General features: G+C 41.0%; 2 protein-coding genes across 3 annotated transcripts; both read left to right on the top strand.

The window, feature by feature from the left end:
* Window positions 1-3,197: 3,197 nt before the first annotated feature.
* Window positions 3,198-53,951, top strand: LOC110495038 (myosin heavy chain, fast skeletal muscle-like). 2 transcript variants are annotated; one of them, XM_036948810.1, is made up of 41 exons: window positions 3,198-3,276; window positions 3,825-3,870; window positions 4,004-4,231; window positions 4,641-4,787; window positions 5,046-5,202; window positions 5,491-5,518; window positions 5,783-5,897; window positions 5,968-6,060; window positions 6,235-6,295; window positions 6,417-6,515; window positions 6,849-6,952; window positions 7,382-7,520; window positions 7,805-7,923; window positions 8,098-8,247; window positions 8,342-8,512; window positions 8,727-9,030; window positions 9,354-9,418; window positions 9,514-9,601; window positions 9,718-9,835; window positions 9,995-10,118; window positions 10,494-10,630; window positions 11,337-11,592; window positions 11,835-12,077; window positions 12,422-12,598; window positions 12,695-12,840; window positions 13,308-13,398; window positions 13,679-14,068; window positions 14,190-14,316; window positions 15,828-15,946; window positions 17,038-17,234; window positions 17,635-17,818; window positions 17,944-18,109; window positions 18,423-18,547; window positions 18,708-19,016; window positions 19,259-19,462; window positions 19,614-19,739; window positions 19,867-20,037; window positions 23,045-23,149; window positions 23,246-23,341; window positions 23,462-23,593; window positions 53,819-53,951. In XM_036948810.1, the coding sequence occupies exons 3-41, from the start codon at window positions 4,016-4,018 to the stop codon at window positions 53,837-53,839; spliced, it is 5,820 nt and encodes a 1,939-aa protein (XP_036804705.1). In that variant the 5' UTR covers window positions 3,198-3,276; window positions 3,825-3,870; window positions 4,004-4,015; the 3' UTR covers window positions 53,840-53,951. The 2 variants fall into 2 exon arrangements, with proteins under 2 accessions (XP_036804705.1, XP_036804704.1); XM_036948809.1 differs by lacking the exon at window positions 53,819-53,951 and adding an exon at window positions 24,250-24,382.
* LOC110510632 (myosin heavy chain, fast skeletal muscle) lies at window positions 33,656-53,951 on the top strand. Its single transcript, XM_036948807.1, has 40 exons — window positions 33,656-33,705; window positions 33,839-34,066; window positions 34,438-34,584; window positions 34,971-35,127; window positions 35,836-35,863; window positions 36,128-36,242; window positions 36,365-36,457; window positions 36,635-36,695; window positions 36,877-36,975; window positions 37,309-37,412; window positions 37,835-37,973; window positions 38,240-38,358; window positions 38,511-38,660; window positions 38,755-38,925; window positions 39,142-39,445; window positions 39,771-39,835; window positions 39,929-40,016; window positions 40,133-40,250; window positions 40,398-40,521; window positions 42,552-42,688; window positions 43,234-43,489; window positions 43,680-43,922; window positions 44,229-44,405; window positions 44,502-44,647; window positions 45,113-45,203; window positions 45,544-45,933; window positions 46,055-46,181; window positions 47,071-47,189; window positions 48,302-48,498; window positions 48,724-48,907; window positions 49,024-49,189; window positions 49,559-49,683; window positions 49,849-50,157; window positions 50,374-50,577; window positions 50,729-50,854; window positions 50,992-51,162; window positions 52,885-52,989; window positions 53,070-53,165; window positions 53,286-53,417; window positions 53,819-53,951. Exons 2-40 carry the CDS (start codon window positions 33,851-33,853, stop codon window positions 53,837-53,839), a joined length of 5,820 nt encoding a protein of 1,939 aa, XP_036804702.1. The 5' UTR covers window positions 33,656-33,705; window positions 33,839-33,850; the 3' UTR covers window positions 53,840-53,951.
* Window positions 53,952-60,948: the final 6,997 nt, after the last annotated feature.

The raw sequence follows: 60,948 nt of genomic DNA, 5'->3' as shown, positions 1-60,948 counted from the left end.
TCTGGGGTGTCTCAGGCCAAGGCGCTGGGGTGTCTCAGGCCAAGGCTCTGGGGTGTCTCAGGCCAAGGCGCTGGGGTGTCTCAGGCCAAGGCGCTGGGGTGTCTCAGGCCAAGGCTCTGGGGTGTCTCAGACAAACTCCTGTCTGTGGTGATAAAACTACTTTGTGAGCACAGCCTGAGTCATTTAAAGCACCTTTAAAATGTATTGGATCAAGAGTTGTTATCCTCCCAAGGCAATGCCAAAATACATCAAATACAGTGCCTTGCGAAAGTATCCGGCCCCCTTGAACTTTGCGACCTTTTGCCACATTTCAGGCTTCAAACATAAAGATATAAAACTGTATTTTTGTGTGAAGAATCAACAACAAGTGGGACACAATCATGAAGTGGAACGACATTTATTGGATATTTCAAACTTTTTTAACAAATCAAAAACAGAAAAATTGGGCGTGCAAAATTATTCAGCCCCTTTACTTTCAGTGCAGCAAACTCTCTCCAGAAGTTCAGTGAGGATCTCTGAATGATCCAATGTTGACCTAAATGACTAATGATGATAAATACAATCCACCTGTGTTTAATCAAGTCTCCGTATAAATGCACCTGCACTGTGATAGTCTCAGAGGTCCGTTAAAAGCGCAGAGACCTTTATCAAAAACCTTTATCTGCCTTCCCAATGAAAACTAGTTTGAAAATTCAAACACATTTTATGGAAAAGAGATGTTGTATGTTTCTGAACAATGAATCACGATGCCTTGTTGACAACATGAGGGGTGCAGATTACTGTTAGATTTGAGAAGGGCGCTCCTCCCTCTCCGCTTTTGCCTGTTCACATCACATCCGACTGTCGCTAAGGTGAAACTGCAATAAAATAATAAAACAAACAGGTCTTTCCTTGCTGACCTCTAACTCCCAACTGCACTATTCAACAAACATTTAAACACACGAGTTGCGTTTAGTTCGCTTGAACGTTTGCTATGTTGCGGAATGGTTTGTACTGAACGACATGTAGAGAAATGGTGCAGTTTTAAAGCAGTTCTATGGGGCAGAGATACTTTTTTGCTCTTTTAAACAAATTTCTCGCAATTCTACACATTTTGCCATGTCTTATGCCATGTTAATGATATCTGAGTGAGATTGTTTAACAAAATCAATAGGGGCCCCCCCTGGAGTTCAGGGATCCTCGGCACGTGCCCTACATGTCGGGTCGGTATTTGGCCATGATTACTACAAGTTTAGATAGCAGGCTAGAGTAAGATCTAAAAACTGTTAGCTGACATGCATAGTTGAGTGATTGTCAGTGACTGACATAACAAGAGAAAAACTGCTGATGCAAAACCACATGTATAACTTGCACCTTACTACACTATTGTAACTCTTAACAGTAAGTTGAGACCCTGACTGAATCCCCCTAGCAACCCCTGGGGCCCCCTTAGCAACCACATTGGTCACTTATGCTTGGAGCCGGCCCTGCAGGTGTACATGTTACATTGTTGCACATTAAAATAACTTAATGTCATAAACGTTTAGTCTGCATGGTGTGAATGTTCTCTCCACCCACAAACACGTCAAGTAAATATCTTGTCTAATAACAGTGGCATCGGTGCCAGAATTTGGCGGTGTTGGCAGATATACCAAACAATAAACCTTGGCTGCAGTGAAGACGAGAGCACAGTCCAAGAAATGAAAAGTCCTAGATGGGATCCTTCCAGATGGTCACCCTGCTCAACTAGTGTATCCAGCAGATATGAGGCTTCTTGTACTGATGTGCTGGGTGGACACGGACCCTGAACAAACAGGGTGTATTCAGTGAGGTGAAATGTTCTGAACGTTGCTGATAGAAATATATTAAATAGAGCTGACATGATTCCTTGTTCTGCCTGACAGACAGTTCTATATGTTCTTCACAATACATTTCTATCTGAACGTTCTGTAAGGTTTCGCCCTAGAACATTGATTTAGCTGCACCATATTACACACAAATAGCATTTAAACAACCATTTGAATGCAAAAGGTTTGAAATCAGAAAAGATGTGATCGACATTGAAGAATGTGAAATGCCTGACTTGATAAAAGAACTTGCTCAACTGTTTAAATGTTTTTTTTTCTCTCTACAATTTGCTAAAGCTGACTTTTCTAAAAGTTCTCAAAACCTGTCATAGTAACGATTTACTGAAATGTAACGTCAACGTAAAGTAACCTGTTACTTTATTGTAACTAATCCCTATTCATTTTATAACAGTTTTACTGAAGCCAGCTCAGCTGCCTAAGCGGTTAACTTCAGAGTGTAATAAACGTTTGAGGCAGTTATATCGCTGTCAGCAATATGAGTGGATAAGATGATTGAAATACTGTACTGGTGTTATGTGTCATAAGAATCCGACTGGACCGTTTTAGCCAACTGACATGTGAGACAAATAAAAGTGTCTCGAGAATCTTCAACATATCAAACTGTAGATAAAAACTACACATTAGATTTAAAAGCTTTATAAGCTGATATAGAAATGTTTTCATTCTAGATGTAAATCTTAATTTAATATGGTTCCACCAGGATGATAAATCAAAGTGAGCAAAGCACGAGGTAACGACCATCTACATCACAAGCATGAGGTGAGGAGACAGTTCAGATGTGTTTACAAGCTAAACAATATAAATAATAGGTGAACATATATATAAAAGTTGTTGATGAGGATTAATGCCACTAAAATGGAACTAAATCAGGTCAGATTAGATTTAATGAAAAGTATTTTAGTTGTAGTGGGGCAACATGGACTCAGTCCATTACAGTAAATGAGGTTCAGTAGAAGCAACATGGACTCAGCCCATTACACTATATTGCAAGTTCAAATCCCCGAGCTGACAAGGTACAAATCTGTCGTTCTGCCCCTGAACAGGCAGTTAACCCACTGTTCCTAGGCCGTCATTGAAAATAAGAATTTGTTCTTAACTGACTTGCCTAGTTAAATGAAGGTAAAAAAAAAAATATGAGGGTCAGTAGAACTAACATTGGAATGAATCAAACTTTTGACATTGTTATAACTATTAGTAATCAAATCTCGCTTCAGAGACAAATATGACATTAAAAAGTAATGTAATGGGAGTGTGGTGTTCCTGGAAGTGGGAGGTGCTAGCGAGACACAGACACACAGAGGTCTCTCATCCAACTCATGTCCTTTCCCAGAGTGGTCCATAATTAACTTTTGCTTGGTTGGCACTTCCAACCAGATATAAGGAGGCTGAGGCCCCAGCATCCATAAGTCAGATACCTTCTTCCTCTGTGGTAAGACCTCTCCACCTCCTTAGATGTTTACATTTATCTCATCTTTGTACTCAGCAACTGAGGCAGTAGCTAACTGTACTGTTTGAATTGACTTCTGCATGTCTCTTGTAAGATTTGACAATATGCAATCAAATGGCATTGGTACACAACGTTACATTTTTAAAAATTACTTAAAATGTTTTACTTTAAATCAGTAACTTTCATGTATGGTCTTGCTTGTAAATTGAGGGGGGGGGGGGTCTAGAATGTAACTGGGGTTTCAGTGGTATTCATTTGAATAAAAATATCCCTTTCTATCCCTTCGGGGACTAAATGATGAGACTTTGGACCACAGGAGGTTGGTGGTACCTTAATTGGGGAGGCTGGGCTCGTGGTAGTGACTGGAGATGAAAAGGGTGGAATGGTATCAAATACATCAAACACATGGCTTCCAGGTGTCTGATGACATTCCATTTGCTACATTCCAGTCATTATTGTGAGCCCTCCTCCCCTCAGCAGCCTCCACTGCTTTAGACTTGTGCGTTTTCACAACACCTTATGTTTCACAGGGTCCTCCAAGAAGTACACATTCATCTGTAGGAGGGGGAAAAGAAGGTGAGACATGGTTTGAGTCTTCACATAAAAAGTGATGAGATTATTATGTTAGAGTTACCACTCACCTAACTCTGTTGACTGGGGAGGAAGCACCACAGAGTCAATCATGTTTCTTGTTTCATCTCTTTCCTAGTTATCCGTCACCATGAGTACGGACGCTGAGATGCAAATCTACGGCAAGGCTGCCATATACCTTCGTAAGTCTGAGAAGGAGCGGATGGAGGCACAAGCCGCACCCTTTGATTCAAAGAACTCCTGCTATGTGGCAGACAAGGCGGAGCTGTACCTTAAGGGTCTGGTCACTGCCAGGGCTGAAGGGAAGTGTACTGTGACAGTGACGAAACCTGACGGCACTAAGGAGGTAAGTCTGATCTGAAAAGTATTCAAGTTTGTGCAATTACTCAATTTCTTGAAAAATCATCAAAATGATCAAAAACATTTCAATATAAAATCTTTAACAAAATAAATATTATGAATAAATTATTATAAATAATTTAATTTAAATAAATATTATGAAGGATTTCTTGTTTTTTTGTAGCCAGAATATAACCTTCAAACACATCAACACAGCTATTTAAAAATGGCATAGATTTTTTGTTATTGACTAGTCAAGAAATATATATATGTATGTGTCAGTGGCTGAAAACAAAGTAGTTGGATTAAATGTTGATATGCATTTTTTTAACAATTGTAATTGTATTTAATGAGCAAAAATCATTCAGTCATGTCCACTTTGATCTGTGTGTAATCTAGATTTCTGACTGTTTCAGGAAGGAAAAGTGTTCAAAGATGCAGACATCTATGAGATGAACCCCCCTAAGTACGACAAGATTGAGGACATGGCCATGATGACCTACCTGAATGAAGCCTCTGTGTTGTATAACCTCAAAGAGCGTTATGCAGCATGGATGATCTATGTAAGAAACCTGCACATACAAACACACACACACATGAAGATAATAAATACACACACACATGAAGATAATAAACACACACACATGAACATAATAAATACACACATACAGTCCTACACATAAATGAACGGTAGAAACCAAAACATATCAATACAGTAGACCCACATCAGTTTACCAAAGTACACCCACATCCTCACATCAATCCAGGTAAAAGTCAATCTGATTTTGTTAATCTCCTAAATTATTTATGCTTTCATCCAGACCTACTCTGGGCTCTTCTGTGCCACGGTGAACCCCTACAAGTGGCTCCCAGTGTACGACGCAGAGGTTGTCAACGCCTACAGAGGGAAGAAGAGGATGGAGGCTCCACCCCATATCTTTTCTGTCTCTGACAACGCCTTTCAGTTCATGCTGATTGGTACGAGCTCTCATGGATGGATGGATGGATGGATGGATGGATGGATGGATGGATGGATGGATGGATGGATGGAGGATGGATGGTTGGATGGATGGGATGTTTGAAATATGCTTCAGAGCAGTATCTACTGTTTTCTAGTCTAGGTTCAAACAGTTTGCTGGGAATATCTGATTTCACTACCCTTGAATGGAAAATGTTCCAAATTGAAATTTGTGATGATGCTATGAACTATATAATGTCCCCATGATGTGTTTTGAGTATGATAAGCAATATGTTTTTTGGTTCCAGATAAGGAGAACCAGTCCGTCCTGATTACGTAAGTTGTTTACTAAAATGTCACTTGAGAAAGTGTTTCTATTGTAATAAGTTGGGTCACTTGGTGTGATGAAATACATGACAATATGAATGGATTAGAGCATCAGGTTATGTGTAATATCGAGTCGATGAGAAGGATTATTTGTTAAAGACTTATGTCAGAACACAGGTTAACAGTGTATTTTTCTATGCTATTTCTTAGTGAAAGCCAATCTGACACTCAAACATGTAACTAAAACCCCTCTTTCTCTGTCATATAAACCAGTGGAGAATCCGGTGCAGGAAAGACTGTCAACACCAAGCGTGTCATCCAGTACTTTGCCACCATTGCAGTGTCTGGTGGAGAGAAGAAGAAGGAAGTAGACCCCAGCAAAATGCAGGTAAGTTGTTCTTATGTTTGCCTTTAGTGGTGAATCATGTTTCTGAGCAACATGTGTTTGTCTCAATCAGGGGTCTCTTGAGGATCAGATCATTGCAGCTAACCCTCTGCTGGAGGCTTACGGTAATGCCAAGACAGTGAGGAACGACAACTCGTCTCGCTTTGTAAGTATGAAGGGCATACTGTGGAAGTTACCTTATATTGGAAAAATATATTTCAGTAGTTCCCTATAGTGATGTCAACAACTGTCCAACAAACTGTAACATTTAAAGAGGTCTATCAAAGTAAGATGTTTATTTATTTGTTGACCTATTAATAACCCCCATGCTCTACTACAGGGTAAATTCATCAGGATTCACTTCCAAGGTGGTAAACTGGCTAAAGCTGACATTGAAACCTGTGAGTTGGTTTTGATTGTTTCTCAATGCTTTCCTAAATTCACACAGATAATTTTTAGGAGATCATATCATCAAATTAAATATAATATTACAATCTCTTTCTCTCTCTCTTTCACCCTCAGACCTGCTGGAGAAGTCCAGAGTGTCCTTCCAGCTGCCCGATGAGAGAGGCTACCACATCTTCTTCCAGATGATGACAGGCCACAAACCTGACATAGTTGGTACGACAAAGTAGAGTTTTAGGGGAAATTATTCCCACCCCCATCTGTGGAACTTATACAAATATTCATAGTCCACACTAATAATACTATTACAATGATTACATCCAAGGTAACAAGGCATCTAGACATGAGTCAGGTCTCTGGGAAATATCTATCAAGTAATACACTGTGATGCACTAGTCCACAAGTCTCAGTCTCCTCTTGATGCTATTCATTATATACTACATGTATCATTGAGTCCATCTATTGAGTAAAGGAGGGAGAGATACTGTAAAGGTAGGAGAGCAGAATTCTAAGAGATTTAACTGACAAGCTGTTCTCCGTTGTCCACAGAAATGGCGCTCATCACCACCAACCCCTACGACTTCCCCATGTGTAGCCAGGGTCAGATCGCTGTGGCCAGCATCGACGACAAGGAAGAGCTGGATGCCACAGATGTGAGTCAAACACAGGGTTAACCAATCTCTAGATAGGGAATGGATAGGACCACCATACACACTGAATGCGCTGTGCAATTCCAACTTGGTGGCATTTGAGAATTTTCAGATATTTTTAGTTTGATTCTAAATGCCTTGTGTTAGTTAGACATGTGCCTCAAGGAACTCTTCATGCCTTCACACTTCGCCTTGAGGCACATACATGTAAGACATCCACAAGAGAGCGCCACTAAGTGCCCTGTGGAACTGTGTAAAACTCATTTCGTGCTGCCATCTACTAATGTGTTTGCCAAGCGTAATCATGTGGAACAGAGAAGCCAGTCAAATCTATCCATCCCATTTGTTCTGCAGTGAGCAGCACAGAACTGTAGTGTAACTGACCAAACTACAGTTCAGTTCATCACTGTGGTACTTCCTCTTTAATGTCAGGATGCCATTACAATCCTGGGCTTCACTAATGATGAGAAGATTGGCATCTACAAGCTGACAGGAGCTGTAGTGCACCATGGAAACTTGAAATTCAAGCAGAAGCAGCGTGAGGAGCAGGCCGAGCCAGACGGCACAGAGGGTGAGTCCCACTCATAGATATACAATATGTAGAGCATTGGTCCCATTCCCAGTCCCCAACATAGAAATAGAACACCTAAGACAGACAGTGCCACATGAAAGTCAGGCAGGAGATCATTTCTGGAGACAAATTACAACCTCCACAAATGATTTGAAATGATGGATGTGGGTGAATCAAAACCTACCCCACAAAGAAGTTACCCAAACTATTTTGCCAGTTTGACATCATAAAAAAAGCGATATTGTGTCCCTGAGTCTGTTCTTGTTGGTTCTCTCTCTCTCCAGTGGCTGATAAAATTGGCTACCTGCTGGGCCTGAACTCAGCTGAGATGTTGAAGGCTCTGTGCTACCCCAGAGTGAAGGTCGGCAACGAGTATGTGACCAAGGGACAGACTGTGCCTCAGGTACGGTGGCCAAACAAAGTATCCTCCATTCTCTGTGAACCGGATTTATTTTGGGGACGAGTGCATTGATTTTTTAATAGTGTTGTTGTTTTCCCAAATGTATCATCACCTCATCACCTCATCACTGGACATGGTCAATATCTCACATATTCATTTGATGTGTTATCATTGCAGGTTAATAACTCAGTCATGGCTCTGGCCAAGTCCATCTATGAGAGGATGTTCTTGTGGATGGTCATCCGTATCAATGAGATGTTGGACACCAAGAATCCAAGGCAGTTCTATATCGGTGTGCTTGACATTGCCGGGTTTGAGATCTTTGACGTGAGTATGAGACCAGAACAAGACAATTAGTTGTGATTGAGATGGATTACAGTCTTGTATGATGAAATGATCCCTTTTAAAATTCCTTCAATAGTACAACAGCATGGAGCAGCTGTGCATCAACTTCACCAATGAGAAACTGCAACAGTTTTTCAACCACACCATGTTCGTCCTGGAGCAAGAGGAGTACAAGAAGGAGGGAATCGTTTGGGCCTTCATTGACTTCGGCATGGACTTGGCTGCCTGCATTGAGCTTATTGAGAAGGTAAGATGTCTGAGGATTATAATGGACCTCAACAGCAAAGCTCAAATGGAACGCTGTGTGAGATATTATCAGCATCTGACTGTTGAGATCTCAATATGTTTCCTATTATGTGCCTCTAAATGAATATAATCCTATAACAGCATGTTTACTAAAGGAATAAATGTGATCCAAAGTGTAAATATCACTAATTTGATATACATCTCCTTTCGTAAAGCCATTGGGCATCTTCTCCATCCTTGAAGAGGAGTGCATGTTCCCCAAGTCTTCAGACACTACCTTCAAGGACAAGCTGTACTCCCAGCATCTTGGTAAAACACAGGCGTTTGAGAAGCCCAAGCCTGCCAAAGGCAAGGCAGAGGCCCACTTCTCCCTGGTGCACTACGCCGGAACTGTGGACTACAACATCACTGGGTGGCTGGAGAAGAACAAGGATCCCCTGAACGACTCAGTATGTCAACTGTACGGGAAGTCAGGAGTCAAAATTCTGGCTGCCCTGTATCCTGCTGCCCCACCTGAGGGTAAGACTGGCATCACGTCACAAGATTTAATTAAGCACCAGTTACAATTTTCTTTAAAGTCTGAATATATCACAATTTTTCAGGGTTTATTACTGGGTTAATTTACTCATACAATAGGTGTTATTCTACACAATCTGATTGACAGCATTTGCCTCTAGATACGTATGAAGTTAACCAGAGATTCTCTGGTTTATAATTAGTGTGCTTTCTGAAGACAAGACCACTCTAGATTTCTTACATACTTTTTTAATTATTCTATTTATTCCACCCGCTCTAGGAAATGTACTTTTGTAGTTATCTTTAACTTTCCCCCATTTTAACAGATACAACCAAGAAAGGAGGCAAGAAGAAGGGTGGTTCCATGCAGACTGTGTCCTCCCAGTTCAGGGTGAGCTTTTGAAATGTGTAGATTCAGTCCTTCAAAAGGTGCAATTATTCTAAATTACAGTCGGCCTGAGAAAATGGTTTGTAACCCCCTTACAGGAGAACTTACATAAGCTGATGACCAACTTGAGGAGCACTCATCCTCACTTTGTGCGCTGCCTGATCCCCAATGAGTCAAAGACTCCAGGTACAAGAAATATTGAGTTAAATATGTCATCTTATCAGTATAATATCAGTAACCTTAACAATCCCAATCTATAATCTGTTTATGAGTATTAAAAGAGACTTGGTTTGTTTTACCAGGTCTGATGGAGAACTTCCTGGTTATCCACCAGCTCAGGTGTAATGGTGTACTGGAGGGTATCAGGATCTGCAGAAAGGGCTTCCCCAGCAGAATTATCTATGCTGATTTCAAGCAGAGGTACATGCACACACATACACAGACACACACACACATACATACACAATCACAGAAAGATCTGCTCCAAGGGTTTTCCCAGCATCAGAATAGTCTTAACTTTTAAGTAATATAACCAACATATTACAACTTGACATATGTTACACGTTTCTCCTCATTCAGGTACAAAGTACTGAATGCCAGCGTCATCCCTGAGGGCCAGTTCATGGACAACAAGAAGGCTTCTGAGAAGCTGCTTGGGTCCATTGATGTGAATCACGAGGATTACAAGTTTGGACACACCAAGGTCAGTCAAAACACAACTTCAATGATAATTTAAAATCACTTCAGTTGGTATATCCATTATTTTCTTCTTCAGTTAACTAATGGAAAATTGTAGTGTTTTTCCTTCAAATTCATGCATCACAAGTATAGAAGAGAATCTAAACTCATTATCATGTGCACTGTGTTAGAGTGGTATGGCTGCAGTTATCCGCATCTGTGTACATTATTGATCTACAACTGTACAATAACTAACAACTTAGAAACAACCTATCCCGTGGTTTGTTTGTAACCGTTGCAGAGTTAATGTTGTTTAAATCAATCTAGTGGTGTTGTTCCCCTCTTTTGATTCAAGCCTTTCTATCTGTGGTTCCATTGACCGTGTTAACCTGTGTCTCAGGTGTTCTTCAAAGCCGGTCTGCTGGGTGTCCTGGAGGAGATGAGAGATGAGAAGCTGGCCACTCTGGTCGGCATGGTCCAGGCTCTCAGTCGTGGATTCCTCATGAGGAGAGAGTTCACCAAGATGATGGAGAGGAGGTAAGGAATAGTAGACATCTTGGCAAAGCTTTCTGTCAACCACCTGTATCTAATGCATTATGATTACATACTGCATATGCTGTGAGTTGTTCAGAATGAGAAAGTACATCTTATAATGGTCTACTAAAGCTTTTGGGTTCATTAATTTAGTCCAGAAATGGATGTAGCAACTAAGGATTCTAGCTTTATAGCTGCAGTTTGGGATTTGGCTGTTCCACTGTCATTTAAATGTGTGGTATTTATCCATTAATTCTTGAAGAACATAAAATTCCTCATGAGCTTAGCATGACTGTCAGTCGTTGCATCTAGAGAGCTGTCTATGAGTTTAAGTGTGGTTACATTTCCCTACACCGATTCCTCAGCTGTTAACAAAAGGGGTTAGAGGTTTTGTTGTTCTTCGACTCCCAGAAAGACGCTTTTTAAAGCATTATATCGTTATATCTACATAATTTCAACCAAAAAATGTAATGTGATAATATTGTAAAAAAGTGGATTTCAAAAATATCATCAACCTTAGGCAATTTCATATTTTTTCACCCAACTTTTAACCGAAAACCAATAACATGGTGAAATAATTTGTTGATTTCACGTTGAATTCACGTCAGTTGACAACTCAACCAAACGTAAATCAAAACTAGATGTTGAACTGACGTCTGTACCCAGTGGGATGTCACTGACACGCCACTCTGTCCTTTCTGTCGACCAGAGATTCCATCTTCGCCATCCAGTACAACATCCGCTCATTCATGAATGTCAAAACCTGGCCATGGATGAAGTTGTACTTCAAGATCAAGCCCCTGCTGCAGAGCGCTGAGACTGAGAAGGAGCTGGCCAACATGAAGGAGAACTATGAGAAGATGACGGCAGACCTGGCCAAGGCTCTGTCCACGAAGAAGCAAATGGAGGAGAAGTTGGTGGCCCTGATGCAGGAGAAGAATGACCTGGCACTCCAAGTCGCATCTGTGAGTGAGAAACGACCTTCATAAGGGCACATCCACACACACAAATACACAGACAGACATACATACAAACCCACACTCATAAGGGCACATTTACACAAACATTTAAACACACACACACATACTGTTATTGCCCATATTATTTATATATTTCCTGATTTGGTCTGACCAATTTGACTAAATTAAGTCTATATTTTCATAAATAAAGTTAAGCTGATGATTTTTTTCTCCTGTTCTGAAACCAGGAAGGAGAGAGTCTGAACGATGCTGAGGAAAGGTGCGAGGGGCTCATCAAGAGCAAGATCCAGCTGGAGGCCAAACTCAAAGAGACAACCGAGAGGCTGGAGGATGAGGAGGAGATCAATGCTGAGTTGACTGCCAAGAAGAGGAAGCTGGAGGATGAGTGTTCTGAGCTGAAGAAGGACATTGATGACCTGGAGCTCACCCTGGCCAAAGTGGAGAAGGAGAAGCACGCCACTGAAAACAAGGTCTTGTGTCTCACCATAGACAGTCTAACCAGCAATAATCAACTCAAAACATAGCTCAACAGAAATTGAATTCAAGTTGTATTATGGGTGCAGGAAAAATTATGACACAATAGTGGAATTTCAGTTGGGGGGTACTTCCAACATTCATTTTCATTGCATGTTCTGCTCCCCCTCATTTATGACTTCCATTCGAAACATAGCCATGGTGTACACTTCCATCTAGTGTTGAATCTATAGTACAGTAGTTGTTGATTCATTTCTAATCTAAATTTAATTAATGCAAAATGTAACAAACTAAATCTCCCCTTTATGTATAATTATAATTATGTTGTGGCCATTTACAGGTTAAAAACTTGACAGAGGAGATGGCGTCTATGGATGAGAGTGTTGCCAAGCTGACCAAGGAGAAGAAAGCCCTCCAAGAGGCTCACCAGCAGACACTGGATGACCTGCAGGCAGAGGAGGACAAAGTCAACACTCTGACCAAGGCCAAGACCAAGCTGGAACAGCAAGTGGACGACGTGAGTGGAGTTTGACATTTTGGCCATGATAGTATGTAAGATGACATTATCTTCAGTTGTTTAGATTTGAATAATATATGTGTTTTTATCTTATAGCTTGAGGGTTCTCTGGAGCAAGAGAAGAAGCTCCGTATGGACCTTGAGAGAGCCAAGAGAAAGCTGGAGGGAGATCTGAAACTGGCCCAGGAGTCCATAATGGATCTGGAGAATGACAAGCAGCAAGCTGATGAGAAAATCAAGAAGTAAACACAAACAAATGACTACAGTATTACCTGCTATAACGGTTGTTTTTGGCTAATTCTTGTAATTGTGAATCAGCATATACATGTGATTCTTAAAGAGATACTTCAGGATTTTGGAAGCCCTTTATCTACTTCCCCAGAGCCAGATGAACTCGTGAATACCATTTTTATGTCTCTGCATGCAGTTTAAAGTTGCTAACTGTTAGCGCAATGACTGGAATTATATGGTAACTGCTAGCATGCTAGTAAGCGTTGGCTTGCAAAACGACTTCTAACTTCCTTCATACTGGATGCAGAGACATACAACTGGCATCCACAAGTTCATCTGACTGTGGGGAAGTAGATACAGGCCATCATTGCCAAAATACTGAAGTATTCCTTTAAAAGCAATATGAATGGTATAATGCTCTCCCTTTACACTATCGAACCAAAACTAACTCTGCAATCGGCGAATTTGTGTTTCTCAGGAAGGAGTTTGAGACCACCCAGCTCCTCAGCAAGATTGAGGATGAGCAGTCTCTGGGAGCTCAGCTGCAGAAGAAGATCAAGGAACTCCAGGTACAGTAGATGATCTAGGGGTCTAAGCTCCAGACTTACCCAGGTACAAAGCTCCAGAACAGAATAGCACAGACTTGAAAAACATTATTCTGGTAGCACACATTTTTCCCGATAGATTCTGATGGCTGAATAAGTTGCCGGTGGCTTCTGATAGCTGAGTAGGTTGGAAGGTGATGCTGTTTTCTGGTGCTTCCAAACGTTGTGAAGATGGTGCTTATTAACATTGTGGTTTTTGTTCCTGCATGGAATGCTATCTACTAAATCCTGTCCCCTGTTCTAGGCCCGTATTGAGGAGCTGGAGGAGGAAATTGAGGCTGAGCGTGCTGCCAGGGCTAAGGTTGAGAAGCAGAGGGCTGATCTCTCCAGGGAACTTGAGGAGATCAGCGAGAGGCTGGAGGAGGCCGGAGGCGCCACTGCTGCTCAGATTGAGATGAACAAGAAGCGTGAGGCTGAGTTCCAGAAGCTGCGTCGTGATCTTGAAGAGTCCACCCTGCAGCATGAGGCCACAGCCGCCGCTCTGCGCAAGAAGCAGGCCGACAGTGTGGCTGAGCTCGGGGAGCAGATCGACAACCTGCAGCGCGTTAAGCAGAAGCTGGAGAAGGAGAAGAGCGAGTACAAGATGGAGATTGATGACCTCTCTAGCAACATGGAGGCCGTCGCCAAGGCTAAGGTGAGTAGTGATGTTTTGATCAAGCAGTGTTAAGGAGGGTCAACTACATTACCATTCAACTCAACTGATGTTGACAGGAGTCACATATATAAAGTAACGATGGAACATGTTTCACTAACAGGGCAATCTGGAGAAGATGTGCCGTACTCTTGAGGACCAGCTGAGTGAGCTCAAGACTAAGAATGATGAGAATGTTCGCCAGGTCAACGACATCAGCGGACAGAGGGCCAGACTCCTGACAGAAAATGGTACCATCAACAATGAACAACAAGCCAATGCTTTCCTTCAGTAGAACAGAATAAAGTGTGTTGGGGATTTATGTCCATAGTCCACATTAGTGCCGCTCAGTGATGTTTAAGATGAAGGAGGACAATAATCTTTTTTTAGGAGCTTGTCCTTATTTCTATTACAGCATATTGGATGACTCTTTCATATTCGATTCATCCAGCTCAATGTAACATCGATAGGTTTAGAGTACTATATGATGCTCAAATGTTCCATATACCCATCATGAGGTTGCTACAACCTAGCCTATGAATGACAGTTTACAATGTATGTGCACAGGTCGAGAGAAGAATTTGAGTAATCGAGATGAGAGACCGTGATACATTCAATACTGCCTTGCACACTCTTGCCTGCATCTAGCTGATCTAGGTTGTAATAATTAGTCCAACAGTTGCAAACGAGAGTTTCTATTGGACAAATTCAGGAATGATATCCTAATTTTGTTCTATTTGGTTCCGTTTAAGAAAGGTTTTCAACAGAATGTGCGGAATGAATACTACCCTGATCCCACGCAGACACAGTTCACTTTCATAGAAGCCACATACAAACAGCATGATCATTTTGTTCGTTGTATAATTCCTTCTCGCCTCACCTTTTACCTTCTGGACTTCAGTGCAAAACACACCAGCTGTCTGTGATCAGGCAAAAAAAAACGTTCCAAGCCAAACCTTCATAACATAACCACTAACCGCTACACACAGCCTACATCGATGTCACCATATTAGCTAACGTCATAGCTAGTCAACGTAGCTACTGGAACTAACACTTTAGTAAACCCGCTACAATAATGCAGTACAGTCAGCAAGCAGTTTAGCAGTTACACAGTGGATCCCGCTGGCAATAAATTAATAAAACCAAAAGCTTGCCTTGGCTTGGAAGAGTTCTCTTGTTGGATAGCCACAGACAGCTAACTAACATAGCATCCCTCTCTGTTTGAGCCGGGTGTTTGAGTAGACTAAACTAACTAGCTGCATTTGCTAGCTAAGTGAAAGGGAAAAAAATCTCTCTCTCTCTCTTGCTTCTCCTTCATTTTTAAAGAAAATAATCTGTTAAACTATGTTCTTTCTCTCTCTTTGAGTCAACTACTCACCACATTTTATACACTGCAGTGCTAGCTAACTGTAGCATATGCTTTCTGTACTAGATTAATTCTCTGGTCCTTTGATTGAGTGGACAACATGTCAGTTCATGCTGCAAGAGCTATGATAGGTTGCAGTACGTTGTCATTATTACTGTGTAAGTCTCTGGAAAGGGGGTGAGAACCATGAGCCTCCTTGGTTTTGTATTGAAGTCAATGTAATTTCACTGAGGAGGATGGTCCTCCCCTTCCTCTTCTGAGGAGCCTCTACTGGTCCACATCGTTTCTATTGTACTATTCACCACCGAACAACATTGCCCCCAAGATACATTAAAATACATGTTCAATCTTAGAAAACAAAGATGTCATTAACAAGATGTCCCTCTATCCCTACAGGTGAGTTTGGCCGCCAGCTGGAGGAGAAGGAAGCCCTGGTGTCTCAGCTGACCAGAGGAAAACAGGCCTTCACCCAGCAGGTGGAGGAGCTGAAGAGGGCGATTGAGGAGGAGGTCAAGGTAAGGGACCCAAGATGGACTTAGTGCAGGGATCATCAACTAGATTCAGCCATGTGCCGATTTATTTTCTTGAGTGGATGGTCAGGACATAATTACAAATAATTTGTAGACTGCCAATTGAACGGAAGAAGCATAAACATATATAATATTTGACAAAAACATAATTTCAAACCTTGCATGTATGCGGTCACATACAGCGACGTCATGCACCCAAAACAAAAATCTGATGGGTCACAAAGTATGGCTAGGGGTGCTGTCCTGGGGGGGGGGGTTGTGTTTTTTCAAACACCTGAAACAGCTTTTTCCTGCAATCTATAGCCAAAATCTTTATACTTAATTCAATGTAAAAAAATATATATATGTCTGTTTTTCGACATATCTCAGCATACCTCTTCAGCTGTCTGTAACTTCCTGACTGGTGGTTGTTTTTTTTAAAGAAACTAGATATGCTTCTCTTCATCTCTGCTGAAATCTGGGTAAAAGATTGAAAGGAATTTGAGACTCATTCAGTACATTTAGTTATTGCTTGCTTTTCTTAAGTCTACCAGCCTTTCTAGCAGGCATACCATCTAAGATAGTTAGACAAGCTAGCCACTCTACCTCGATTGATAGCCTGAAATGGCTTCTTGGTAGTTAGTTATGAGGTTGGGATTTTGGGAACCTACGGTATCTGGACTGACTAAAGCCAATTTCAGAAAATTACAAGGTAACTAGTAGTATTACAGAGAAACTACAACAGGACAAATCTGAGGGGGCACGTGCCCCCCTGTGCCCCCTATGGGCATGACGCCTCTGATCACATAGATCTGTCTGTTGTGCATGGGAATACTCTGGATTGGATTTCCAAAATTACAATCACGGAGCAGATTTGTTGGTGTTTTTACAGTCTTTTATGGTCCCCCCCCCGCCCCGCCAAAATATTATTTTATTCAGAAAACTTGAGGGGCCAAATAAAATCGCTTCACGCCAGTTGGAGAACCCTGGTTTAAAGACATATCTTCATATACATGGTGACTACACCACCCTCAGAGAGCTCTACTATAATTTGTTTGACTATCTTTCCAATCTCTCTTTGTCTTTCTCTCTCACAGGCTAAAAACGCACTGGCCCACGGTGTCCAGTCTGCCCGCCATGACTGTGACCTCCTGAGGGAGCAGTTTGAGGAGGAGCAGGAGGCAAAGGCAGAGCTGCAACGCGGCATGTCCAAGGCCAACAGTGAGGTGGCTCAGTGGAGGACTAAGTATGAAACTGATGCTATCCAGCGCACAGAGGAACTGGAGGAGGCCAAGTGAGTCCCACGGATCAGCAAAACTCAAATATAGGGTATTGATGGTGAGGGTGGATTGTATTGATGGTGAGGGTGGATTGTATTGATGGTGATGGTGGATTGTATTGATGGTGATGGTGGATTGTATTGATGGTGAGGGTGGATTGTATTGATGGTGATGGTGGATTGTATTGATGGTGAGGGTGGATTGTATTGATGGTGAGGGTGGATTGTATTGATGGTGATGGTGGATTGTATTGATGGTGATGGTGGATTGTATTGATGGTGATGGTGGATTGTATTGATGGTGATGGTGGATTGTATTGATGGTGATGGTGGATTGGGCTCTGAGGAAATGTTACATCAACATGTATTGTAACATTTGTTTCAGCCCCTAAAACCTCCCTCTGTTGTCCAATAGGAAGAAGCTGGCCCAGCGTCTGCAGGATGCTGAGGAGACCATTGAGGCGACCAACTCCAAATGTGCCTCCCTGGAGAAGACCAAGCAGAGGCTGCAGGGAGAGGTGGAGGACCTCATGATTGATGTTGAGAGAGCAAACGCAATGGCCGCCAACCTCGACAAGAAGCAGAGGAACTTTGACAAGGTGAAAACAAAGAAACCTCACCTTAGGGTGATATTTTCTGTCTGCTATATGATTAATTGGAGCATATTTCTGATTCAAAACTCTTCATCAATGACTTCTGATGAAAATCCCATGGATTCTCCTAGGTTCTGGCAGAGTGGAAGCAGAAGTATGAGGAGGGCCAGGCTGAGCTGGAAGGAGCTCAGAAGGAGGCTCGCTCTATGAGCACTGAACTCTTCAAGATGAAGAACTCCTACGAGGAGGCTCTGGATCATCTGGAGACTCTGAAGAGAGAGAACAAGAACCTGCAACGTGAGCATTTGACAGCAGTTCTATTTGGCCCATGTTTGACTAGTGTTTTGAAAATGGAGGGAACTGCAAACATCAAAACTACTATTACACCATTTCAGAGGTGTCATGTACAGTTCAAAATATATATATTTTTAACCTGTGATCACTATTCCTTTGAACAACCAAAGGATGTGGAGGACAATTAGATTTGCCAGACCATATGAAGTGCTGTTAATTAATTAACGGTGATTATGATTCAATGTCAACTTCAGTACATTGACATATCCACTTAAAATCCCCCAAGTCTAAACTGCTCCTGTATGTGTGTGCGCAGAGGAGATCTCTGACCTGACTGAGCAGATCGGAGAGACTGGCAAGAGCATTCATGAGCTGGAGAAGGCCAAGAAGACCGTAGAGACAGAGAAGTCTGAGATCCAGACCGCTCTGGAGGAGGCTGAGGTACAAACTACAGCTGTTTGATGGGGAAAGCAGTGTTAACTAACCAACACCAGCTACAGTCCAATGATCCCTGTATTGGAGTTTATTGTAGTCATATATATTTAATTCCTACATCCAAATATATTGAACACAATTGGCCTGACTGCTTCTGTTTGTCCAGGGAACACTGGAGCACGAGGAATCCAAGATTCTGCGTGTGCAGCTGGAGCTGAACCAGATCAAGGGTGAGGTGGACAGGAAGATCGCTGAGAAGGACGAGGAGATGGAGCAGATCAAGAGGAACAGCCAGAGGGTGGTTGACTCCATGCAGAGCACCCTGGACTCTGAGGTCAGGAGCAGGAATGATGCCCTGAGGGTGAAGAAGAAGATGGAGGGAGACCTGAACGAGATGGAGATCCAGCTGAGCCACTCCAACAGGCAGGCCGCTGAGGCCCAGAAACAGCTGAGGAACGTCCAGGGACAGCTCAAGGTAAAGGGACTGGGACATCAGGTTCAAACACCTGAACATGGAGAGGGATTTGTTTGTGAATCTGTAGAAAATAAAAGAACAGTGGAATTGAATAGATTGAACTATATACTGTAGAAAGGTAGGGATATTGAGTAAATTCTTACCAATGAACATTTCTACCACCCCTACATGGCTAGGGATTTGTTTGTGAAACACCCCTACTTCCACAAGTCCTAATGAACGTATGTCATTGTGAACCCCAGGATGCCCAATTGCACCTTGATGACGCCGTCCGTGTCGCAGAAGACATGAAGGAGCAGGCAGCCATGGTGGAGCGCAGAAACGGTCTGATGGTGGCTGAAATCGAGGAGCTGAGAGTTGCTCTGGAGCAGACAGAGAGAGGCCGCAAAGTGGCTGAGACTGAGCTGGTAGACGCCAGCGAGCGTGTTGGACTGCTGCACTCCCAGGTATTGGTCAAATGACATTTCTAATGAAACTCAACCAAGCATACTATTTACACACACCTGGAATTCGACAGTCCTTACTTTCACATTTTCAGAATTTGTGACTTGTCAGTTCTCTTGAGAGTCAAACAAATCATCTTGTTTCCTCCTTCAGAACACCAGCCTTCTGAACACCAAGAAGAAGCTGGAGACTGACCTGGTGCAGGTGCAGGGAGAGGTGGACGACATCGTCCAGGAGGCCAGGAATGCAGAGGAGAAGGCCAAAAAGGCCATCACTGACGTGAGTACTTGGATTACATCAATTTGATTTGTCCTCAAGGGAAATAGTAGCTGGGCTGGTTAACCACAATAAAGATGTCAGAGGGATGTTTTGATTTGTGCATAAATTAAACAAACTACCATTCCAGGCGGCCATGATGGCTGAGGAGCTGAAGAAGGAGCAGGACACCAGTTCTCACCTGGAGAGGATGAAGAAAAACCTGGAGGTCACAGTCAAGGACCTGCAGCACCGCCTGGATGAGGCTGAGAATCTGGCCATGAAGGGAGGCAAGAAGCAGCTCCAGAAACTGGAGTCCAGGGTGAGTTATCAGCAGGGTGGATTAGGGTGGATTGAAGGACTGATTGCTGAACATGTATTTGATCATATAAAATTACACAGGAGACTCTTTCTGTAAATTAATTAAAATGTTTTTTATTGTCATATACACCAGATAGGTGAAAATTAGGGTTAAGTGCCTTGGATATCAACACATTTTTCACATTGAAGGCTCAGGTATTTGAACCAGCAACATTTAACTGCTAGGATACCTGCCACCCTCAACCACCTCGATCAAGGGTTCCTAAACTTTTTGACACGGGACCCCTTTGTGATAGAAAATTCATTAGTGACCCCCTCATAATATCAGAATACAATTCCTACCTTAGAGTGTAGTAAAAATAGCATCCAGGTAGTTTTACCACAGTGTTTCTAAACCCAGAGGTGCAACATTGCAAGACTTCCGGGAACGCTTGCGATTCAGACCAGACCAGGGTTTGAGATGTCTATGGGAGAAGTGAAAAATTAATCCTTGGTTGTTAATTTTCTTGAAATCTCAAGGCAAGACCTAGACTCTAGTAAATGTATTAAGATACTGGAGTGCAACTTTAAGTAGCTGAAACTGTCATTACTACAACCTAGTGAAAGTAACAAACTAACACATTTTAATTTTCATCAAAAACAACTTTCTCAGCTTTTTTAGACTGCATGAACATGAACATGAACACAGTTCAGCACAACTGTTAGACCCGATGGTGTGTTTCTGTGCATGAGCTTAGCTAGCTAAGGTCGCAATGGGATTGTCTACAAGTCTTCATCTTTTGGATTTGCTACAATTTCTCCAGTGCATGGCCGGACTAATCATGTCTCAGCCCCTGGGAAAGAACATTTTTAAGTCACCTTCTGGCATCAGAAACATCATTTGCAGTTTTAAAACAAATGTTCAGCTATTCTATTCATTTAGCCTTTGGACTGAAATGGCATTTGGTTATTTTAGAGCTAATTTCTTGAAATTCTACACATTTTGCCATGTGGCAGAGAGAAAATGTAGCAGTTTTAAAAGCTAATTCAGGATGCATTTATCTTCAAAATCAACATTTTGGGGAATATGTTACACTTTAAAAACTTTTTTTAAATTGAACTTTTATTTAACTGGGTAGGCTAGTTGAGAACAAGTTCTCATTTACAACTACGACCTGGCCAAGATAAAGCAAAGCAATGCGACACAAACAACAACACACATGGAATAAACAAACATACAGTCAATAACACAATAGAGAAAACGTCTATATACAGTGTGTGAAAATAAGGCAAGATAAGGAAGGTAGGCAATAAAAAGGCCATAGTGGTGAAATAATTTCAATTTAGCAATTAAGCACTGGAGTGATAGATGTGCAAAAGATGAATGTGCAAGTAGAGATAATGGGGTGCAAAGGAGCAAAAAATAAAAATAAAAATACAAATAACAGTTTGCGGATCAGGAAATTGGATGGGCTGTTTACAGATGTGCTATGTACAGGTGCAGTGATCTGTGAGCTGCTTTGGCAGCTGGTGCTTAAAGTTAGTGAGGGAGATATGGGTCTCCAGCTACAGTGATTTTTGCAACTCACTAGTGGAGTTGAGAAGAATTGTAGCCAAGACCTTAAAATAAAGATATACAAATGTATTTATCTAGTTGCTTCGTTCAGGCTTGTACAGTTGTCTTGGCAGACTTCTACTAAACTGCCATTTCATTCATAATAATAATAATAATAATAAATATCAATTCTCAATAAATATCAACACACGATATAATTTACTGTACATGAATCAAATTCATCTCATTGTAATCATTTGTTAGGCTTCATCTAGTTACATTATTTAATTTCTCTCTCTCCAGATCGCTAGCTTCTCATTCACTCTGCTGCAAAAGGGCTGTTGCTAGGGAAGCTAGCGTTGATATGTGGGGCTACCAGCTAGAAGGCTAAATTAGCTTGTAGGCTAGCGGACTTTCACAAGTTCATAAAAACGTGAAAATACAACGTAACATCTTAACAAACATTTGTACATACTCCGAAAACATTACTGTCTTTCATATGGTGCTTTCCCACTTACCTGCCAAATGAATTTATGACATAAATGTTATGTCGGTGCTCCTGTCTCGCTGTTGACTCACTTGGCAAACGTCTCTTCATAAATGCCATAGCACGAGCTCCCCATGGTAGAAACATTGTTCTATCTGTGGTGGAAGCAACCTAACGACATTAAAACAGGCCACTGTCGCCCTCTAGAGGCCATACGGGTACTGAACTATACACTGCTAAATACATGCCACAATGTATAAATAGTCATATACAATATATTACAAATACAAGATGAATTGAATTGGGAAAAAATTATCAGTGATTGAGTACTGTGGATACCAATATCACCGTTTATTTATTTTTTTTTTATTTCACCTTTATTTAAACCAGGTAGGCTAGTTGAGAACAAGTTGTCATTTACAACTGTGACCTGGCCAGGATAAAGCATAGCAGTGTGAACAGACAACAACACAGAGTTACACATGGAGTAAACAATAAACAAGTCAATAACACAGTAGAAAAAAAAGGAAAAAAAGAGTCTATATACATTGTGTGCAAAATGCATTAGGAGGTAGGCGAATAATTACAATTGAGCAGATTAACACTGGAGTGATAACTGATCAGATGGTCATGTACAGGTAGAGATACTCCCAGGCTCATGTTGTGCATCTAAGGGTTAAGAACATCAATTGTGGATTAATATTATTACATTGTATTGTATTGCACACATTTTCCACGGTTCCCTGTTAGTTTACCCTGCTGTTGCTATCAATATTCATAACATTTGAAGTGTAAATTACACCTTGGGAACCACTGACCTTGATAATGAAAAATTGTTATAATAACAGACGACTTCAATAAAAATTGTGAAAAGGAACAGACAATTGTGCCTCCTTGATTAGGTAGAATATTACCTGTTTTACAAAGATTCGTTACATCTGATTTCACCAGCTCAAACAAATGCCTACATTTATCTTTTTCACAAAGGTGCGTGAGCTCGAGACTGAGGTGGAGGCCGAGCAGAGAAGAGGTGTAGACGCAGTCAAGGGAGTCCGCAAGTATGAGCGCAGAGTCAAGGAGCTCACTTACCAGGTAAGAGAAAGTGCATTCTTCACACACTTGACACTAACACAGACAGGTTTGTGTATAAAACTCTCGTGACATTGATTCTTTGCTCTTCTCTCACAGACTGAGGAGGATAAGAAGAACGTTAACAGACTTCAGGACCTGGTAGATAAGCTGCAGATGAAAGTGAAGGCCTACAAGAGGCAGGCTGAGGAAGCGGTGAGTCACAAACTTAGTCAAATACTCTGAAAAAAACAGCATTCAAAAATATATTAATCTTCAGAAAAAGGTATATAATGAATGCTGATGTTCTGCTCTCCCTCTCTTTTCCTCACCCAGGAGGAAGCAGCAAACCAGCACATGTCTAAGTTCAGGAAGGTTCAGCATGAGCTGGAGGAGGCTGAGGAGCGTGCTGACATCGCTGAGACTCAGGTCAACAAGCTCAGAGCCAAGACCCGTGACTCTGGAAAGGTACAGAACTGCTGCTAGACCTGTACATGACTCATGTTCAGAAATGACCACATCAACACCACCTATGATTCAGTCTTCTCAGAGGTCAATACAGACCTTTTACACACAACTGTATTGAAGATCTTTAAGAAGCACATGTTAAGTAGGGCAAAAAATATTATTATTTCAAACTAAGCTGGTACTTAAAAGTTGAAAATCCAAGCTGAGGACTGAGCCTTAAAATGCTTGTTCCATTATACAGTATTCTTTAAGTGTTCATAATATATTTATCATGTTAATAATTATTACTGATCCATTATATTCTATCCATATATTTATCATGTTAATAATTATTACTGATCCATTATATTCTATCCATATATTTATCATGTTAATAATTATTACTGATCCATTATATTCTATCCATATATTTATCATGTTCATTATTATTACTGATCCATTATATTCTATCCATATATTTATCATGTTAATAATTATTACTGATCCATTATATTCTATCCATATATTTATCATGTTCATTGTTATTACTGATCCATTATATTCTATCCATATATTTATCATGTTCATTATTATTACTGATCCATTATATTCTATCCATATATTTATCATGTTCATTATTATTACTGATCCATTATATTATTTATTTCTTCTTACAGGGAAAAGAAGTTGCTGAATAAACAAGACCAAAGAATTGAAGATCAAAGTCTTACCATTTTCCTGTGTTGCATAAAATATGATTTTCATGGTGAAATGTTGAGCATTGATTAAAAACATGTGGATCTACATACACTTCCTTTGTGACTGTGGATTTATTACTCAACAAACAGCTTTTTCATACCATAATACATTGTACTTTCATTAAACAAGCAATTTGGGATTCCAACAACAACAACAAAGCAGTCACTTTTTTTGGTAAACATCTGAGGGATGAGGCGGGAGAAATGTAAACATTCAAATTCATAGACTGAGCTACGGATGCAAGGACTGACCATTCACAACATCAACATTATAGTTTTAACCCTTTACACTTGCAGAAATGGGCTTATATGGACTGGCCCAAATGTAAATGCTTCTAAAATAAATTAAAAATATGGGAAGAACATGCATAACTGTGGTAGCAATTGAAGGGGAACAGTTTGGATATTGTGGGGAAACAATAGAACGGATTTTTTCATTTACATTTTTGTCACAGATTATTCGCACATTAATCACATGTGGAAATACTATGTAAAAAATAAATGTTTATCGAGCATCTGAAAAAATGACGTGAGAGTTTACTTCTGTGTTTAACTGATATTATGCGTCAACTTTCTAATTTGGATTACCAATAGATTTTTTGGGATATATATACACACTTCCATAATGATTAGCCTTCTACTGAGAGAAGATGGTGGACTGAACGTAGTTATGTAGAGCACCTCAAGATAAAAACGTCATGTTCAATATCGGTAAATTAGACTAAATATTAGCACTACACAATTTGGTGGGTGACAACCTTCAATCTGGATAACAACAAAAAACAAATCTTACGACTAGAGAAATGTATAGACAAATGTTACGAAAACAAGCAACACCCAAACATGACGGAGAATAAGACAGGGGAACCAATTTCAAAACGAAAACGTGACTCTTCCACAGACACAGGTGATTTAATATTTTCACCACCGGGAATGGTAAAGGTCGAAACCTATCTGTTCAAATCAATAAATGTCAACCTGGGTATACTTGAATTAGTCAGTAAGGATATAAAACAGTTGAAGGCCTCGAGATGAGTGATGAAAAAGCTGTGACATTGGAGAAAGATACACACAAGCTAAAAGGGACAGTCATTAAGATTGAAACCGAAGTGAATGAACTTAAAAAGGAGAACACAGTTCTGAGAGAAGCCTTTATTTCTGTGTTTAACTGATATTATGCGCCAAATTTTCCAATGTGGATTACCAATAGATTTTTGGGCATATATACACTTCCATAATGATTAGTCCTCCCGTGGTGAAATTACGGTAATACACATTACAAACACAGTAATACACAAACACAGTAATAAACACGGTAATATGCATTATGAACACAGTAATGCACATTATTCTGCCCTTGAATTGCGTTCCCATGCAAAACTAAGACAGACAGCTAACTACGTCTTCAATAAAACTCCCAAGGCGTGAATTTTCTTTAATTAATATATTGAAAACGTTTATGTTGTGAAACTGCAAAATACAGAAAATAATATACTTTAGTATTCAATTCACATCGACATACTGTAGCGGTACATTTACATGTCAAGTTAAAGTTGCATAAATATAAAGCACGTGCCAAGGTCCCATGCATCTGGCATGATGCCAAACCATATAGCTAATTGTTACTCATATGGGAATTAGCTAACTCCTATAATTACTCTAATAATGTGCAACCACCTCTGTACAATAACAAAGCATGTTACACTAGAAACAGTAACAAAACTTCAGTATTGTATGTTTTACAATTCGTTTACATGACGCACGAGCAAAGTAATACAGCTGATGGCATACATGAAAGGCAATTTGTGTGAGTAAATGCAACCAACTAACATTAATAAGTAAGCAATTCTATCAATAACAAGATTATCATCACTAGCAATATGCTTGAATCGAATTTACAAACAAATATTGTCCCGAGGCAGAAGCGTGACAAGAAATAACGGCACTGAAAGACCTGCACCGTAGCGTTGTTTTTAGTTGCTTCTCTGCGTGCAGAACGACTACTCTACTTCCTGTTTCCGTACAGTCTTTCTAAGTACCAGAAAGCTCCACTAGGGGGCGATAAACATCCTGGAACACAATGAAAATCTTAACCACTGTAATAAAATCATCTGTTACCTTCTAACAGTATGGCAGCACTCTCCCCGCCTGGTATAATGAAATTGTGCCACTATGAAATAAAACATGTATCAAGAAACAAATAATGTTATTTTTATCTTTTTATCTTTTGTCTCTAGGATGCTTCAGAAAGAAGAACAACAATCTCTGAGATTGGTCTCAGAAACCTGAGCAGCTCCTTGCTTGACAATTTTTAGTTCTACTTTCCTAACCTTTTTGTCAGTACTGGGAAAGGTTTTGACCACAAGCCCGTCTGGCCAGTCATTTCTGTGCAACTGACTGTCTTTCGATAAGACAACATCTCCCACTTTTACATTTGGCTTTTCTGCTCTCCGTTTTCTGCATCTCTGCAGCGCTGTCAGGTACTCCCGTCTCCACCTTTTCCAAAAGGCGTCAGCGAGACACTGGACCTGCTTCCACTGTTTTCCATGAGGGCCATTCATGCTGAAGTATCCAGAAGGGGCTGAGGTAGCGCTGGTCTTTTGTATCAGTAACATTGAAGGTGTGAGAATGGCAGGCATGTCAGGGTCGGTTGACACTGACACTAGGGGTCTCGCATTGATTATTGCCATAACTTCAAACATAAGAGTGCTCAAGACCTCACGAGTGGAGCCCGTCTGAAACAGCATAGCATCTAGGATACGTCTGGAAACCTCAATGAGTCTCTCCCAAGAACCACCCATATGAGATGAGTGTGGGGGATTAAATATCCAAGTACATCCCTTGTCTGAGAAGTATTTAGTCAGTTCTGAGTCATTTGTGTCGATACCCAGTTCCCTGCAGGCACCTATAACGTTTGTACCTCGATCAGACCGTAGCACTTTTGCTGGACCACAGATAGAGAAAAAAACGCCTCAGCGCATTGATGAAGCTGGATGTGGACATGGATTCGATGAGCTCAATATGGACTGCTATAGTAGAGCACCGGCCATTCCTTGGAGTCTGCACTACCACCTCTAGTGTGACGAGTGATGACATTCCATGATGACATTCCATGGTCCAAACACATCAAGTCCAACGCTGGTGAATGACGGTTCAGATGTGAGTCTGTCTCCAGGCAAGTCAGCCATCTTTTGGTCAACTAACCTCCATCTAACTTTGCGGCAGGTGACACACTTGTGAATGACAGCAGACGTTTGCTCCCAATAATCCAGAAGCCTGCTGCTCGAATAGCTCCATCTTTTTTTTTTTTTTTTCCTTTTTTTTTGGGGAACTCTTTTCCTTTTTCAAGGCATTTGAATTCCTCTCTGAAGGCTTCATGTTGCACACAGTGAATGATTGCTGTTTTGGCTTGTGACAACTCACTTGTACTGCATGGTTTATTACAGTCATGCCAGCCTCTGCAGCTGGTGTTGTCCGCACCTTCATGGAAGGATCTGGCAACATGAATGAGTCTTGCTGTGACTCGATTTAGAACTTTCCAGCTTGTGAACCTCTCAAAGCGATGAGAGACGATTTGAGCTCCAGGAACCTTAGTGGCGAAGGCAGTGACGTAAACCAATTAAGCACATTTGGGCCGACTTGATACAACATTTTGAACAGAAATGCAACAGAAATGCAACACTCTCAGTCTAAAACTGTGCACATACACTACTGCCAACTAGTGGCCAAAATCTAAATTGCGACTGGGCTTGAATAATACATTATGGCCTTTCTCTTGGATTTCAAAGATGATGCTACAAAAAAATGAAATAATAATAATGAATACGTTTTTTTCTTTGTATTATCTTTCACCAGATCTAATGAGTTATATTTTCCTACATTAATTTAACATTTCCACAAACTTCAAAGTGTTTCCATTCAAATGGTTTCCCGAATATTCATATCCTTGCTTCAGGTCCTAAGCTACAGGCAGTTAGATTTGGGTATGTCATTTTAGCTGAAAATTGGAAAAAAGGCCATACGTTTGGCTACATACGGACTGTTAGTGGAATTCCCACGAGAGAGTAACGGTTAATGTGATTGGATGTTAATTATTTGTTAATTATGTTAATTAATTGACTAGGCTACCTGTATTTGACATTGTTTTGCTTTTTTGCTGAACACTAGATGGTTCAATTTTATTTTTGGCAGTGAAACGAGGCTACTCAGGCGAGAAAATAAACTCTACCAAATGTAGAGTTTCCTCTATGTAGAGTTTCCTGTCGGAAAATATAAATGGACTGTTTGAAAATGTGAAGATTTAAAATAATAATAATAATAATAAAGATTAAAAAAAAAAAAAAATGTGAATCATGTTTTCATTTGGCGTACCCCCAACGACATTGTGCGTACCCCTTGTAGGAATACCTGATCCAGTGGAATGGACTGTCACTTGTCCTGACTCTTCAAAAGGCTTGGGTAGGAAGAGTCCCCTGCTCCCCCAGAGACGTGCTGTGTTGCAACAGCTGCAGCTGAAAGGAGGTTGTGGGATTCCCAGTTTTATTTATGTTCTCTGTTATGGACCTGACTGTGTCTTCCTACAATCTATATCATATATGGTCATATCCTCTGGTGTACGGCTCAAATGGAAGCAGATCTGCTGATGAAGCAATAAAGCAATGCCAAATGACCTGAGATATATTGCTGTGGAAGCTGGATGTATTTCTGACACACCTGTTTTCTGAAAATGTCTATATTGGGCTTGTACAGTATCTGTGGCGCTTGTACATTATCTGTGGCTTTGGTAACTCTGCTATGGACTGTATGGGATCAAATTGGTGTTTCAACAACAGTTCAGAAGATGTGGTTTGATACCATCTCTTTGATGGAGGGTCATAGAGCTGCATGTATTTCTGACAGCCAGTTGTGGATCATGGCCATAGTTGGAGGTCACTGACAGCGAGTAATAATTTGGACTACAAAGAGTTTATCCGTGTAAATGTATTAGATTAAAATTACATTTATCCCTCCATTGACTTCACACTGCATGCTGAAAGGTGAAGACCTCATACATATACTGTAGGCCACAGAGAGATCTGATACAGGCCAGCACATTATTTTGAGCTTTTTAGTCGACCAGAAGGTCCTCACATTGCTGACACCATAATAGATCTACAGCGAAATATGTGACCTGGAAAATAAAACCTTAATTAGTCATTCTTGGTTGTCATGTGAATCCATGTCACAGCATGACCCCGCCTCTCATATTACTGCCTGTGACATTTGAATGGATTGAATCATGTAAAGAAAATGCTGACGTGAGTCAAAGCGCTGGGGTGTCTCAGGCCAAGGCTCTGGGGTGTCTCAGGCCAAGGCTCTGGGGTGTCTCAGGCCAAGGCTCTGGGGTGTCTCAGGCCAAGGCTCTGGGATGTCTCAGGCCAAGGCTCTGGGGTGTCTCAGGCCAAGGCTCTGGGGTGTCTCAGGCCAAGGCTCTGGGGTGTCTCAGGCCAAGGCTCTGGGGTGTCTCAGGCCAAGGCTCTGGGGTGTCTCAGGCCAAGGCTCTGGGGTGTCTCAGGCCAAGGCTCTGGGATGTCTCAGGCCAAGGCTCTGGGGTGTCTCAGGCCAAGGCTCTGGGGTGTCTCAGGCCAAAGCACTGGGGTGTCTCAGGCCAAGGCTCTGGGGTGTCTCAGGCCAAAGCACTGGGGTGTCTCAGGCCAAGGCTCTGGGGTGTCTCAGGCCAAGGCTCTGGGGTGTCTCAGGCCAAGGCTCTGGGGTGTCTCAGGCCAAGGCTCTGGGGTGTCTCAGCCAAAGCGCTGGGGTGTCTCAGGCCAAAGCGCTGGGGTGTCTCAGACAAACTCCTGTCTGTGGTTAAAAAACTACTTTGTGAGCACAGACTGAGTTGTTTAAAGCACCTTTAAAATGTATTGGATCAAGAGATGTTATCCTCCCAAGGCCCTGCTAAAATACATCAAATATGTACAATTAATTTTATAACGATAGTTTGCTCAACTGCTTAATAATGTCTGGCAGTTAATAACAGTATATCAGGGGCCTTCAACACCTGTTCTGGACAGCACATCCACATGGTGTGCAGGCTTTTATTCTACCCCAGCAATAACACAGAGGGTTCAGCTGAATCAAATGATCATAATCTTAAATATTGCCCTTAATTACTTGAAATCAGATTCAGTATTTTAGGATGGGTTTAGACAGGCCGCCCAATTCTGAACTTTTTTTCAATCATTGGTATTTTCACCAATCAGATCAGCTCTTAAAAGGGGTGGTGAAAATACCAGTGAGGGAGTTCTATTACTGTCCAGTGCCCCGGGTCAAAGGGGTTAGTGTCTATTGCATTCATTTTGAAACCAGGCTGGAGCCGGGTTCCCCATTCTGTCCGAAGGCGAAGTCGTCTCAAAACAAAACTGAATTAAATAAGAATGTGGAGTGATGAGTACGATTCCATGTTTTCACGTACAAAAATGATTACTTTTGATAAAAGTCTTTATCTGCCTTCCCAATGAAAACTAGTTTGAAAATTCAAACATATTTTATGTTTCTGAACATAAATCACGTTGCCTTGTTGACAACATGACCGTTCAGCACATATGTTAGACATGGGGCAGAGATCATTTTTTGGCTATTTTAAGCTAATTTCCTTAGATTCTACCAAATTGCCTTACGGTGGAGAGAATTGTTTACCTTTATTTAACTCTGCAAGTCAGTTAAGAACAAATTCTTATTTACAATGACAGCCAACTGAGGAACAGTGGGTTAACTGCCTTGTTCAGGGGCAGAACATCTAAGTTTTACCTTGTCAGCTCAGGGATTCGATCCAGCAACCTTTCGATCACCGGCCCAACGCTCTAACCACTAGGCTACCTGCCGACCTTACGTTAGCAAAAGTAGAAATAGTATATAAAGTACAGATACACCAAAAAACTACTTAAGTAGTACTTTAAAGTATTTTTACTTAAGTACTTTACACACTGCTAATTTGATATACATATACATTTGATATACAATCCTACATTGATGAGGATTAATGCCACTAAAATGGAACTAAATCAGGTCAGATTAGACTTAATGAAAACTATTTTAGTTGTAGTGGGGCAACATGGACTCAGTCCATTACAGTATATGAGGTTCAGTAGAAGCAACATGGACTCAGTCCATTACAGTATATGAGGTTCAGTGGAAGCAACATGGACTCAGTCCATTACAGTATATGAGGTTCAGTAGAAGCAACATGGACTCAGTCCATTACAGTATATGAGGTTCAGTAGAAGTAACATGGACTCAGTCCATTACAGTATATGAGGTTCAGTAGAAGCAACATGGACTCAGTCCATTACAGTATATGAGGTTCAGTAGAAGCAACATGGACTCAGTCCATTACAGTATATGAGGTTCAGTAGAAGCAACATGGACTCAGTCCATTACAGTATATGAGGTTCAGTAGAAGCAACATGGACTCAGTCCATTACAGTATATGAGGTTTAGTAGAAGCAACATGGACTCAGTCCATTATAGTATATGAGGTTCAGTAGAAGCAACATGGACTCAGTCCATTACAGTATATGAGGTTCAGTAGAAGTAACATGGACTCAGTCCATCATAGTATATGAGGTTCAGTAGAAGTAACATGGACTCAGTCCATTATAGTATATGAGGTTCAGTAGAAGTAACATGGACTCAGTCCATTACAGTATATGAGGTTCAGTAGAAGCAACATGGACTCAGTCCATTACAGTATATGAGGTTCAGTAGAAGCAACATTGACTCAGTCCATTACAGTATATGAGGTTCAGTAGAAGCAACACGGACTCAGTCCATTACAGTATACGAGGTTCAGTAGAAGCAACATTGACTCAGTCCATTACAGTATATGAGGTTCAGTAGAAGCAACATGGACTCAGTCCATTACAGTATATGAGGTTCAGTAGAAGCAACATGGACTCAGTCCATTACAGTATATGAGGTTCAGTAGAAGCAACATGGACTCAGTCCATTACAGTATATGAGGTTCAGTAGAAGCAACATGGACTCAGTCCATTATAGTATATGAGGTTCAGTAGAAGCAACATGGACTCAGTCCATTACAGTATATGAGGTTCAGTAGAAGTAACATGGACTCAGTCCATCATAGTATATGAGGTTCAGTAGAAGTAACATGGACTCAGTCCATTATAGTATATGAGGTTCAGTAGAAGTAACATGGACTCAGTCCATTACAGTATATGAGGTTCAGTAGAAGCAACATTGACTCAGTCCATTACAGTATATGAGGTTCAGTAGAAGCAACATGGACTCAGTCCATTACAGTATATGAGGTTCAGTAGAAGCAACATGGACTCAGTCCATTACACTATATGAGGTTCAGTAGAAGTAACATTGGAATCTCTTCGATAAATAACATTTTTATCAAACTTTTGATATTGTTATAACAATTAGTAATGAAATCTTGCTTAAGTAAATTCAGTGAAATTCAATTCAGAGACAAATATGACATTAAAAAAGTCATGTAATGGGAGTGTGGTGCTCCTGGAAGTGGGAGGTGCTAGTGAGACACAGACACACAGAGGTCTCTCATCCAATTCATGTCCTTTCCCAGAGTGGTCCATAATTAACTTTTGCTTGGTTGGCACTTCCAACCAGATATAAGGAGGCTGAGGCCCCAGCATCCATAAGTCAGATACCTTCTTCCTCTGTGGTAAGACTCTCTCCACCTCCTTAGATTTGTATATTTGTCTCCTCGTTGTACTCAGCAACTGAGGCAGTAGCTAACTGCACTGTTTGAATTGACTTCTGCATGTCTCTTGTAAAATTTGACAAAATGCAATTAAATGTAACATTTTTTTCTTACTTTAAATGTTTTACTTTAAACACTAATTTTCATTTTGTTGGTAAATTTAAGTGTCTAGAATGTAACTGGGTTTTCAGCGGTATTCATTTTAATCAAATCAAAAAATAGTGGTAAAGTGTGTTGTCACTAGGAAAATGAAAGTTACCAGTGGCACCTCAGCTCCTGAGTGACTCAGCGGTCTTTTATTTCACCTTCATTTAACCAGATAGACTTGTTGAGAACACGTTCTCATTTGCATCTGCGACCTGGTCTAAGTCACCGCAACTCAGTGCTAGAGGTGTCACTGCAGGCCTTCGTTCGATTCCGGGCTGTATCACAACCGGCTGTAATTAGGAGTCCCATAGGGCAGCGCACAGTTGGCAAAGCGTTGCCCGGGTTAGGGGAGGGATTGGCGGGGTTAGGCTGTCATTGCAAAATAAGTATTTGTTCTTAACTGCCTTGCCTAGTTAAATAAAGGTATAAAAGTTCAACACCTTATGTTTCACAGGGTCCTCTAAGAAGTACACATTCATCTGTAGGAGGGAAAAAATAAGGTGAGACACGGTTTGACTCTTCACATAAAAAGTGATGAGAATATTCTGTTAGAGATACCGCTCACCTAACTCTGTTGACTGGGGAGGAAGCACCACAGAGTCAATCATGTTTCTTGTTTCATCTCTTTCCTAGTTATCCGTCACCATGAGTACGGACGCGGAGATGAAAATCTACGGCAAGGCTGCCATATACCTCCGTAAATCTGAGAAGGAGAGGATGGAGGCACAAGCCGCACCCTTTGATTCAAAGAATGCCTGCTATGTGGCAGACAAGGCGGAGCTGTACCTTAAGGGTCTGGTCACTGCCAGGGCTGAAGGGAAGTGTACTGTGACAGTCACGAAACCTGACGGCACTAAGGAGGTAATCCTGATCTGAAAAGTATTCAAGTTTGTGCAATTACTCAATTTCTTGAAAACTCATCGAAATGATCAAAAACATTTCAATATAAAATATTTAACAAAATAAATATTATGAAGCATTTCTTGTTTTTTGTAGCCAGAATATAACCTTCAAACACATCATCTTTAACGCAGCTACTTAACAAATGGCATAGATTGTTTGTAATTGACTAGTCAAGAATCACCATGTATGTGTCAGTGGGTGATAACTAAGTAGTTGGATTAAATGTGGATATATATTTTTTTAAAGATTCAACATGTATTTAATGAGCAAAAAACATTCAGTCATGTCCAGTTTGATCTGTGTGTAATCTAGATTTCTGACTGTTTCAGGAAGGAAAAGAGTTCAAAGATGCAGACATCTATGAGATGAATCCCCCTAAGTACGACAAGATTGAGGACATGGCCATGATGACCTACCTGAATGAAGCCTCTGTGTTGTATAACCTCAAAGAGCGTTATGCAGCATGGATGATCTATGTAAGAAACCTGCACATACAAACACACACATACATGAACATAATAAATACACACACACATGAAGATAATAAACACACACACATGAACATAATAAATACACACATACATGAAGATAATAAACACACACACATGAAGATAATAAATACACACACACATGAAGATAATAAACACACACACATGAAGATAATAAACACACACACATGAAGATAATAAATACACACATACAGTCCTACACATAAATGAATGGTAGAAACCAAAACATATCAATACAGTAGATCCACATCAGCATACCAAAGTACACCCACATCCTCACATAAATCCAGGTAAAAGTACATCTGACTTTGTTAATCTCCTAAATCTCCTAAATTAATTATGCTTTCATCTAGACCTACTCGGGGCTCTTCTGCGCCACGGTGAACCCCTACAAGTGGCTCCCTGTGTACGACGAAGAGGTTGTCAACGCCTACAGAGGGAAGAAGAGGATGGAGGCTCCACCCCATATCTTCTCCGTCTCTGACAACGCCTTTCAGTTCATGCTGATTGGTACAAGCTCCCATGGATGGATGGATAAATGGATAGATGGATGGAAGGATGGTTGGATGGATGGACGGATGGAAGGATGATTGGATGGATGAATGGATGATTGGATGGATGGTTGGATGGATGGATGTATGGATGGATAGACGGATGAAAGGATGGTCGGTTGGATGAATGGATGATTGGATGGATGGACAAATGGATGGATGGTTGGTTGGTTGGTTGGTTGGTTGGTTGGTTGGTTGGTTGGTTGGTTGGTTGGTTGGATAATTGGATGGATGAATGGATGGTTGGATGGATGGAGGAATGGGTGGTTGGATGGACGGAGGGATGGATGGATGGTTGGTTGGTTGGTTGGATAGTTGGATGAATGTCCATTAAGTGCTCATGAATGGATGGATGGTTGGTTGGATAGTTGGATGGATGAGTGGATGGTTGGATGGACAGAGGGATGGATGGATGGTTGGTTGGATAGTTGGATGAATGTCCATTAAGTGCTCATGGATGGATGCATGCATCAATGGAAATTGAAATATACTTCAGAGAGGTATCTCCTATTTTCTAGTCTAGGTTCGAACAGTTTGCTGGGAATATCTGATTTCACTACCCTTGAATGGAAAATGTTCCAAATTGAAATTCATGATGATGCTTTGAATTAAATAATGTCCCCATAATCTTTCTTGAGTATGATAAGTAATGTGGTTTTGTTTTCAGATAAGGAGAACCAGTCCGTCCTGATTACGTAAGTTGTTTACTAAAATGTCACTTGAGAAAGTGTTTCTATTGTAATAAGTTGGGTCACTTGGTGTGATGAAATACATGACATTATGGAGAGATTAGAGCATCAGGTTATGTGTAATAACGAGTCGATGAGAAGGATTATTTGTTAAAGACTTATGTCAGAACACAGGTTAACAGTGTATTTTTCTATGCTATTTCTTAGTGAAAGACAATCTGACACTCAAACATGTAACTAAAACCCCTCTTTCTCTGTCATATAAACCAGCGGAGAATCCGGTGCAGGAAAGACTGTCAACACCAAGCGTGTCATCCAGTACTTTGCCACCATTGCAGTGTCTGGTGGAGAGAAGAAGAAGGAAGTAGACCCCAGCAAAATGCAGGTAGGTTGTTCTTATGTTTGCCTTTTAATTTCAGTTTGGTTGAATCATGTTTCAAGAAAAGTGATCAATCGAGAAAAATGTGCTTTACCAGTTTCTGAGCAACTTGTATTTGTCTCAATCAGGGGTCTCTTGAGGATCAGATCATTGCAGCTAACCCTCTACTGGAGGCTTACGGTAATGCCAAGACAGTGAGGAACGACAACTCGTCTCGCTTTGTAAGTAGTATGAAGGGCACACGTTGGAAGTTACCTTATATTGGACAGATATATTTCAGTAGTTTCCTATTGTCATTTCAATAGATGACCAACAAACTGTAATGTTTAAAGAGGTCTATCAAAGTAAATTGTTGATTTATTTGTTGACCTATTTTTAACCCCCATGCTCTACTGTAGGGTAAATTCATCAGGATTCACTTCCAAGGTGGTAAACTGGCTAAAGCTGACATTGAGACCTGTGAGTTGGTTTTGATTATTTCTCAATGCCTTCCTAAATCCAACACATATATTTTTTTGGAGATCACATAGACAAATATAATCTCTCTCTCTCTCTCTCTCTCTCTCTCTCTCTCTCTATCTCTCTCTCTCTCTCTCTCTCTCTCTCTCTCTCTCTCTCTCTCTTTCTCTTTCTCTCTCAGACCTGCTGGAGAAGTCCAGAGTGTCCTTCCAGTTGCCTGATGAGAGAGGCTACCACATCTTCTTCCAGATGATGACAGGCCACAAACCTGAGATAGTTGGTACGACAAAGTAGAGGTTCAGGGGAAATTATTCCCACCCCCATCTGTGGAACTTATAAAAATATGTCATAGTCCACACTAATAATACTATTACAATGATTACATCCAAGGTAACAAGGCATCTAGACATGGGTTAGGTCTCTGGGAAATATCTATCAAGTAATGCACTGTGATGCACTAGTCCACAAGTCTCAGTCTCCTCTTGATGCTATTCATTATATACTACATGTATCATTGAGTCCATCTATTGAGTAAAGGAGGGAGAGATACTGTAAAGTAGGACAGCAGAATTCTATGAGATTTACTTGACAAGCATTTCTCCGTTGTCCACAGAAATGTCGCTCATCACCACCAACCCCTACGACTTCCCCATGTGTAGCCAGGGTCAGATCGCCGTGGCCAGCATCGACGACAAGGAAGAGCTGGATGCCACAGATGTGAGTCAAACAAAGGGTTAACCAAACTCTAGATAGGGAATGGGTAGGACCACCATACACACTGAATGCTCTGTGTAATTCCAACTTGGTGGCAGCTGGGAAGTTTCATGTATTTTTAGTTTGATTCTAAATGCCTTGTGTTAGTTAGACATGTGCCTCAAGGAACTCTTCATGCCTTCACACTTCGCCTTGAGGCACATACATGTAAGACATCCACAAGAGAGCGCCACTAAGTGTCCTGTGGAACTGTGAAAACTGATTTTGTGCTGCCATCTACTAATGTGTTTGCCAAGCGTAATCATGTGGAACAGAGAAGCCAGTCAAATCTATCCATCCCATTTGTTCTGCAGTGAGCAGCACAGAACTGTAGTGTAACTGACCGAAGTTAGTTCATCACCGTTGTACTTCATCTTTAATGCCAGGATGCCATTACAATCCTGGGATTCACTAATGAAGAGAAGATTGGCATCTACAAGCTGACAGGAGCTGTAGTGCACCATGGAAACTTGAAATTCAAGCAGAAGCAACGTGAGGAGCAGGCCGAGCCAGACGGCACAGAGGGTGAGTCCCACTCATAGATATACAATATGTAAAGCATTTGTCCCAATCCCCAACATAGAAATAGAACACCTAAGACAGACAGTGCCACATGAAAGTCAGGCAGGAGATAATTTTTGGAGAACAGGTACAACCTCCTCAAATGACTTGAAGTTAGATGAATCAAAACCTAACCCACAAAGAAGTTATCCAAACTAATTTGCCAGTTTAACATCAGAAAAAAAGCGTTCTTGTGTGCCTGAATCTGTTGTTGTTGGTTCTCTCTCCAGTGGCTGATAAAATTGGCTACCTTCTGGGTCTGAACTCAGCTGAGATGTTGAAGGCTCTGTGCTACCCCAGAGTGAAGGTCGGCAATGAGTATGTGACCAAGGGACAGACTGTGCCTCAGGTAAGGTGGCCAAACACAGAATCTACCATTTTCTGAGCACAGGAATTATTTTGGGGACGAGTGCATTGTTTTTGTTTTTCCCAAGCTTGTATCACCTTATCACTGGGCATGGTCAATATCTCATGTATTAATTTGAGGTATTATCATTGCAGGTTAATAACTCAGTCAGTGCTCTGGCCAAGTCCATCTATGAGAGGATGTTCTTGTGGATGGTTATCCGTATCAATGAGATGTTGGACACCAAGAATCCAAGGCAGTTCTATATCGGTGTGCTTGACATTGCCGGGTTTGAGATCTTTGACGTGAGTATGAGACCAGAACAAGACAATTCGTTCTGATTGAGATGGATTACAAACTTGTATGATGAAATTACCCCTTTTAAAACTCCATCAACAGTACAACAGCATGGAGCAGCTGTGCATCAACTTCACCAATGAGAAACTGCAACAGTTTTTCAACCACACCATGTTCGTCCTGGAGCAAGAGGAGTACAAGAAGGAGGGAATCGTCTGGGCCTTCATTGACTTCGGCATGGACTTGGCTGCCTGCATTGAGCTTATTGAGAAGGTAAGATGTCTGTGAGGATTATAATGGACCATAAAAGCAAAGCTCATATGGAGCGCTGTTTGAGATATTATCAGTATCTGACTGTTGAGATCTCAATATGTTTCCTATTATGTGCCTCTAAATGAATATAATCCTATAACAGCATGTTTACTAAAGGAATTAATGTGATCCAAAGTGTAAATATCACTAATTTGATATACATCTCCTTTCGTAAAGCCATTGGGCATCTTCTCCATCCTTGAAGAGGAGTGCATGTTCCCCAAGTCTTCAGACACTACCTTCAAGGACAAGCTGTACTCCCAGCATCTTGGCAAAGCACAGGCATTTGAGAAGCCCAAGCCTGCCAAAGGCAAGGCAGAGGCCCACTTCTCCCTGGTGCACTACGCCGGAACTGTGGACTACAACATCACTGGGTGGCTGGAGAAGAACAAGGACCCCCTGAACGACTCAGTATGTCAACTGTACGGGAAGTCAGGAGTCAAACTTCTGGCTGCCCTGTATCCTGCTGCCCCACCTGAGGGTAAGACTGGCATCACGTCAAAATATTTAATTAAGCACCAGTTACAATTTTCTTTAAAGTCCTTGAATATATCACAATTTCTCAGGGTTTATTACTGGGTTAATTTACTCATACAATAGGTGTTATTCTACACAATCTGATTGACAGCATTTGCCTCTAGATACGTGTGAAGTTAACCAGAGATTCTCTGGTTTATAATTAGTGTGCTTGCTGAAGACAAGACCACTCTAAATTTCTTACATATTCTTATTATTATTCTATTTATTCCATCCGCTCTAGGAAATTTACTTTTCTAGTTATCTTTTACTTTCCCCCATTTTAACAGATAAAGCCAAGAAAGGAGGCAAGAAGAAGGGTGGTTCCATGCAGACTGTGTCCTCCCAGTTCAGGGTGAGCTTTTGAAATCTGCATATTCAGTCCTTTAAAAGTTGCATTGATTATCATAAATGATGTCTGAGAAAATGGTTTGTAACCCCCTTACAGGAGAACTTACATAAGCTGATGACCAACTTGAGGAGCACTCATCCTCACTTTGTGCGCTGCCTGATCCCCAACGAGTCAAAGACTCCAGGTACAATAAATATTGAATTAAATATGTAATCTCATCAGTATAGTATCAGTAACCTTAACAATCCCAATCTATAACCTGTTTATGAGTATTAAAAGAGACTTGGTTTGTTTTGCCAGGTCTGATGGAGAACTTCCTGGTTATCCACCAGCTCAGGTGTAATGGTGTACTGGAGGGTATCAGGATCTGCAGAAAGGGATTCCCCAGCAGAATCATCTATGCTGATTTCAAGCAGAGGCACATACGCACAAGCACACGCACACACACGCACACCTTATAAAATATCTGCTCCAAGGGTTTTCCCAGCATCAGAATAGGCTTACCTTTTATGAAATATAACCAACATATTACAACTTGACATGTTAAAAATTTCTCCTCATTCAGGTACAAAGTACTGAATGCCAGCGTCATCCCTGAGGGCCAGTTCATGGACAACAAGAAGGCTTCTGAGAAGCTGCTTGGGTCCATTGATGTGAATCACGAGGATTACAAGTTTGGACACACCAAGGTCAGTCAAATACCCCCCCTAGCAAAATCTGACAACAAAACACAACTACAATGATAATTTAAAATCACTTAAGTTGGTATACCCACTATGTTATTATTTCTTCTTCATTTAACTAATGGAAAAAGTGGAAAATCGTTGTAGCGTTTTTTTTCTTCAAAGTCATTACATGACAAGTATAGAAGAGAAACGAAAGTAATTATCATGCGCATGGTGTTAGAGTGGTATGGCTGCAGTTGTCTGTATCTGTGTACATTATTCATCAGCAGTGCCTTCAGAAAGTATTCACACCCCTTGATTAAAAAAAACAAAACAAAAAAAAATAAAAAATGTGAAAATTTGTGATTTAAAAATATTTAATTGTGATTTATTGTCAATGAGCTACGCAAAATATTCGAATGTCAAAGTGGAAGAAAAATTCTAACATTTGTAAAAAAAAAACAATTATAAAAAATAAAACACTAATACATCTTGGTTATTCAACCCTCTGAGCCAACACATGTTAGACTTCCTTTTGGCAGCGATTACAGCTGTGAGCCTTTCTGGGTAAGTCTCGAAGAGCTTTCCACACCTGGATTGTACAATATTTGAACATTATTCTTTAAAACATTATTCAAGCTCTGTCAAGCTGGTTGTTAATCATTGCAAGATGATGTGTCTGTTTTCAGCCATTTTTAAATCTTGCCATAGATTTTCATGCCGATTTAAGTCAAAAACTGAACTTGGCAACTCAGGAACATTCAGTGTCATCTTGGTAACAACTCCAGTGTATATTTGGCCTTCTGCTTGGGGTTATTGTCCTGCTGAAAGGTGCATTTGTCTCCCAGTGTCTATTGTAAAACAGACAGAACCAGGTTCTCCTTTAGGGTTTTTGCCTGCGCTTAGCTCTACTCCGTTTCTTTTTATTGTAAAAAAACTCCCTAGTTTTTGTCAACAACAAGCATACCCACAACATGATGCAGCCAACACCATGCTTGAAAAAATGAAGAGTGGTACTCAGTGTTGTGTTGTGTTGGATTTGCCATAATGTGTTGTATTCAGGACATAAAGTACATTTATTTGCCACATTCTTTTGCAGTTTTACTTTAAGCACCTTATTGCAAACAGGATGCATGTTTTGGAATATTATTAATCTGTACAGGCTTCCATTTTTTCACTCGGTCATTTACATTAGTGTTGTGGAGTAACTACATGTTAATCCATCCTCAGTTTTCTCCTGTCACAGCCGTTAAATTCTGTTTTAATGTCACCGTTCGCCTCATGGTGAAATCCCTGAGAGGTTTCCTTCCGCTCTGGTAACTGAGTTAGGAAGGATGCCTATATCTTAGTATTGACTGGGTGTATTGATACACCATCCAAAGTGTGATCAATAACTTCACCTTGCTCATAGGGATATTCTATGTCTTTTTTTACCCATCTACCAATAGGTGCCTTTCTTTGAGAGTCAAGGGAAAAACCTCCCTGGTCTTTGTGGTTGAATCTGTGTTTTATTTACTGCTCGACTGAGGGACCTTACAGATAATTGTATGTGTAGGGTAGAGATGAGCAAGTCATTAAAATGTCATGTTAAACACTATTATTGCACACAGAGTGAGTCCATGCAACTTATTATGTGACTTGTTAAGCACATTTTTACTCCTGAACTTATTTAGGCTTGACATAACAAAGGGGTTGGATACTTATTGACCGAAGACATTTCAGCTTTTCATTTCAAATGAATTAATTTGTAAAAATGTGTCTAAAAACATATTTCCACTTTGACATTATGGGCTATTGTGTGAAGGCCAGGGACACAACATCTCAATGTAATTCATTTTAAATTCAGGCTGGGAAAAGTTGAGGTCTGTGAATACTTTCTGAAGGCTCTGTACAACAGTACAATAACTAACAACTTAGACACAACCTATCCCGTGGTTTGGTTGCAACCATTGCAGAGTTAATGTTGTTTAAATCAATCTAGTGGTGTTGTTCCCCTCTTTTGATTCAAGCCTTTCTATCTGTGGTTCCATTGACCATGTTAACCTGTGTCTCAGGTGTTCTTCAAAGCCGGTCTGCTGGGTGTCCTGGAGGAGATGAGAGATGAGAAGCTGGCCACTCTGGTCGGCATGGTCCAGGCTCTCAGCCGTGGATTCCTCATGAGGAGAGAGTTCACCAAGATGATGGAGAGGAGGTGAGGAATAGTAGACATCTTGGCAAAGCTTTCTGTCAACCACCTGTATCTAATGCATTATGATTACATACTATATATGCTGTGAGTTGTTCAGAATGAGAAAGTACATCTTATAATGGTCTACTAAAGCTTTTGGGTTAATGAATTTAGTCCAGAAATGGATGTAGCAACTAAGGATTCTCGCTTTATAGCTGCAGTTTGGGATTTGGCTGTTCCACTGTCATTTAATACATTTGTGATATTAGCCCATTTACTTTTGAAAAATATCAAAGTCTTGTTGAGCTTAACATGCATGACCTGTCAGTCCTTGCATCGAGAGAGCTGTCTGTGAGTTTAAGATGGGTTACATTTCCCTACACCGATTCCTCAGCTGTATACAAAAGGGGGCAGAGGATTTGTTGTTCTTTTACTCCGACTTCAACGTCATGTTGAATTCATGTTAGTTGACAACTCAACCAAATGTAAATCAAAACAAAATGTTGACCTGAAGTCTGTGCCTGGTGGGACGTCACTCACCATGCCACTGTATCCTTTCTGTTGAACAGAGAGTCTGTCTTCGCCATCCAGTACAACATCCGCTCATTCATGAATGTCAAAACCTGGCCATGGATGAAGTTGTACTTCAAGATCAAGCCCCTGCTGCAGAGCGCTGAGACTGAGAAGGAGCTGGCCAACATGAAGGAGAACTATGAGAAGATGAAAATAGACCTGGCCAAGGCTCTGTCCACAAAGAAGCAAATGGAGGAGAAGTTGGTGTCCCTGACACAGGAGAAGAACGACCTGGCGCTCCAAGTAACATCTGTGAGTGAGCAACGATCTACATGAAGGCACATTTAAACACACATTTACATACACACACAGGCACACTGTTATTGCTGTTAATGTTATTTATATATTTCATGATTTGGTCTGACATATTTGACTAAATGAAGTCAGTATTTTGATACACAAAATTATGCCGCTTATTTTTTATCCCCTGTTCTGAAACCAGGAAGGAGAGAGTCTGAACGATGCTGAGGAAAGGTGTGAGGGGCTCATCAAGAGCAAGATCCAGCAGGAGGCCAAACTCAAAGAGACGACCGAGAGGCTGGAGGATGAGGAGGAGATCAATGCTGAGTTGACTGCCAAGAAGAGGAAGCTGGAGGATGAGTGCTCTGAGCTGAAGAAGGACATTGATGACCTGGAGCTCACCCTGGCCAAAGTGGAGAAGGAGAAGCACGCCACTGAAAACAAGGTCTTCCAAACATTAATCAACTCAAAGCATAGCTTAACAGAAATGGAATTCAAGTTGTATTGTGGGTGCAGGAAAAATGAACACACAATAGTAGAATTTCAGTTGTGGGGTACATTCATTGTATGTTCTGCTCCCCCTCATTTATGACTTCCATTCAGTACACTGGCGTGGTGAACACTGCCATCTAGTGTTGAATCTATAGTACAGTAATTGTTGATGCACTAATCTAAACGAACTGAATGCAACATATAACAAACTCTATCTCCCCTTTATGGTGAAGTATAATTATGTTGTGGCCATTTACAGGTTAAAAACCTGACAGAGGAGATGGCGTCTATGGATGAGAGTGTTGCCAAGCTGACCAAGGAGAAGAAAGCCCTCCAAGAGGCCCACCAGCAGACACTGGATGACCTGCAGGCAGAGGAGGACAAAGTCAACACTCTGACCAAGGCCAAGACCAAGCTGGAACAGCAAGTGGACGACGTGAGTGGACTTGGACATTTTGGCCATGATAGTATGTAAGATGATATTATCTTCAGTTGTTTAGATTTTAACAATATATGTGTTTTTATCTTCTAGCTTGAGGGTTCTCTGGAGCAAGAGAAGAAGCTCCGTATGGACCTTGAGAGATCCAAGAGAAAGCTGGAGGGAGATCTGAAACTGGCACAGGAGTCCATAATGGACCTGGAGAATGACAAGCAGCAAGCTGATGAGAAAATCAAGAAGTAAACACAAACAAATGACTACAGTACTATGTGCTATAACGGTTGTTTTTGGCAAATTCTTGTAATTGTGAATCAGCATATTCATGTGATTCTTAAAGAGATACTTCAGGATTTTGGAAGCTCTTTATCTACTTCCCCAGAGCCAGATGAACTTGTGAATATCATTTTTATCTCTGCATGCAGTTTAAAGTTGCTAACTGTTAGCGCAATGACTGGAATTCTATGGTAACTGCTAGCATGCTAGTAAGCATTGGCTCACAAAACTACATCTAACATCCTTCAGACTGGATGCAGAGACAAACAACTGGTATCCACAAGTTCATCTGACTGTGGGGAAGTAGATACAGGCCATCATTGCCAAAATACTGAAGTATCCCTTTAAAAGGAATGTGAATGGTATGATACCCTCCCTTTACACTTTCGAACCAAAACTAACTCTGCAATCGGCATATTTGTGTTTCTCAGGAAGGACTTTGAGACCACTCAGCTCCTCAGCAAGATTGAGGATGAGCAGTCTCTGGGAGCTCAGCTGCAGAAGAAGATCAAGGAACTCCAGGTACAGTAGAGGATCTAGGGGTCTAAGCTCCAGACTTACCCAGGTACAAAGCTCCAGAACAGAAAAGCACAGACTTGAAAAACATTATTCTGGTAGCACACATTTTTCCCGATAGATTCTGATGGCTGAATAAGTTGGAATGTGGTGCTTCTTGCTGTTGTAAAGATGATGTTTCAAAATTGTAGTTTGGATCCTGCATTGGACACTATCTACTGAATATATTAACTGTCTTTGTATTAACACATTAATGCAAAATATACATACTATTATTATTTTGTGAGGTTCAATTGTTTCAACTGTATTGTAGTGTTCATCCCCCTGCTCCTGCCCCCTGTTCTAGGCCCGTATTGAGGAGCTGGAGGAGGAAATTGAGGCTGAGCGTGCTGCCAGGGCTAAGGTTGAGAAGCAGAGGGCCGATCTCTCCAGGGAACTTGAGGAGATCAGCGAGAGGCTGGAGGAGGCCGGAGGCGCCACTGCTGCTCAGATTGAGATGAACAAGAAGCGTGAGGCTGAGTTCCAGAAGCTGCGTCGTGATCTTGAAGAATCCACCCTGCAGCATGAGGCCACAGCCGCCGCTCTGCGCAAGAAGCAGGCCGACAGTGTGGCTGAGCTCGGGGAGCAGATCGACAACCTGCAGCGCGTCAAGCAGAAGCTGGAGAAGGAGAAGAGCGAGTACAAGATGGAGATTGATGACCTTTCCAGCAACATGGAGGCCGTCGCCAAGGCTAAGGTGAGTAGTGATGTTTTGATCAAGCAGTGTTGAGGAGGGTCAACTACATTACCATTCAACTCAACTGATGTTGACAGGATTCACATATATAAAGTAACGATGGAACATGTTTCACTAACAGGGCAATCTGGAGAAGATGTGCCGTACTCTTGAGGACCAGCTGAGTGAGCTCAAGACTAAGAATGATGAGAATGTTCGCCAGGTCAATGACATCAGCGGACAGAGGGCCAGACTCCTGACAGAAAATGGTACCATCAGCATTGAACAACAAACTAATGTTTTGCTTCACTAAAACACAATAAAATGTGTTGGGGATTTATGTCCATAGTCCACATTAGTGCCGGTCGGTGATGTTTAAGATGAAGGAGGACAATAATCTTTTTTTAGGAGCAGTTTACAACGTATGTGCGCAGGTCGAGAGAAGAATTTGAGTAATCGAGATGAGAGACTGTGATACATTCAATACTGCCTTGCACACTCTTGCCTGCATCTAGCTCATCTAGGTTGTAATAATTAGTCCAACAGTTGCAAACGAGAGTTTATATTGGACAAATTCAGGTATGTTATCCTAATTTTGTTCTATTTGGTTCCGTTTAAGAAAGGTTTTCAACAGAATGTGCGGAATGAATACTACCCTGATCCCACGCAGACACAGTTTACTTTCATAGAAGCCACATACAAACAGCATGATCATTTTGCTCGTTGTATAATTCCTTCTCGCATCTACGTGCTCATCTCGTCTCCTCCTTTTCCCTTCTGGACTTCAGTTCAAAACTACGCTACGCCATGGTGCTACGCTACGCCATGGTGCTACGCTACGCCATGGTGCTACGCTACAGATTGCTGTTGAGGCTACTGTAGACCTTCATTGCATAACATTGTGTTTTAATCAATGATTTGGTGGTGTGAATATATTTGGTTTTATCTAACTTTTTTAATGTTTCACTATTTTTATTTTTTATTAATTTCACTGAGGATGATGGTCCTCCCATTCCTCTTCTGAGGAGCCTCCAATGGTCCACATAGTTTCTACTGTACAATTCACCACCGAACAACATTCCACATGATACATTAAAATACATTTTCAATCCAAGAGAACAGAGACCCTATTAACAAGATGTCCCTCTGTCACTGCAGGTGAGTTTGGCCGCCAGCTAGAAGAGAAGGAAGCCCTGGTGTCTCAGCTGACCAGAGGAAAACAGGCCTTCACCCAGCAGGTGGAGGAGCTGAAGAGGGCGATTGAGGAGGAGGTCAAGGTAAGGGACCCAAGATGGACTCCACCGACCCCAGAGTTTAGTGCAGGGATCATCAACTAGATTCAGCTGCGTGCTGATTTTTTTTATTGTGGGGATGGTCAGGACATAATTACAAATCATTTGTAGACTGCCAATTGAATGCAAGAAGCACAGACAGATATAATATTTGACTAAAACATAATATTTTCAAACCTTGCTTACATTTGTATGCAATCACGGACAGGGACAGAATACACCCCCCCCCCCCAGATTGGGTCAATCTGATGGTGGCTGGGGGTGGTGTCCTGAGGGGGGGTAGGCCCCCATCCTGAAGTTGGAGATTTTTGCATTTTTCAAATACCTGAAACAGCTTTTCCTGCAATCTATAGTCATAATCTTTATACTTAATTCATTGAAAAAAAAAAAAAAAAAAACATATCTCAGCATACCTCTTCAGCTGTCTGTGTCTTGTCTGGTGTTTTTAAAGAAACTAAATATGCTTCTCTTCATCTCTGCTAAAATCTGGGTAAAAGATTGAAAGGAATTTGAGACTCATTCAGTACATTTAGTTATTGCTTGCTTTTCTTAAGTCGACCAGCCTTTCTAGCAGGCATACCAGCTAAGATAGTTAGACAAGCTAGCCACTCTACCTCGATTGATAGCCTGAAATGGCTTCTTGGTAGCTAGTTATGAGGTTGGGATTTTGGGAACCTACAGTATCTGGGCTGACTAAAGCCAATTTCAGAAAATTACAAGGTAACTAGTAGTATTAAAGAGAAACAACAACAGGACAAATCTGAGGGGGCACGTGCCCCCCTGTGCCCCCTATGGGCATGACGCCTCTGATCACATAGATCTGTCTGTTGTTCAAGGGAATACTCTGGATTGGATTTCCAAAAATAAAATCACTTGGAGCTGATTTGTTGGTGTTTTTACAGTCTTTTACGGTCCCCCTGTCAAAAAATTATATTTTTTATTCAGAAAACGTGAGGGGCCAAATAAAATCGCGGCCTTCCAGCTCGAGAACCCTGGTTTAAAGACATATCTTGATATACATGGTGACTACACCACCATCAGAGACTTCTACCATAATTTGTTTGACTCCAATCTTTCTTTGTCTTTCTCTCTCACAGGCTAAAAATGCACTTGCCCACGGTGTCCAGTCTGCCCGCCATGACTGTGACCTCCTGAGGGAGCAGTTTGAGGAGGAGCAGGAGGCCAAGGCAGAGCTGCAACGCGGCATGTCCAAGGCCAACAGTGAGGTGGCTCAGTGGAGGACTAAGTATGAAACTGATGCTATCCAGCGCACAGAGGAGCTGGAGGAGGCCAAGTGAGTCGCACGCAACAGAAAAAACTCAAATATAGGGTGTGGATGATGAGGGTGGATTGTATTGATGGTGAGGGTGGATTGTATTGATGGTGAGGGTGGATTGTATTGATGGTGAGGGTGGATTATATTGATGGTGATGGTGGATTGGGCTCTGAGAAAATGTTACATCAACATGTATTGTAACATTTGTTTCAGCCCCTAAAACCTCCCTCTGTTGTCCAATAGGAAGAAGCTGGCCCAGCGTCTGCAGGAGGCAGAGGAGACCATTGAGGCGACCAACTCCAAGTGCGCCTCCCTGGAGAAGACCAAGCAGAGGCTGCAGGGAGAGGTGGAGGACCTCATGATTGATGTTGAGAGAGCCAACGCATTGGCCGCCAACCTCGACAAGAAGCAGAGGAACTTTGACAAGGTGAAAACAAAGAAACCTCACCTTAGGTTGATATTTTCTCTCTGCTATATGATTAACTGTAGCATATTTCTGATTCAAAACTCTTCATCTAATGAAACTCCCATGGATACTCCTAGGTTCTGGCAGAGTGGAAGCAGAAGTATGAGGAGGGCCAGGCTGAGCTGGAAGGAGCTCAGAAGGAGGCTCGCTCTATGAGCACTGAACTCTTCAAGATGAAGAACTCCTACGAGGAGGCTCTGGATCATCTGGAGACTCTGAAGAGAGAGAACAAGAACTTGCAACGTGAGCATTTGACAGCGATTCTATTTGGCTCATGTTTGACTAATGTTTTGAAAATGGAGAGAACTTTAAGCATCAAATGTACAGATCAAAATATATATTTATTTTACTTGTGATCACTATTCCTTTGAACGACCAAAGGATGTGGAGGGCAATTAGATTTGCAAGACCATATGAATTGCTGTTAATTAATTAACTGTTATTATGATTCAATGTCAACTTCAGTACATTGGCAATATCCACATGAAGTCTCCCAAGTCTAAACTGCTCCTGTGTGTGTGTGTGTGTGTGTGTGTGTGTGTGTGTGTGTGTGTGTGTGTGTGTGTGTGTGTGTGTGTGTGTGTGTGTGTGTGTGTGTGTGTGTGTGTGCAGAGGAGATCTCTGAACTGACTGAGCAGATTGGAGAGACTGGCAAGAGCATCCATGAGCTAGAGAAGGCCAAGAAGACCGTGGAGACAGAGAAGTCTGAGATCCAGACCGCTCTGGAGGAGGCTGAGGTACAAACTGCAGCTGTTAGATGGGGAAAGCAGTGTTAAGCTAGCCAACGCCAGCTACAGGATAATGCTCCCTGTAATGGTGTTTAGCGTAGTCATATATATATATATAATTCCTACATCCAAATGTATTGAACACATTTCGCCTGACTGCTTCTATTTGTCCAGGGCACACTGGAGCACGAGGAATCTAAGATTCTGCGTGTGCAGCTGGAGCTGAACCAGATCAAGGGTGAGGTGGACAGGAAGATCGCTGAGAAGGACGAGGAGATGGAGCAGATCAAGAGGAACAGTCAGAGGGTGGTTGACTCCATGCAGAGCACCCTGGACTCTGAGATCAGGAGCAGGAATGATGCCCTGAGGGTGAAGAAGAAGATGGAGGGAGACCTGAATGAGATGGAGATCCAGCTGAGCCACTCCAACAGGCAGGCCTCTGAGGCCCAGAAACAGCTGAGGAACATCCAGGGACAGTTCAAGGTAAAGGGACATCAGGCTCAAAAATCTGAACATGGAGTGGGATTTGTTTGTGAATCTGTAGAAAATAAAAGAACAGTGGAATTGAATAGATTGAACTATATACTGTACAAAGGAGGGAAATATTGAGTAAATTCTTACCAATGAACGTTTCTATCACCCATCCTACCACCCCTAATTCCACAAGTCCTAATGAACGTATGTCATTGTGAACCCCAGGATGCGCAATTGCACCTTGATGATGCCGTCCGCGCTGCAGAGGACATGAAGGAGCAGGTAGCCATGGTGGAGCGCAGAAACGGTCTGATGGTGGCTGAAATCGAGGAGCTGAGAGTTGCTCTGGAGCAGACAGAGAGAGGCCGCAAAGTGGCTGAGACTGAGCTGGTTGACGCCAGCGAGCGTGTTGGACTGCTGCACTCCCAGGTATGGGTCAAAAGCCATTTCTAATGAAACTCAACCAAGCATACCGTTTACACACACCTGGAATTCAACAGTCTTTGCTTGAAGATTTTCAGAATTTCAGCCTTGTAAGTTCTCTTGAGGGTCAAACAAATTGTCTTGTTTCCTCCTTCAGAACACCAGCCTTCTGAACACCAAGAAGAAGCTGGAGACTGACCTGGTGCAGGTGCAGGGAGAGGTGGACGACATCGTCCAGGAGGCCAGGAATGCAGAAGAGAAGGCCAAGAAGGCTATCACTGACGTGAGTCCTTGAATTACATCATCTTGATTTGTCCTCAAGAGAAATGGTAGCTGTGCTGGTTAACCACAATAAAGATGTCAGAGGGATGTTATGATTTGTGCCAATTGGTGCATAAATTAAACAAACTACTTTTCCAGGCGGCCATGATGGCTGAGGAGCTGAAGAAGGAGCAGGACACCAGCTCTCACCTGGAGAGGATGAAGAAGAACCTGGAGATCACAGTCAAGGACCTGCAGCACCGCCTGGATGAGGCTGAGAATCTGGCCATGAAGGGAGGCAAGAAGCAGCTCCAGAAACTGGAGTCCAGGGTGAGTTATCAGCAGGGTGGATTAAAAGACTGATTGCTGCATTTGATCCTATAAAGTCATATGCAACAGATAGGTGATAATTAGGGTTAAGTGCCACATCAACCCAATTTGTACATTGACGACTCAGGTATTTGAAACAGCAACATTTAACTGCTAGTAAACCTGCCACCCTAAACCACCTTCATCAAGGGTTCCCAAACTTTTTGACACGGGACCCCTTTTGTGATAGAAAATTCATTAGTGACCCCCTCATAATATCAGAACACAATTCCTACTTTAGAGTGTAGTAAAAATAGCATCCAGGTAGTTTTACCACAGAGTTTCTAAACCCAGAGGTGCAACATTGCAAGACTTCCGGGAATGCTTGCGATTCAGACCAGACCAGGGTTTGAGATGTCTATGGGAGAAGTGAAAAATTCATCCTTCTTTGTTAAAATCTCAAGGCAAGACCTAGACTCTAGTAAATGTATTAAGATACTGGAGTACATCTTTAAGTAGCTGAAACTGTCATTACTACAACCTAGTGAAAGTAACAAACCAACACGTTTTAATTTTCATCAAAAACAACTTTCTACCGAAGGAGTGCTTTTGACTGCATGAACATGTGCAGTTCAGCACAACCGTTAGATCCAATGTTTCTGTGCATGAGCTTAGCTAGCTAAGGTCGCAATGGGATTGTCTACAAGTCTTCATCTTTTGGATTTGCTACGACTTCTCCAGTGCATGGCTGGACTAATCATGTCTCAGCCCCTGGGAAAGGACATTTTTAAGTCACCTTCTGGCATCAGAAACATAATTTTGCAGTTTTAAAACAAATGTTCAGCTATTCTACACATTTTTCCTTTGGACAGAAATAATATTTTGTCATTTTAGAGCTAATTTCTTGAAATTCTACACATTTTGCCATGGGTCGGAGAGAAAATGTAGCAGTTTTAAAAGCTTAAATCAGGATGTATTTACATTCAAAATCAACATGTTGGGGAATATGTTACACTTATTTAGTGGAGTTGTAGCCAAGACCTTAAAATATAGATATACAAATGTATTAATCTAGTTGCTTCGTTCAAGCTTGTACAAAAGTCCTGGCAGACTTCTTCTGAACTCATGATAATAATAATAAAAATTTGAAATAAATATCAACACACGATATAATATACTGTACATGAATCCAATTCATCTCATTGTAATCATTTGTTAGGCTTCATCTAGTTACATTGTTTAATTTCTCTCTCTCCAGATCGCTAGCTTCTCATTCACTCTGCTGCAAAAGGGCTGTTGCTAGGGAAGTTAGCGTTGCTATGTGGGGCTACCAGCTAGAAGGCTAAATTAGCTTGTGGGCTAGCGGACATTCACAAGTTCATAAAAACGTGAAAAAACAACATGAAATCGTAACAAACATATGTACATACTCTGGAAACATTACTTTAATATGGTGCTTTCCCACTTACCTTCCAAATTCATTTATGAATTTAATTTGCTTCTGTCTCGCTTCTGACTATCAATATTCATAACAATTGAAATGTAAATTCCACTTTGGGAACCACTGACCGGGAAAATGAAAAGTTGTTATAATTATAGACCCCTTCAATAAAAATTGTAAATAGTACATAGGAACAGACAACAATTGTGCCTCCTTGACTAGGTAGAAGACTCTACATGTTTTACAAGATGATTTACATCTGATTTCACCAGCCATTTATTACATTTATTTCTTCCACAAAGGTGCGTGAGCTCGAGACTGAGGTGGAGGTCGAGCAGAGAAGAGGTGTAGACGCAGTCAAGGGAGTCCGCAAGTATGAGCGCAGAGTCAAGGAGCTCACTTACCAGGTAAGAGAAAGTGCATTCTTCACACAGACAGGTTTGTGTATATAATTATGGGGCATTAATCATTTGATCTTCTCCCACAGACTGAGGAGGATAAGAAGAACGTTAACAGACTTCAGGACCTGGTAGATAAGCTGCAGATGAAAGTGAAGGCCTACAAGAGGCATTCTGAGGAAGCGGTGAGTCACAAACTTAGTCAAATACTCTGAAAAAAACAGCATTTGAATATATATTTATCTTTAGAAAAACGTATATAATGAATGCTGATGTTCTGCTCTCCCTCTCCTTTCCTCACCCAGGAGGAAGCAGCAAACCAGCACATGTCTAAGTTCAGGAAGGTTCAGCATGAGCTGGAGGAGGCTGAGGAGCGTGCTGACATCGCTGAGACTCAGGTCAACAAGCTCAGAGCCAAGACCCGTGACTCTGGAAAGGTACAGAACTGCTGCTAAACCTGTACCTGACTCATGTTCAGATATGACCACATCAACACCACCTATGATTCAGTCTTCTCAGAGGTCAATACAGACCTTTTACACTCAACTGTATTGAAGATCCCTAAGAAGAACATTTCAGGAAGGGCTAAACAATCTAATGAGAGTTATTCAGTTAGTACTTCAACATCAAAAATCCAAGCTGAGTACTGAGCACTAAAGACTTGATCCATTATATTCTATCCATATATTTATCATGTTAATAATTATTACTGATCCATTATATTCTATCCATATATTTATCATGTTGATTGTTATTACTGATCCATTATATTCTATCCATATATTTATCATGTTGATTATTATTACTGATCCATTATATTATTTATTTATTCTTACAGGGTAAAGAAGTTGCTGAATAAACAAGACCAAAGTATTGAAGATCAAAGTCTTACCATTTTCCTGTGTTGCATAAAATATGATTTTCATGGTGAAATGTTGAGCATTGATTAAAAACATGTGGATCTACATACACTTCCTTTGTGACCGTGGATTTATTACTCAGCAAACAGCTTTTTAATACCATAAAATATTGTACTTTAATTAAAGGGGCAATCTGGGATTCCAACAACAACAAAGTGGTACCCCAACAAAGCAGTCACTTTTTTTTGGTAAACAGCTGAGGGATGAGGCTGGAGAAATGCAGGTTTGGGTAGGTTATTTTCTAAATATAATCCATTACAGTTACTAGTTACCTGTCCCAAGAAATGTAATCAGTAACGTAACTTTTGGATAACCCAAACTCAGTAATGTAATTACATTTCATTACTTTTAGATTACTTTCCCCTGAAGAGCCATTAGAAGAAGATAATAATGTATGTTAACATTTGAACGACATCTATTGCAGGATAAATCAATGTTAATGTTTACATAGCTGGTCATATATGGATGTTACATTTGACTTTGTGGTGGTTATGTAGGCTTCTTCTAACCTATTGCTTTCCACTTCATATAATAATACGATTAAATTATATCTTTACATTAAAAACCAAAGTCTATCAGAATTCCAGGCATTCCAATAATGTTTATACCCCTTGATCTTCAAGAATAGGACTTGGAAATATGGGAGTATAGATTAGCCTAATTGTTTTACCAGAGCTTAACCCCAAAACGAAGGATTTATTAGCCAGCCCTACTCTGTTGTTTATGATTTTGTTGTCATGTAGGACTGATTTGGCTCATTGATTCGAGCTAAAAAGGAAATGCTGCGCTCATGCTTTGAGCTCGACTGAAAAGTGCTATTTACATGTGACAAATGAATGCCATATGCTACATTTGCTCTTGACCTTTTTGTTGGTAACAATTTGATATCTTGATAATATGCAGCTTTTCAAAGGGAAAATCGACAGATGAAACAATATCAAAACGGCCACCCTGCCTCTGTTTTGGTAAAATATAACCACTCTCAGATTAATAGACATAGCTATGAATGCAAGTACTGACCATCTATGACATCAAACGTATTGTTTATCCATGTTATGAGGCTCTCACAGTGTTTGTTTACATTAACAATGTTGACAAACATTAGAATACAACAAGCTTATATTTTGGATTCTCACTGAGTGTGACAGTTGAACTAAGTTCATGAGGCATTTATGAGTTATATTCTTCGATAATAAATGTATATATATGTGTATGTCCAGTATATGTTAGAACTACAGATTGCCCCTTGAAGTCTATCAAAAGTGTCTGAGTTTGAGCAAGTGTCCATTAGTCCTATTGATATATATTTTTTTATCAGCATGAATTAGATTGAGCAATAAAAGCCTCTTTTATTCTATAGGCTGGGATCCTCACTATGCAGCTGTTGCAAGAGCGCATTTTTCACTGGCTGTCCACTGGTTTCAAAAACAATTATTGATAGGCAACTTAAACTTCTTGAATTCAACCATTATTGGGTTGAAATACACATTTAGATTTGTGAACAGCCATCCAGAACACCCACAATCCGTAAGGTGCAAATACCTAAATGAGAGTGCAGCAGTGTGATTCACATCAATATGCTATATAGATATCAATAATAAGTGATATCCGTATCGGTGTAGACTACATCACTGCTGTCATCCTTACCTACAAGCGTTTATATAAGCTCTTTTCCCCGATCCGTCAAACACATTTGTTGCGTCATCATAGTGTTCTCTGAGTCATGGTCAGACTCGCTCACGTTGAACACATTAAAAATTGCGGCTTTTTTAAAATGTTGATTTGAATGTCATTGAGAAAACTGAGGTGTCGAAGATTTTTTTCAGAATTTAAAAGTAATCATCTAGTTTTTCAAAATAATCTAATATGATTACAATATTTTTGCTGGTAACGTCACGGATTACAGTTCTAGTTGTTTAGTAATCCGTTACTCCACAACCCTGGAGAAATGTAACTGTAACAGTATAACTTTAGACCGTCCCCTCGCCCATACCCGGGCGCGAACCTGGGACCCTCTGCACACATCAACAACAGTCACCCAAGAAGCATCGTTACCCATCGCTCCACAAAAGCCGCGGTCAAGGTCTCAGGGCAAGTGATGTCACCGATTGAAACGCTATTTAGCGCGCACCACCGCTAACTAAGCTAGCTGTTTCATATCCGTTACATAACCACTCCCCAGTTCTCAGACTCGGGATGTAAGGACTGACCATCCAAATTAGGGTTGAATATTTTCCCGGTTACATCCCGAGAATAAATAATTTTTCTCCCGGGTAACCCAGTATATTCATCCCAAACCGAAAGTGTCATTCTAAAGGATAGCCTATAATGGATATAATATGTCTGGATTTTGATTTGAGATTTGACCTGCAAGAAAATTCAAGCCTGATGCTACCTGAGCCTGATGAGCCATTACATTAAATACATTTTATGAGCTCAAGCCCCAAAAAGTCCAAATGACTGTGCCTTTATCCCACTGAGTGTACAAAACATTAAGGACACCTGCTCTCTCCATGACATAGACTGACCAGGTGAGTCCAGATGAAAGATATGATCCCTTATTGATGTCACTTGTTAAATCCACTTCAATCAGTGTAGATGGTGCTGCCAGACCACTGGTAGAGTGGGCACATACACCGCTACATATCCATTGCCCCTTGCTGCTCTATGCCAGTGTCATGAAGTTGGCCTGGTGATAGGTTTATGACAGTCATAAATACCTCTTCCCCCCTTTTTCCTCTCTACCCTACTGATGTTACATTTGAAAACCCTTGGTTAACATAGAGATTCTGGGAACATCAGAAGGTGGGGAAATGAACTATATTCTGGTAATCTGACCAATTCAACATATGCAGTGGTACTTAATGAATATGATGTCAGTTCGGTTGTCATCTGAGACATTCTCATCAATGATAAGATGACATAAACCCTACAGTGGAAAGTCTACACATCAGAATTATCGAATTCACATGGAATTGTTGTTCAATTTAAATGTTTGAATATTAAATTATTCGTGATGGGATGAAAAGTGATTTTAGCTTCTAAAATGTGAGAATTGGGTTTTCATGAGTGAATTAAGCCCGACTCAGTGGCCCGTACACGTGAAGAGACATATGTAGCAAACTATGAAACACTATATAAGCCCTTGAGGAAAATGTAACCTCCTGTTCCGAGGATGTGAGGACGACGGTCTGATGTCAGAATGGTTCAGATAATAACTACAGAACGAAGCCAACATCAGCTTGAGCTTTGGTTGCGAATGGTATTTACTACAGAAGTGATACCTCCTGGCCGTTGAGTTAGCAACAGCAGCTGCAAACGAGGGTTAGGAAGGAACAGACAGAGTATCCTGTCTATCACAAAACGACGTTACTACAACGTATCCAATTGACCACCAGAGACATTCTTTAAAGGACAAAGGACTCGGTTTGGCAACACGGCCTTCCATCTACCACCAACCTACCGAAGCGCAGCTCAGAGTTAATATTTATTGCATTTTCCTTTTCCAAATGGGCGGTAATTTAGAATGCATAAGATACTGTATTTATGATAGCACAGCTTCTCCCTGTGTCCCTCAGTCTTCCTGCTCCTTCACTCAAACCCAGCCTTTTTCTTTTGTGTAACCAGCTGTCATATCTGTTCCGCCCGCTAGGGACGTTTTCCTTTATGATGTAATTTGTAATCAAGGTATAATTAATTCTTTGTATATGTAATTCTGTGTGTTTAGTTAGGTATTTAGTAAATAAATAATTAAACCCAATTTTGTATTGCTGATTCAACTTGTTAGCCAGGGTTCGTGAAGATAACCAAGAATTTACAACTTTCAGATGAGACTGAATTAAGGTGACGATTAATATTGACTGCTAATGATGTAAAATATTACTAGGTCTTTAAGAGTTTATTCCGGAAGATAACAGCTCTATAAATATTCTTTCATGGTGCCCCGACTCTCTAATTAATTACATTTACATGATTAGCTCAATCAGGTAATATTAATTACGGAGAAATAAGCGAATACATTTCTGTATGAGGGCTGATAAAGCTAATTATAGAAATCTGAGAAATAGAGCGTTTGGCCAAACGTAGGGCTATTTCTGCCTAGCTCGTTTCAGACGCGGGTAGGCTCGGTCATTATTCATTTCTCGAGCGAGGACAAAGAGCCAGCCGATTGAAATTCAGGGGATATAAGCTTGACCAGCGATATATATCTCTTATCTTCCTCGTGAGTAGACCACGGTGCATTTCGTTGTTTGCCGCGTGTTCCGGTTAAAACATTGTCAAAAAACGCAGAAAAGGGTTTGAACATAATACGTTATAAGTAAAACCTTTCCCTTGCTAAGGGAATCCTATGTGCTGCATTTTTCAGGCACAAAGTAGGTTTAGCTTGCATTCTTGTGCCTCGTTGAAATTCCTCCGCCTTGCGGAGCGGAAGTCCCGCCCTGGGTAGTTCCGTTTGATTTCAGCGTGTGAAATCATTGACCGCTGAAGTGTGCCCTATTACATTAATTCATGAAGAATTATTCAGGTCACACTCAAGTCATTACTTATGATATCCAGACGGATGTCAATGTCTTATCCAATTGAACTAATAAGTGTAAATCTGGCAATTTACATTCTGAAATAGATCTTTTAAATAATATCCAAATTGATGAGTTTTCTAAATAAGACATTGTAAACCTTTTCCAAACTAACCTAGATGAAGCAACTTCTCAGGTTAATGAAAGTTTAATTCCCAAATAGCCTATACAGGTCTGATTTATCATTAAATTGATCAATCAGTCAAATTTGTTTTTTGCAAAACCATTCAGTAATTCAGTACTGACAGAAGCCCCGCCCAGCGGGAATCCCATGTGGCTTCGGCCTTAGGGAGAAGTGTACCACAGTGTTGAATGTTCCCAACATTTGATCTACTGTTTACACTTATGATATCCAATCAATGGAGATTGTATGGATTATCGTCTCATTCAATTTAATAAGTTAAATTGTTGAACATACATGTTCTTCCAATCAAATGAGACACTTTTAAACTTGTCATATTAACCTGGATGAAGCAGCACCTCAGGTTATTAAAGTGTAATACCCAGATAGCCTTCCCAGGTAGGATTAATCATTGGCATTGATTCATTAATTCAATTTGCTTTTGCAAATTCATTCATGTCCAACTTCCACATTACTGGTACGATACTGATGGTTCGTCAACATCTATAAATAGATTAAACTTGTCTTTGCAGCTTCCAATGAATTCCAAACCCAAACTTTAAAAAAAATAGGAAAATGTTTCTAATAATGTGCAAGCTATCAGAGGTGGTCACCACTCCTCCGCTAATTAGTGAACCTCCACCCATAAAAGGATTGATCTCTGACCTCAGCAGCAATACCAACCCTAATTATGCCATTAGCGAAAAAACAGCCGAAATTGCGAACGCTCCAAAATCAACCATCAAACCATCATCAAAATCAACAGGCTTTGTGACGGTTCTCTCCACTTTTGCACTGATGTATCGCCATAAACATGTGGCATCTGTCCAATACCACAGTGCACAGCTGAAGCACGTGCCAGACATGGCTAACATGAGGGGGCAGGTGGAGAGAACTGAGCAACTATTGACAAAAGCAGGAAATGAAAACATTCTGCTAGTCGAGGAACTGTGTTTGAAATCTGAACAATTAAAAGTAATTGCAAATACTTATGACGATGAACGAGCACAAACTCTTCAACAAAATCGTTGTCTCCAGGAAGAACTGGATTTATCCAAAACTAAATACGAGGTAGTCCACTCCAAACTAGATAAATCTGTTGAGTTATCTACAAACAGGAGCGCGCAATTTGATAACATGCAGGCAGTTTTGTTGAATGTTACTCAGAGTAACACGGTTCTACTCAAAATTCTGCAGACCAAAGACAATCGATTAGTGAACACAATGACTAAGTTGGATGACAGGGAGTTGGATGACAGGGGACAGGGAGTACCCCTCCAGGTTTCCTTTATCTGGGGGGGACTGGAGCTGTCAGCTGGGTAGTGTATCTTAACGCATTTTTGAGAAATTATTCAATGAATTCAATTAAAAATCAGGCGGTTCTCGGAAACAGAACATGACGAGAGGCGTGTGTTGTGTAATTTCATCCAAGTTGAATGCTCAAGGCTCATTGGAATTGTTGTCATATTGGCTTAGACGTGATGGTAGAAAGACTTGAATTTAACATTGAGCATTGAACAATGCCTTCAATGGCTTCTTATAGTTTTTCTACACTGTACCTAATGAACACAACCCTGATTCCAATCCAACAAGTTGAGTACAACATTATTGAGATGATTGCAATGTTAAAGTGTACCGTTATTATGACTGTTTGACATATTAGGACTTGTTGGTACATGGCCCTGTTCGTGGTATAAATTGCAGGACTATTAAGCAGAGGCTCCTATCATCAGGTCTTCAGTCATCCCAGATATAACAGCTGCCATAGAGGTCAAAGCTATTACCAGAGCAGCAGTTAAACTGAACAAACTTCTATTCAACACCTTCTATTCAACTCATTCACAGGCAGACAGGAACACTCAATTTTTCCCATGATTTAAATCCGTCTTCCAATTAATAGTTTCTAAACATTGATCATTGGTGGATCGGTCTGCCACTTGTCCTGACCCTTCAAAACGCTTGGGTAGGAAGAGTCCCCTGCTCCCCCAGAGACGCTTGTGTTCCAACAGCTGCAGCTGAAAGGAGGTTGTGGGATTCCCAGTTTTATTTATGTTCTCTGTTATGGACCTGACTGTGTTTTCCTACAATATATATCATATATGGTCATATCCTCTGGTGTACGGCTCAAATGGAAGCAGATCTGCTGATGAAGCAATAAAGCAATGCCAAATTACCTGAGATATATTGCTGTGGAAGCTGGACGTATTTCTGACACACCTGTTTCTGAAGATGTCTATATTGGGCTTGTAAATGATCTGTTGATTTAGTTTGCTTCCTGTAACTCTGTCATGGACTGTATGGGATCAACTTGAAGTTTCAAGAACAGCTCAGAAGATGTGGTTTGTTACCA

Source organism: Oncorhynchus mykiss, chromosome 17 (assembly GCF_013265735.2).
Source record: "Oncorhynchus mykiss isolate Arlee chromosome 17, USDA_OmykA_1.1, whole genome shotgun sequence".
Lineage (NCBI taxonomy): Eukaryota > Metazoa > Chordata > Actinopteri > Salmoniformes > Salmonidae > Oncorhynchus > Oncorhynchus mykiss.
This window is presented reverse-complemented; position numbering and strand designations above follow the sequence as displayed.

What these genes read in the sequence shown, in the direction of transcription:
- LOC110495038 (XM_036948810.1), top strand. Translation starts at nt 4,016, where the DNA reads ATGAGTACGGACGCTGAGATGCAAATCTACGGCAAGGCTGCCATATAC. An exon ending in TAAAGCTGACATTGAAACCT is followed by an intron (nt 6,296 to 6,416) that starts GTGAGTTGGTTT and finishes TTTCACCCTCAG; the next exon opens with ACCTGCTGGAGAAGTCCAGA. An exon ending in CGAGCCAGACGGCACAGAGG is followed by an intron (nt 7,521 to 7,804) that starts GTGAGTCCCACT and finishes CTCTCTCTCCAG; the next exon opens with TGGCTGATAAAATTGGCTAC.
- LOC110510632 (XM_036948807.1), top strand. Translation starts at nt 33,851, where the DNA reads ATGAGTACGGACGCGGAGATGAAAATCTACGGCAAGGCTGCCATATAC. An exon ending in AGGGACAGACTGTGCCTCAG is followed by an intron (nt 38,359 to 38,510) that starts GTAAGGTGGCCA and finishes TTATCATTGCAG; the next exon opens with GTTAATAACTCAGTCAGTGC. An exon ending in TGGCGCTCCAAGTAACATCT is followed by an intron (nt 43,490 to 43,679) that starts GTGAGTGAGCAA and finishes TTCTGAAACCAG; the next exon opens with GAAGGAGAGAGTCTGAACGA.